Below are 68,515 nucleotides of genomic sequence, written 5' to 3' on the forward strand. Positions count from 1 at the left end.
TTACACATCTGTAGGCATTCAGTCAAAAACATTTTCCCCCACCAGACCTTTGGTTTTTAGTTATCTATGTCCTTCTATCCATGAGTGGGTGGGACATTTCAATCCAGCTTTTTAAAAATACAATTCAGAATTTTGTTTTCTTCTCTTCTTTGCTAGTTTTCAATGTATCTGTGTTCCCCCTCACCCCCCATCCACCGGTTTGTATATTGTAAATAACTTAGAGTTACTTCGTTGTTGTTGTTTTTTTAAAAAAAAACTATTAAATTTAATGGGAAAAAAAATACTTGGTTTATTGTGGCACGAGAATTTGTGGGTTAGAATTTGGTTCATCAGTCACATATATACATTCATAGAGATGACAAGTATTAGAATGCCATATATGGTGTGGCCACATTTGCATAAAACGTATATTTCTGATCATCCGGTCTAAAAAAAATACCCCTTCCCTACAAAGTGGGGGGGTAGCGGGGGGGGGCAAACAAACAAGGGGATGCAGTAGCTTAAGGTTTCCCTATGAGAAGAGCATAATTTTGGGAGTGGTTGTATTCTAGCTTAGTGATGACAACTATAGATGGAAAAGTTAGAGGTTTCTAAAATTATGAGTCGTCTGAGGGAAGTGGACAGAGGAATTTCCCACACCACACCCGATTCATAATACTAGAATTTGGGTCCACCCAATTCAACTGACTGGAAGTAAGTCGGGAGCAACTTACAACTGATAGGAACGACACCTCAATGCCTTCCACATGCGCTGCATCCGGAAGATTTTGGGCATCACATGGCAGGTCAGGATCTCAAACAGAGATTTTCCCTCCCAAGCCCACATTCACAGCACGTTATCATTCCTTAGTCTACACTGTGGCAGGCTATGAACCAAATGGGAATGAATGAGACCAACTTACACGCAGAGGAACTGCTCAGCAATTCACTGTGGATTTCAAACCATTTTCTTATTTAAATAATACCATGCTGCCTTAGCTTCTGAACCCTGCCACAAAGATAAAGGGCACTCTAATGCCCAGGAGATGCTTAAATTCAGAGCAGAATTCCCAGATGTGCACACAGGAATCCTTGTAAGTGTGAGAAAGAGGTAAAAACCACACACACACACAGCACATTCTCCTGTACAAGTTGCCATAGCTCCTGTTGTATTTGTGCATGCGACTTCTGATATTGAAACAATCAAAGTTGCCATTTGCACGCCTTTGCCATGGGAATCCTCTGGGTGTTGTGGTAGGTAATTTGAAGTCCTCTTTGCTCTAAATCAAGAGAGCAAAGCACACCTGAGAATTGCTAGTGCTCTCGTCATAAATGAGACATTAAAAAAGGGTAGCCATAAAGTCATCACCTCAGGTATTTGACCAGGTTTGCACTATAATAGCATCCCAGTACTTGAATGGGGAAGTATTCAGTTTTGTCATTTATATTGCCAAGTTTTTATTATATCCTAGTTTTTATTATTTTTCTTTTGGCTTTTTTTAAGGGGGTAAACCATCATTGAACAATTCTGGTTTTATATTAAGCAATCTTTTACATTTTTATGCAATTTCCACTCAATTCTTTGAAATATTTATTTTATTTTTTTCTCTCTTTGTAATTGAAATGCCTCTTGGCTCTTTTGTATGAAGTGTAGAGGATGGTATTTAAAAGTCTTGTTGGATTTTCATTTTCTTTATCCTCACTGTGAAGGTGCCTGATGCCTATTTTCTTTTTACTTAAAGATGTCATAAAAGGGCAAACACAAACATCCAGTGTTTTCATAGGAAATGCCACTGATCACATGACTTACCCTTCATACTTTTTAAAAAATCATAAATCATTACTGGACCAGGTTTTTAAAAATAAGCTTGGAACTACCTCATAGGCTTTTAAAGTAAGAAAACATTTAAGAAATATAGCCTGCAGACAGCCAAAGATGGAACTTGTTGTCCCCAAAATAATTGATAATATTTCATTATTGATTTTCTCCACTTTCTCAGAATTAATGTTAGGTTGCTAAATGAGTTATAACTTTTTCTCATTTTTGAAAAATACATTTCTTTCCCTTTTCATGGTCTAAGTATATTGACAGCTTTCAGCAGGGCAATATATCTGAAATATGAAAAGGAAATTTTAGATCATTCACCTGATCTCTCTGTGCCTTATATCACAAAAGTAAGTTTCATTACAGCCTTCTCTCCAATTCTGACTGTTTCATTAGGTTTTTCTATATTAACTTACATAATGTGAAAATGGGGAAATGTTTCATTTCCTGTACCTCTATAAATATATAACCTTCTGTAAATATATAACAAGACAACAGTAGAGGTTGAAACAAGTAATCCTAAACACAGTGGCTTGGATCCAGACTTCACCTTCCATGGACAGAAACAGTCCTTCCATCGATGGCAGAGGAGGGAATGGCGATTTTTGCAAATCCCTCCCTCTGCACATTTCAAGGGCCCCCTGTATACCCCAAGGTCTCCCACCCCTCTGTAATAGTGTGAGAGGTAGTGCTGGACAGGGCCATCTTAAGCATATCCGGCTCTGTGGTGCAAAGCTCCCTCTCCCCCGCCCCTCATTCCCAGCACAGCGCTGCCGGTGGGGCTGGAGGAGGCGGGCAGCGGCTGGAGGGCAGCACCTCCGGCGGGGAAGAGGCAGAGGCTGGAGGCGGGAGACTTCGTGTCACAGTGGCTATGGCAGACTCAGGCTTCGGCGCGGCATGGAGGAGGGCGAGGGTGGTGAGCTGGTGCCAGGAGGCACCGCGTCCAGCCTCTGCCTCTTCCCTAGTGCCCTCCAGAACTTGGTGAACCGGCATCCCGCATCACTAGCCTCTATGGGTAAGATGCCCCTGGTGCTGGAAACTACAGAGGAAGGAGGGAACTGTAAACAAAAAACCCACCCCCTTCTCTCTAATTATAGGAGCAAATGCTGCATCCCATCCAACAACCTTGACCAGAAGAAGCCACCATTTTTAGAAGTTTTTCACAGAGTAGTGGCAGATTGATTGTTTTAGTATGGGTGGTGACGGGGAGCTTGTAGGAATTAATGTTAGATTCTGTTCTTCCCCCCATAATAACTTTACTATCATAAGCTGAAATGCATAAGCTGATAGTAACTTTACTATCATAAGCTGAAATCATAAGGGAGTGCAATTAGCTTGATCTAGACTTACAGCACATTCCAAACCCCCAAACCGATGTGATTTGGGCTTTTCTCTGTGGATCAGTTAAAGCTATGCTGGCGTAAGACTCTCTGCCCAGTTAAGGCAGAGATGCACCAGTATAGGTCCCTCAGCCTGGCCAAGCTGAAGCTCTACTGGCTCAGCCGGAGCTAGCTATAAGTTCTTAAACCAATGGACCAAAGGGGTGTTCAAGGGGCGTGTCAGGGGCAGGACAGGATGAGGAATGATTTGCACCTATTCCAAAGTCTGTTCAGCTTGGCCATGTGACATAGTGCCCAATCCTCTAAACTTTGTCCCACTCTCACCTGTTGGCTTAACTGGCAGTAGCCCAAAGGCCCCTAAATGGCGTTTGGAATAGAGGTAATTTACACCAGCCTAAGTTATGTCAGCTTCCTATAGTTAGGGCTGCTCAGTTAATTGCACATAGTTTTCACTGAAGTCAACAGGCCTTGTTAGTCATGCCTAACTGGTCATATTGATTTTAATGGGACCTAAGTGCTAACTGGATCCAACCCAATGTGATTGCTGATGCTAGTCATATTGGAATAAGTTCATTTTGTCCAATGTGATACTTGGCATTCGTATAATTTGCTTCAAATGTTAATTAATCCTCATTATCTCCAATGATCCTCATAGAGCCTTGTCTGATATGACCATATCATTATCCCCATATTGCTGATGAGTGGATGAAAACTGATAAAAAAGTGTTTTGAGTGAGTCTACCTAATGAGCAAAGTTCCCTGGGAAGAGGGATCATTAAACCACTCTGAGAGTTGTTGTTCTGTGAGAGGAATAGGAGTTTCCCAACAACTCTCAACACCCTTAACAAATCTACAGCTCTTAGGTTTCCTTGAGAGTAGCCAGATGAGGCCTCGGGGACTATGGGCCACTGACTGCTTTCAAGGGTTCTTGTGAGCATAACATTGTAGCAGGGAGAAGGTGTGGGAACTCCTTGAGGAGAGAAGTCAAGAGACAAATGAAATATATAATAAAACAAAAGAATTTCTTCATGGCGGAAATAAGAGTGACTTTGTTTTCAAGGCCAATTCACTCCTTGAGAGTTGAATTCTTCGCACAAAGCATAGAAGAGGTCGACAAACACAAGTTTGACCACTGGTTGGGCTAACAGCCTTTTGTAAGTCATTTGTCCACAAGCAGTTGGAAGTGCAAAATGGCTCCACCAGAAAGCATGGCGCCTTCAGTGCGATATGACATGAGGCAAGATGAAAGTTCTATTGAGGTTTTAGATCTGTGTCAGTCCAGAGATAGACAAGCCTGCAGCCTTAAGGCTAAGGCAACAACCTACAATCTAAGGTTGTAGATTAAACGACTGGAAAATATGAAACATTGTTTTCTAACACATGTTATTTGGAGGGGGCAGATATAAATACATTAACCAAGCTGAATTCAATCTGGACAAAGTGAGTTGGTACGGCAGTTCAGCCATCCTTTATCTGAAGGCTCTATGGCAGTTCAGTAAAGCTAGAAGTCCATTTTTTTATTTTTTTATTTTTTGCAACTGCAGCAGTACATTTATTGTGTTGTTTCTGCCTTAAAATCAGTTTGTGAACACGGGGTAAGCTTACAGCTGCTTTTATAGCATTACAACAAGCTGTTCAGGATAACAAAGCCCTTGTCCTTGTCTGCAATGAGCTAAGCAAGTTTTAAGCATAGCACAGTGGGAAATAATGGTCAAACCTGGTTTGGCAGCCTGTTACATAGTTCCCTATAGGACAATGAATCGTGTTAAGGCAGTTTGGGCCAGAGAGTTAATGCACTCTCCATTTCTTCTATCACTGAAATGGCGTTGTGCAGAAGTGAAACATAGAACTATGGAATGCGAGTAAAAATGGGATGGGCCAACATTTCCTCAGCTCCAGGTCTTTTGCTGTCTTGCTGCTAGGATTGTCAAGGGCCCGAGGAAGAAAAAGAAGGAAGAAAAGAGCACAGCAAGCTACAACTTCTTTGCATAAGCCTTGTTGCTGCTGGGTTTGATACCTCAGCTACCCTTCACAATCCTGGTCATACATTAGGACTCGTTCAAAGACACAGGGGCTGTTAAAATGTTATTTTGTACCTGTGCACAGGTTGTTTGCACCTGTATTATGCTGCTCTTAAGAAAGGAAATCACCACATGTAGCTCTTCTCTCTCTCTCTTTTTTTAAAAAAGTGTTTTGATCCCTTGTGGCTTTGACCATTTGCAGGTTTCTAAAGCTAATGTGCAAAGAGGACTAATTTTTAGCTTCACTGTTAAAATGACAGGGAAAGTAGCAATTCAAATGCAGTTTCAGCTATCAGTGCTGAAGGTTTTGTGAAAAGTAGGGATGCTGGCCACCATGGATTGGTGATGGCTCAAGCAATGGAGAGTTAACCCTGTTCCAGGCAGACAGAAAGGCAAGGCATCATCAGCACCTTGGAGAGGGACCTAAGCGTGGTTTTCAGCACTATGGTTGGCAATCCTGCAGCTGAAGCAAAATATACATTTTACCTCAGCAGTATACTGGAGCAACTGCATTAGCCTGCATTAGTTATTCCTTACCTAGAGGCCGCATCTGCAACACTGCATCTGTCCAGTTAAAGGCCTTCCTCTGCAACTACTGGCTTCTTCTAGGCCCTGGGATTTTAATATGAGGCAGTATTTCCTCAGGGCTCTGATTCTTGAGAAGTCTGTGGACGAATCTGTGGACCTGGTGGCAAAGGGGTCTCCTCAGGGTTCAAGGAAAGAGATGTGGGCTCTGGGAAAACCAGGGAGTGGGCGCTTCTCCTCAGGAAATTTCCTCAGGAAATAGTTTTCTCAGAACTGAGCCCTAGAAAGGAAATGCTTATTTGGATTAAGCACAATTAAGGTGCTTCCAGGTTGGCCTCCCTGCTGCACAAATATCAGATCTGTCTTCACTCCTTGTCTTGTGTTTTGTGGTGCTTTGTTAGGGTCATCCGTGGTAAAAGACACCCTTTCATCTAGGAAATGCTGAAGGAGCAGCTAATGGTTTATATGTGAAAGAGTAAAAGTACTATGCCATAGGAGGACCATAGCTCTGTGATGAGTGTGTGGTTTTAATGAAAAAGGGCATTAGGCTCAATCCCAGGCAACCCTAGCTAAAAGATTGCCCAAGTCAGGCTAGCTAACAAGATAAGGCAGATCTTGTTTTTATCTTAAGACTAGAGTCACATATGTGTTTCTGGGGAACCAGGCCAAACCCAAGCTAGTATGTGTTTCATAGCATAAGATGCATTTCTGAGTTTCTTGTTTTTCCACCTATCAGCTGTGAAATTCATGAGACTGCTCTTACCATATCTCAGCTCTCCCCTATGTGCCTTCTTGTTTATACAGTCAACAGTATAACATGACTATTAGTGCTGTTTTCAGAGGCGTGTTTCAAAAGGACAGGAAGCAAAGGACTGGAAGGTAAACAGCATTGTTGCCTTGGCTAAAATAAAACCTGGACATTTATCCTTACCCCTTTTCAGTAATTTTGCTACCCTGAGGTGCAAAGAGAAAAACTTTATAACGTTTTTCAACGACAAAAAAATTGCTGCAATAGATTGCTCCTCAGGAAGGACAATGAAAAGGAAACTATGGCTTGAACCAAAGCAGGTTGAGGGAGAGAGATTGTTTACTTATTTAATCAGGAGCATTAAAAAACCACTTAATGATTTAGAGAGCCCTAAGTAGAATACAACATAAAAACAATGAACAGTATCCTCGAAATAGAATTACAACATAAAGCCAGTAAGGTACATAAAACAGGGTCTGCTCTTTGGGGTCCGGGAAAATTTGAACCAAAAGTTATGTCCTTGTAAGACATCTAAAGCAACTGATGGATGGTGCTTAATATATATTCCATAGCCATTCCATAGCACACAGGCAATAGCAGAAAATTCCATTTTGGGGCGTCATAGTCCTATGATATTTTATTGGTGGCAGTACTGTGAGCAGAATTTTTCCTGGTGACTAACGTGATCATACAGGGGTACGGTGATCTTTCAGGTAGCCTGCTCCCAAGTTGTTCAGGGCTTCATATGTTAGGATAAAATATTCAATCCCAGCAATAGGATGAAGGTTGGTCATTCCTTACACATCCTAAACAAAAGGTGGAATCTTGGCTCCTTTACTAAATCCATTATGATTCCTGTGGCTCCTCAAGCTCAATAAATAGTGGGAACCAAAGAGAGGCTATGTGCCTGTTGGCAGAAATTAAATTACTTGAAATTCTAAATGACACCATAACAAAAAGTGAATCAGACATGCATGCTTCTGCTGTAGGGAAGAGGCCAGATCCTATTAAGTGCCTCCTGAACTTCCAGTTTGGTGTGGTGGTGCTGGTAAATGTGATCACTATCACACAGGTTAACAGTCCGAGGTGATCAGGTTGACAAGATCATCACATTTGCTTAACACATTTTACTGTCACAGAATAGGAGTTTTTTGACATTGTTTTTGAGGGTCAGGTGGTCAGAAGCATTAGAGCTTCAATTTGCACAGCATGTATTTCCTACTCTGTATCTGTGCAAGAAATTGGATCTAACATGTGCATTGTCACATGTGAGGAAGAGTTTTATTTGGCTTTATGTGCATTTAGGAGAAATGCCCCCATCGCCCCCATTGCTGTGGCTCCCTTTTTCATGCACACAGAAAGCAGGGTGTAGGAAGTCCACTGTTTTGATGGTACTAGCTCCCAGAATTAAGGTGGGAATATTTTAATTATTTGAATAATCCTCCTCTTGTTAAAGCAAGAGGACTTTTCAAATTATATGCTGCTAATGGAATCTGAATTAAATGCTTCCTGTAGGTAACAACAACGATTCATCATAGCTTGCTGGTCGATCTTTAAAGTACCGTAAATCTCATCTATTAAAAACAAAACAAAAAAACAGCTACATTTCCCCTGTTGTGTTCATTCCTGCTACACAGTATCAAGCTTTTTTGTAAAAAAGAAGAAGAAGAGAAAAATGAAAATGAAAATCCAGGTCAGGCAAACAAAGATTCATTTTACAGGTAACTGCAAAATTCTATTATTGTAAAAGTACAGTTCTCTACAAATCCGCCCAATTGTTTATTAACACTAAAATCCAATATTTGGAGACTCCTTCAAACAAGGATACCTTTAGCAAACTGCATCTTAATGACTGTGTTTCTGGACATCTATTAACATTTCCTTCACAATTAAGGGACATTTTCTTTGCAATTTATCCAATGTAGTCTTTAGAAAGACTGAATTTATGCTGCCATCTACTGGAAAGCTCAATGAAAATTCAGATAAAAAGACTAAAGCTACATTCCTCTATTTTTACTGTGAACTGAAATAACAGCACCTGTAACATGGGTTCTAGAAAAAGAATTGGCACCAAAATGTCATCTAAAATGAAACTCAAAGCCGATGAAACATCTGAGGAATTTTTAAAAGCCTGAAGTTTTATAATATTAGTGAAATTGGGGGATGGGGGGCATGGTTTCTGCATACTGTTAGGTCGAAACCAGATATTGTCAAAGCAACTTGAAAGCAAATTTTCATTGGCCTGATTGGAAAGACAAAAAAGTTTATATATAACTATTGGAAAAACCCAAATCACATTTGAATGGAATACAATAACTTACCTGTGCAAAATATATCCATTCTCATAAACTATATTCTCATAAACTCATAGTTTGTACAGTGTGTACATTGAAGATGTTCCGTTTTGACTGAGCTTCTTTGACTCTGAATGAAAACCACATTTACATGTCAATCAGGAACTGATCTAGAGCAAGATAAAGCAGACAACATATCTACTGTGCACATAGTATTTGTATGTGTCCACGATGGCACTGGAATCTCCCTTGGGAATGGTAGCACAAAGGACACCCACTCCTTTGTATATGGATGGACTGCTCAGTTTCCGGTCTGTGCAAATTGTGTATGCACTAAGAAGTCTGTTCCATCCCATGTTTTCAAAATCATATTTAAAATATCCATAAATACCCATTTTGTCACAAGATGTATGCATTTCTACATTTTTTTAACCCCCAAATATGTATCTGTTTACACATTTTGGTGGTTTTTGAGCCAAAAAGCATACTGCAAAATTCAGAGAAGTGTGAATTCCAAAGTACTATTATGTTAGTTCATAAATATGTATGTGTGTCAGGAAGGTGTGAATTCAGTTAGTTTGCTTTAAAATGTAGACCAGATTATTTCCACGCCCCCGTGTGCTTTTAGGAGTAGAAAATGATAAAAGGGGAGAATAAGAATAGTTTGCGGAATTTACTCAGATGAAGCGAGGTTGGGAAGGATACCACTTCAAACTTTCTCTGCCCTCCAACAAGCGTCTCATGGGCCCATATTATTCAAGGATTTCAAATCTTCCTTAAAGACAACAAAGAAGTATGAGAACCTGAGTTTTATGCCAAAGAGGTTCCCATGCCTTAGCACCAGCAACAATACAGGTCCAGTTATTAAATTTTATTCTAAAACAATTGTTTTCTGATTCAAAAACTATTTGGATGAAAAATTGGGGGCACATTAATTGAAGATCTACAGGTCTGGGGGGGATCTGGGTGTGTGGTGCAAATAATTTATTTGTGGTGATTTGGATGTAAAACGATCTGACTTTCCTTCTGTGGCACTTAAATTTAGTAATTATTTTAATATTTTAATATGGATGTGCCAGAAATGTTGTTAAAATCTGTCTTTTTCTATGGTGCATATAATCTCTTTTTTGAAAAAAGGAAGTGTCCACCCTGTGCTGCATTTCCCATGCAACATCTAGCTTTCTTTGAGCCATTAGTAGCTTGACCAGTTATAGAAATCCACATTCTGTTGAGCAAAGCACAATGAAGACATAGAATAAACCACATATTGGAACACAGAAAAACCTGTATCCATTAATACCACCAGTTCCAGCACAGGTACAGGACACTATTTGGGAAATATTAACTTCCACAGTGGCTCTCTGTTTCCCTCAGATTGTTTTGTTATTTCTTAGAAGATCCAACACAATCAAATTTCTTCTAGTCATTAATACTTAGAGACACACACATCAGAAGCCATGATATGGAGCCTGGGATTATGCAGACCACAATTTTATTGCTCATTATCCAATACTGACAAAGAATGCTTGGAATGCAAGTGGGGATGTACAACAACCATACCCAAAAAACAAAGTGTTGGGTAGAAGACATGTCAAGGGTTAGATTATCAATGAAATCTATCACATTTAGCACATTGCCATATGAAAGATATACTTCTGTTGGCCAAGGATGAATGGCTCAAAGAGCAGAACACAACCTGTAGTGTGTACAATCCTAAAGATCTAATCGGCACTATTAATATATGACAAAAAAGTGAAGATCTCCTTCCAAGAGGTCTGGTACTGTAGTAGCAGTAGGAATCCCAGATTTTGTTTGCAAAGTATGTGACAGACCATCTTCACCAAACTAAAGCAGGCCAGATTTACCATATCCACAACCACTATAAAAAAATTAACCAGGCCACGAAGGCATTCAAACAACAGTCTGTTCCTTCCTCACTATGGGCACTCCTTATGTAGTTCATGACAACATATCTAATATCTTTTCTGTTCCACTATTTCATACACTTTCCTTTTTCCCAATTGTTACTTAAAATTACAGTGAATTGTGGAAATGGAACATTTGTACATTTAGATATAGCTGGTTATTGATTTTTAAAAATGAACAACATGTATCAAATTATTTATAAATATATCTAAATTTTGTTATTTCTTCATGCTGTCTGGTGTTTGACAGCAATAAAGATTGATTGATTGATTATTTCTTCATGACACAAATAGCAGCTGGTAATTTTTGCAGAATGCTGTATCTGGTCAGTCTCTTGCAGATGGATTTTTAAAAATCTCCAATAATTCACATAAACAGTTCTCTTTGGTGTTATTAGGTATGACTTTGATTTTCTATACATTTCAGACACTTTTTCACCATGGGCAGATCCCATATTCACATATCCATTTTTCATGTCCAGGTAAGATTCTCTTGAAACAAAGAGAGAGGGAAATTATTAATGAATACTGTCTTTGTATTATTTTAAAAACATGTTTAATAACAAGCTGTGGAGTAGGCTATAAATAAACTGGTAGATTGGAATAGAAAACATTGAAAGACAGGTGTCAAAATGTAACAATTCATTATGGCTCTCTGTAACAGCAAACAATAACTCACAACAGTTGAAACTAAGCATGGCACAAACAATGAAATCTAGCTTCAGAATACATCAGTTTAGCTTCACCTTAGAGACAGAAAATGAGAAGGGCTGGAAAAATATTCTGTTGCTGCTCTACAGGAAAAAAGCAACAATAATTAGTTCACAGAAGAAGTATGCTGGCTTATGATTGAAAGAGTGGGGTTTATGAAGCACAGTCTCCACAAAAACAGTGGGAATTGGTTTGACCACTGCCACTTTATTCAGATACTGGATACTGTATTTTTCGCACGATTGGACGCACCGGACCATAGGACGCACCTAGTTTTCAGGGGGGGAAATCAAGGAAAAAATATGATTCCCCCCCCCCCCGCAGCTCTGGGAGCAGTGGACAGGTTGCACGCAGCCTGTGCGCTACTCCAAGACCTTCTCCCTGCTTTTGCGGGAGGTGGCGGAATTCCCCCACCTCCCGCAAAAGCCCACAGGAGCCCCGCTTGACTCCCGCGGGCTTTTCGACCAGGAGGGAGAAGGGACTGAAACGGCCAGTCAGTCCCTTCTCCCTCCTTGGGCAAAAGCCGCAAAGAGCTGCACGCTCTTTAAAGGCTGCGCGGCTCTTGCAGGCTTTTCTGCGAGGTGGGGGAATTCCCCCACCTCCTGGAAAAGCCAGCAAAGCCGTGCAGCTCCTTTAAAGAGCGCACGGCTTTTGCCTGCTTTTGCGGGAGGTGGGGGAATTCCCCCATCTCCCGCAAAAGCCCGCAGGAGGGAGAAGGGACTGACTCGGCCAGTCAGTCCCTTCTCCGTCCTTGGGGAAAAGCCCCCAAGAGCCGTGCGCTCTTTAAAGGGTGCGCGGCTCCTGCGGGCTTTTCTAGGAGGTGGGGGAATTCCCCCACCTCCTAGAAAAGCCTGCAGAAGCCACGGAGCCCCTTTAAAGAGCACACGGCTTTTGCCTGCTTTTGCGGGAGGTGGGGGAATTCCCCCATCTCCCGCAAAAGCCCGCAGGAGGGAGAAGGGACTGACTCGGCCAGTCAGTCCCTTCTCCGTCCTTGGGGAAAAGCCCCCAAGAGCCGTGCGCTCTTTAAAGGGTGCGCGGCTCCTGCGGGCTTTTCTAGGAGGTGGGGGAATTCCCCCACCTCCTAGAAAAGCCTGCAGAAGCCACGGAGCCTCTTTAAAGAGCACACGGCTTTTGCCTGCTTTTGCGGGAGGTGGGGGAATTCCCCCATCTCCCGCAAAAGCCCGCAGGAGGGAGAAGGGACTGCTTTCCCCCCCGCCAGCCTCAAAGCCGGGTTGGAGAGTAGCGGGAAGGCGTCGCGCGCCTTCCTGCTGCCCCCCATCCTCTGGGGCTGGCGATGGGGGAAGCGCTGCTTTCCCCCCCGCCAGCCTCAAAGCCGGGTTGGAGAGTAGCGGGAAGGCGTCGCGCGCCTTCCTGCTGCCCCCCATCCTCTGGGGCTGGCGATGGGGGAAGCGCTGCTTTCCCCCCCGCCAGCCTCAAAGCCGGGTTGGAGAGTAGCGGGAAGGCGTCGCGCGCCTTCCTGCTGCCCCCCATCCTCTGGGGCTGGCGATGGGGGAAGCGCTGCTTTCCCCACCGCCAGCCTCAAAGAGCAGACTCTCCTGGCTTCAGCGGAAGCAACGCGAAGCCTCTGTAGCGCAGGCTTCGGAGGCTTTGCCTTGCTATCGCTGAAGCCAGGGAGCCTGCATTCGCTCCATAGGACGCACACACATTTCCCCTTCATTTTTGGAGGGGAAAAAGTGCGTCCTATAGAGCGAAAAATACGGTACATTTGATAGAAGTACCAAAAAAAAGAGACAACTGGCCAGTCAGTAGGGGCTCCTTTAACGGAGATCTTGCAGGATTGCTTTAGATGTCTCTTAATGAAACTGATTCATTTGCCCCCAAATAATTATTTGACTCAAAATATTGTCGGCCTCAACAGCCTGTTCCCAGAATTTTGTGTGTGCTCATACCCTGATAAAGACCTTTTGCTCATACCCTGATAAAGACCTTTATAATATATGGGTCTTTCCCTTTCTTTAGATGCAGAGAAATGGATAAGAAGAAGTGGCAGTCACCAACCTCCAATAAGGTTGAACACGAAAAGTTCTTTATCAGGACTACAGCCCAGGAATAAGAGAGGGGGAAATAATCTTCTGCGTAGATAAAATACTTGCAGAAATGGCACGGGTGCAAAATGTGTAGGAAATTCTGGAGAGATTGAGATACCCAGGAGACATATGCTTTTAAGAATTGTATTTCATGACAATAATTAGAATTTGTGTAGCTGAGTAGCAGGGAGGTAAAGGACTAGTGTCTAAAAATCTGAAATGTAAGTAACAGTTTTATTCAATTAATAAGAAAAAAGAAAAGAAAGTGCTAATTATGAGCTGCCAACAAGACTAGTGGGGCAGCCATAGCAAAATAGCAATATGGATGTTATAAGGACAAATCTTTTTAAATATTAAACAGTCAAATCATTATGGCAGTACAAGGTGTGTTTAAGAATAGAAATTAGGGATGGACGCATCTGTCAATTTTGGTTCTCTTAAGTTTCTAATTTTTCCAGTCCTAAATTCATTTCTCCACATTTCTGCAGCAATTTGCAATGAAATAAACCTCTCACAAAAATTATCAGCATATTAGTGTGAATTTCTCATAATAAAACACATTTTCATATGCAGTTTTGATGAATACACACATTTTTTGCAAGAAATTTCCCCTAATATAATGCATTATATATGTAATGTTCACTTTTTTATGCACACTTTCCCTAACTTATGTGCATTTTTGCAAATGTTGGTTGGGGAAACCAATTGCTAAATTTGGATAGGTGCAAATTCCAAAGGATAACAGTGTTTCAGTTTGCATTGTTTCAGAAAGTGTGTATTTGATAGATTATTAGGCTCTAGATATGCACTGAATAAAATTTCTCCTCCGTCCCTAGTAGAAAATAATGCAAAAAGCTACTAGCAATTGTATGTGAAAAATGTTGGAAAACAAATCAGAAGAAAGGTTAAAGGAAAGCATTCATTTAACAAAGAGATTTGATTGTAAATTTTATAAAAGACTAGAACAGTAAAAAGGTCTACGCTACACAACTTTCTCCAAAGGCGAGCAAGGGACTTATTGTGGGAGAGTGGATTTCTTTTTTTCCTTTTTTAAAGGAAGCAGTTTCCTTGATTTAAAAACAGCCATAGCAATCAAAATATGAGTGTGTTGGGGAGAACCATTAGGAGCATCAGCACAGTCTTTCAAATGCTTGTTGGAATAAATGGGCCAAGGATTTCTGAAGAAAAATGGGCATGGATTTGTCTGAGGAAGGAGATTGTTCCAACTCTGCTCTGTCTTGTAATCTTCTCCCTGTTAATAGGATAGGTGTCCCACAAGTTGAAGCAGATGGACTATAAGAGAGCAAGTCCAGCCTGAATCCATGTTGGTGGTGAGGACCCAGTGTAAATTATCACGAGAGCTTTCAAATATAGGCAACTCCCCATTTACGCCCATTCAAGCACGTACGACCACGCTGGTGTGCATCACCACGAACCCAGAAATGGCATGAAAAGGGGCAAAATGGCACGAAGACAGTGTCCAGAAATCTCATGAGCTTTCGCAAGAGTAATCCCACAAGACCTTGCACCAACCTTTGAGGCCTGTGCAATGTTGGGAGTCTGAGCAAGGAGGACTGGGGAGAGTGATTGTGGTGTTTGCAGGCTTTTTCAATGGCATTCCCAAGAAACACGCTTTCACTTAAACACAAGGTGCCTCAGAATGTAACCCCCACGTAATGTAGAGCTGATTGTAAAAAGTTGCCATTTCCTTTGGAAATGTGAAACAAAACATATAAAACTAACATTAAAGTCTATGTCTATTTCTTCTGATGAGAGACAATGATAAGTAACAAGAAAGTGTCACTGTTTTTCTTACATTGTAAATGTGAAATGCAAGAAATTGTTAGTTGCATGAATGGTGTCACATGTAGTTTGGCCCCAGTTCTCTTAAAAGCTACTGTGTGTCTTCAGTGTCAGATGTAACAACTAAAGTAAAAGAAAACCTCATCCCAACTTCTGTAACTGAGCTGGGAGGAGCAACGGAAGACTCCACGCCTCTTCCAGCAACTGCCCAAGTCTGCTCTCCCTGGGCTCAATACACATGGAGAAATATATATACAAAGAATTAAAGTAGAATCAACTAGAAGCATAATTAATTACACATAGGAAAGCAGCTAATGAAACTAATCAAAGTACACAGCGTGTTAATGAAAGTTAGCAGCTGGGACCAAATTATTGCATTAAGGCATAGCCAGAGAGCAACTGAAAATACATTCTATCGAGAGCTAATGGCTTATGGCATTGTTGTATATACAGTTACGGAGGAATCACTGAGGCAAAGCTCCAGCAGTCCTGTCTGCAATAAGTGTAGTCAACATGTTTAATTGCACTCATGCTACTTGGCTACATTAACAACCAGTGAATTCTTCCCCAATTATTTTTATATGGCATTGAATAATTTAATTTTAAAGCTAAATACAGAGGTAATTGTATGTACGCTTGAAATGTTTGCCACTTAAAAGTCAACATTTGCAAACAATTAGCACAACAGGCTACAGCTGTTTTCTTCCTCACGTGGATATACTGAAATACTTCAAATGTTGTAGTCGATCTGCTCATCAAATTGTCTTTTTCTGGTTTACGTTTCAAAATCATTATCAACAGAAACAGATTCCAAACCTGTAAGACAACAAAGCTTCATCTAGATCATTCAAAGAACCAGTTGCAACTGGTCTTCTTTCCACTTGCCATATTATACACCTTACCATCTTAGCCGTCATACTCTATGACAGGCACTGCAGTGCCAGAACTGCCAATCACGGGCAAGGAGTACAGCGCCATCTGTCTGGGTTGCTTGATGGCTTCAACCTTTGCCTTGGCTTGCCTGTATCTCTCTCTCGCCATTTCGTGGGCCACACAGTTCCTAAACTGTTTTTCATCTGTGTTTTGTCTTTGCATCATATCTTGCCTGGAGAAGGGAAAAAGAAGCCTCATCACCAGTTCTAAACTGCTCTTGTCTGTCCTTGAGCCAAAAACCGAAATCTTGACTCTGTTCCTCCCCCCCCCCCCATCTACGCATTCTATATAATAATATGGCACTTGGCAACATACCTAAGTTCAATGCGTGTTTGTTTTTTCACTTCTTCACTTAAAGAAACAGGCCACATTGAAACTATCACACCATCTTTATAAGTGTTGGGCAATAAATGTGAGACACAAGCGAGCACACAACAGAGCGCACCACGGCTTTTCGTTCCCAGTCTCAAAATTCTTTTCTATTTTTTAAAAAAATATTTTTATTAACAGTTTTCTTTGATTACCATACCATACCAAAAAACCCAAACAATATCACAATATCACATCTTTTAGCTTAATTTTCTTAACTTCTTTGGACTTCCTCACACCTCCCGCTCCTGCGTTCTTGTCTATAAAACTTTGTCCAGCAAATTTATCCCCTTGTTTCTATTCTTATTGTCTAATTTTCCAGTGTTATATCTCTAATCTTAAATAACCTTTGACTCAAATCTTAACACATTACATATAACTTAAAACTTCCCAATATTTAAACTTTCCTTGAAATTTAGCTTATCTTCATAATTTACTTCCTCTAGCTTAATGGTGCCCAGTTGTTTACGCTCTAGCATCCTTCTTAACATTCATATAGTTTACAATGTTTTTGTAGGTAAATCTTAAATTTCTTCCAATCTTCTTCTATCGTCTCCTCTCCCAGGTCTCGGATTCTGCCGGTCATTTCCGCCAGTTCCATATAGGTTATCAGTTGCGTCTGCCATTCTTCCAGTGTGGGTAAATCTTGAATTTTCCAGCATTTAGCGATGAGTATCCTTGCTGATGTTGTAGCATACATAAAAAACGTTCGATCCTTCTTTTGCACACTCTGGCCGACAATGCCCAGAAGAAAGGCCTCTGGTTTCTTAGGGAAGGTATACTTAAATACCTTTTTCAGTTCATTATATATCATTTCCCAGAAAGCCTTCACTCTAGGGCAGGTCCACCAGAGGTGAAAAATTGTTCCTTCTCCCTCTCAAAATTCTTTTCTAATCTCTGGTAATTCAGTGGATGCAATATGCCTTGGGTGCACTGTTACAATTTTCCAATGAGATTCCATTCCAACCAGTCTTTTCCTGTGCCTTTCAGTTGCCTTTTAAAAGCAGTGGTCCCAAGGCACGATGCAGCCACTATGCTGAAGCAAAGCATATACAGTGGTACCCCGGGTTAAGTACTTAATTCGTTCCGGAGGTCCGTTCTTAACCTCAAACTGTTCTTAATCTGAAGCACCACTTTAGCTAATGGGGCCTCCTGCTGCCGCCGCGCTGCCAAAGCACGATTTCTGTTCTTATCCTGAAGCAAAGTTCTTAACCCAAGATACTATTTCTGAGTTAGTGGAGTCTGTAACCTGAAGCGTATGTAACCTGAAGCGTATGTAACCCAAGGTACCACTGTATGAATCTAGTCAATACTTGGATGGGAGGCTGCCTATGTAGGCCACCTTGAGTTCCGCGCAGGAAGAAAGGAGGGATAAAATTGCACTACATAAATTTAGGCAGTGGGAACTGGAGAGATGCTACTGTGGATGAGCTATGTCTCTGCCATTCTGTGTCATGTATGGTGCCATAAAATGAAACTTTTTAAATAAATAAAAATGTGAAACATCCACAATCTTTTGTAGAAAGATACATAAAAGCGAAATATATTGAATGAGAAACTATATCAATCAAGAGTGAAACTGATGCCTCAGTCCTCCCTTTGCTTCACTATTAAATTGTAATCAGCTATGCAGAGATATAACAATAGCATTCAGTTAATTAAATTCACCTTTATGGTCCTACGCTTGATTTTTAATTTGATACACGACATCAGTGTTCTATTAACTTTCTTTCCCCAAAGTAACAATAAATGCAGGCAAGACTAGGTACTAACTTAATGTGTTCTCTACAAAATAACCAGCAAATAAAGAAATCTAACTATTGTGCATGTTTCCTATCACTAAGAAACAAGAAGATGCAAGGTTTGTGGAGAAAAAATTGTGCCAGTTCGTACTGCATTTTAGCAAAAGATCACCTACCGACTTCAGCCAGGCAAACGGGGAACCTGCTGAAAACAGCATGGTTGCCCAGGGGTCACAAATGTCACAATTTAAAGACATTAAAATCGTTCAGGTGTAAATGGGCCTAATCTGACATGCAAGGCTTTGTTGTTAGCAAGGATACAGAAGCTGAAGGGTAAACCAAGCAAGAAACTAACAGAAAAGTGCACCCACTTAAAACAAAAACAAAAGATATTCCTACAGAGGCTGTTTCCACATGATCTGTTCATTGAGCATTCATGATTATTTGTTTGCAGAGGCAGAGAGAGAAGACAATGTTGGCCATTTATTAAGCATTTATTCAGCTTGCAGGGAGCTTGGTGGACTTTGCATCAAGCCAACTGTTATCCCACAATTTTTGTGTTTTCCCCCATGACTTTACATAGCACAAAAGTCCAATATTGGGGGGTGGGGTGGAATTGTTGAGGGATTATTATTATTATTGCATGAGAACTCCCAAACAACTTTAATTGTGCAACCGGAATTTGCCAGTATGTGACTGAATCCTACTTGAAAACAGTGACAGTCTGGAAGCGCCCTGAGTCAGTTTGTCGGACAGAACTGCAAGTACTCTGACATTAGAAAGTGGCTGTGTCCAAACTGTGACCTTCGTGTGTAAGTGGGTTGTTGTTTCTGTGTGCGTGTTTCAGAACCTTAATCCACGCTTGAGCGTTTTCAATTTTGTGCTTCTTAAATCAACCTCATTGTTTCCTGTCCATAACAGTGGTGGTGCTTCATGGGATACAACTGTGCTGTGAATTGATTCCTTCTATTGATAAGAACTTCTCTACTCACCATAAGATCTGGAAACCAGAGATCTCATGTGAGCTTGTGCACAGGTGCATGCACTGCTTAACATACTTTATTTTTGGAATACAAGTTTTCCAACATACCAGATTTGCACAAAAGTGTGTGTGTGTGTGTGCGCACGCACGCACGCGCGCGCGCACACACACACACACACGTGTATATCTGTTTTGAGGGCATGACTGCAGGTATTTGTTTAGCTATGCAAGTACAGCTTTAAAAAAATGAATAAAAACACAAATAGGCCAGATTTGTACAAAAAAAGCAGTCAGAAAAATAAATAAATGTGCATTGCTCCAAGCCAGGCAAGGATTTGGAGTCACTCACATGAAAGGCTGCTCCTTCCTTTCATTCCCATTTCCTGCCTCCTCTACCTGCAGAGACAAATCTAATTTTCATTTTACTATAGCTGCTCTATACAAGAGCAGTTCTGCAAAAGAGCTTATTGTAAAATAAAAATACCACAAATGCACCTTCAGGAACAGCCAATGGAACAGAGCTGCATCCTTTCCTTTGGGCTGATGAAAACAAAATGGAAGTAAGGGGTATGGCAATAAGACCGCACCCAGCAATATGTCAGCACACATGTAAAAGAAGCCGACCCATGAAATGTGCTTCAGTGGCTTCACAACTGAGTAACATACCTTTTTATATTGCATTTTCTTCCCTTATCGGATTATCTGTGGATCAGAAAAATCCCCATTCAGCATAGGGAAAGTGTAGGCCCCCTTTGATGAGGAGAATGTTGTGTAGGTGCCATGAAAAATAAAATATAGAGACAAAAGCATCTTCAAATCCACACTGAACTCTGGTGTGGATTAACTCAGAGGAAGGGTGAGTGGCTCATGCTTCTGTTTCCTTTGGCTCTATTGTTGTAATACATGACATGGTATTCTGACAGCTCTACCAGGGGAATATCTGAGGTTTCCAAATTCCATGTTAAAACAGAAGTAGGGAAACAGAAAACACAAGTCACTCAAATTTCCTCTTTCCAAACTACTTTTGAAAAACACACACTTGCTTTAGGTTTGTATGCCTTTCAAAATAAAGAAAAACAATGTTATATCACAGCTGCTAGTAAATGCAATTAAGTGATGTCAAGAATTCTTCCATACTACATATGGCTTTTTGATAAAATATATTATTTGCTAAATCCAAGCCTTCATGTTCAAGGCTTCCTGAACCTTATCTAAGGGGTGCAACCATGACTTGATAAGATAGTATTCCTAGCTAGATATTCATTTTGTACAAAGGGGAAAAAATCTAGGCGAAGAATATTATCAGTAGTACTATAAATTTCGGCAGAAACCTGGCATGCTGAAAAAAGTAAAGCAAGATTTAACTAAAATAAATAATTTCAAAATAAATTAATTTGGTATAGACCTGAACACATAGTGCATGTTGTAAGGATACCCACACGGCCTTGAACTTCTTTTGAAACGAATTCTTTCGCTCTGTCAAAATCAATATTGAGGAACATTTCTTATAATGATTTTTTTTTTTTACTAGAACGCTCATCCTATATCCATGAGATAGAGAATGCCAAATAAGGACCCATCAGATTCCCATGAGAATGCCACTTTATGAAGCATATCAGCTGAGAACTCTGGGTTTCAACACTGTGACGCTGTTTTCTAATGATAATTTAATTTGCCACCAAAAGATACAGTGATGGTCACTTAAGACAGCTTTAAATATAATTACAGAACAATCCAACCTCTCTTACAGGAGCCGTGGGGAGGGCTGGAATGAGTGGAGGAGTCCCTCTGCCTTGCTTTCTTAGCTAAGCCTCTGAGTGCATGGTCAGGCCATCAACAAGACGCCTGCTCATGCTGATAACCAATGGAAGATGCTGGTAACCAATGGAGGAGTGGCTGGGCTGGCCCAGGTTCCATTGGATCCTAAGGAAGTTCCACTTCTACCATGGTTGGCGCAGAAATCTGCCTGGCTCTCCCACCTTCTGGCCTAGGAGCTGCATGTGTCAGGGATGCAGGGGAAGGTTTGAATTGCGACCTTAGACAAATCCACGCAGGATAAGGCTACCAATGGCTGGATATCACCTTTCAGGATCAGAAACAGCATGCTTCTGAATATGATTTGCTGGGTAACCACAGCAGGAGAAGCCTACTGCTCTCATGTCCTGCTTGCCAGCTTCCCATAGGCATCTTGCTGGCCAATATGGGACAAAGAATGGCTGGGCTAAATAGGTCTTTGGTCTCACCTAGAAGGTCTCTTCTTGAGCACTTGTCAGAATAAGAATGAAGAGCTTTCCATTATCTTTTATGGAGAAAGTTAAAGTGAGGTGATAACGTTAAGGTGGGAGAAAATATTCTCCTCAGTCATGGAGGGCAGTATCATGTGACATGAAAGCTAGGCTTTTCTTCCACCTCAACACCTTTGCTTTCCTACATAAAACTAAATAGCTTCCATTGATTTCTGTGAGAGAAAGTAAAGGTATTACAGCTAAGGGCTCAGTTTAGGTAAGGGTAAATCCTATCAGCTTATCCAGATGCTGTTGAGTGCAGTATCATGGGAGGGGGCAAGATCTGTTTTTATCTCAACTTCTAGAGATAAACTTCTCCATCTCTCTAGGGGAAAAGAACAGTTTGGGGTATGCGTGCTGTGAAGGTGTTTATATATGTATGTATTGCACACATACTTCCTAAATGTGACAGTTTCCAAAAGGTCTAGCTCATAAAAACTTATCCTATAACAACATGTCTTAACATTTAAGGTGCCACATTTAAGGTGTTTTTCCTAAATTTGAATTAATAAAAACCGAGGTGGAAAATATTCCGTTTATGCTTATTTATCAGGCAGGTGCCACAGGACATCTCCAAGTTGAAGGATCTCAGATAGGAGGTGATGGGAAATAGCTTTGCCTGAGATCCTGGAGAGTCACTGTCAGTGTGAATAGACAATAGTGGCTTAAATGAGCAGTCTTTCCTGGTATCAGTGAGCTTCCTAAGTACTCTCTTTACACTCACACATGTATCAAGAAAGTCTGAAGTCTGGTCATTAGTAGAAGTAAAAAAGAGCTGGAATACACCGGATTAAGATTTTTAACCTGGAGAAGACTGGGTTGGGTGGGTGGGTGAGGGAATTGCTTTGGACATATAAGAAAACAAAGAGCAGAATTAGGATGTAGTGGATCAGGAGCGCCAACTTGGGTGCCAGCGTACCAAATTTGTGGGTGCCCGGCCCATTCATTCACGGGGAATTTTGTGGGTGCTCTGGCACCCAGAGCCCCAGGGAGTTGGCACCTACGTAGTGGATGATTTACAGGCTTTAAAAAGAGTTTTATGTATTTATGGGAAATATATACCCTTTTGATGAGTGAAAGCTTGGATTTATACATCAAACAACTGTAGTTAAACTGAACTGAAGATATGTATGTTTTACACATAGCAAGGCCTAGTTGGTATGCTTTTGTCTTATATTGTTTTCTAAACATTATTATGTACCAATCCTGTTATCTGAGCATAGGCATATGCCCTTCCACTCAGATCAGTGAGAGGGACCCTGGATCATGTCTTTTCATCATGTCCCATAGATGAAGCTGTGGGACTCCCTTATCCCTGGAGATTAATATGACCTCAACTGCATTTATTTGTTTTAAAAATAAAGACCAAATGAAAATTCACTGGCTAGCTTGTGAATCACTATCCCCTTGGTTTCAAATAAATTCTTCCCTTTTAAAAGTTTGGTTGTTGTCTGTGCTTCTCTCTTGCAATATTGCAACTGGAATATATATAGTAGCCACTTTAGGCATCTTGGACAATGACGCAGAAAATCAGGATATAAATATTTATTTATCGGGAGTTCCAGTTTTCCCCAAGAACTATTATTGAAGACTATCTATACATTTGTGAAAACGTCAAAGCTTTATGTGCACTGAATAATTAAGAAAAGCAAACTTACCTCTCCTCACGGAAATTTTCGAACATCTCTCTTCGCTGCTTCTGTTCTTCTATAATTCTTCTAACTACAACTTTTCGTTCCTTCACAAATTCTTCATTCTTCCTCCATCCATCCATTCTTAACAAGCCATTTGTCAAAGAAAGATGTTGAGTGCTGAAGCGCTGAACAAATGTATTTTCAAATGTCTTTTTCTTCTTGATGTTTACAAAATTGGTATAGTTTTGCCTCAGTTTATTAATTGACTTTGATCGTTTGTTCTTCTGCTCTTCCAGAGTATCTTTAGTCATGAGCTTTCCCTCTTCGTTTTCCATCTGAACTTTCTCCATTTTATTTTCCTGTAAACGACTGATGTAGTCTGTAACTTCACATTTAATAATCTGCATCCGCATGACATGCCGCTCCTTTTTAAGCTCAACATCCAACTTTTGACTTTCCAAGTATGCTTTATCAATAGCACACAAGGGGCGAAGTCTGACAGCTCCAAATGCTTTAGCAAAGGTCCTCTTATCTATGCTCACTGGCTCATGAATAGGCTTAGTTGGAGTTATAGGCTGCATGAAGTAACGCAAGTCATGTACAGCGTCAAAAATTTCTTTGTCTCTCTCTCGACACGACTGCAGCTCATCATGCAATGAATAAAAATGCATTCTACGTATGGAAAGCCTGAATTTCATTGCCATCTCATCAGATTTCACTTCAGGTTCCTTCCAGCCCAAGTGCTCTGAACATAAAACAGTTCAACAATTACATCAGTATTTCCCCAAATATTTTCAATGTATTAAAGTTTTCATTAACAAAGTCACAATATAGCATTTTAAAATAAAGAAGCAAATCCCATCCAAAGAACCAAATAATGGAAAGTCTATAAAATTCTTCCGACTGCTTCAGGGACATACTTATGAGGCTTGCAAAGATGGAACCCTGGATAAATGGCTATCCTTGCACTAGTTCCAGGTTTCTCAAACCTGGGTCTCCAGCTGATTTTGGACTACGACTCCCATCATCCTTAGCAGCAGGACCATTGGTCAGAGATGATGGGAACTGTAGTCCCAAAACAGTTGGAGAACCAAGTTTGGAAAACCCTGCACTAGTTCTTTGCTTGCCCAAACCAGCTGTGCCCTGCAAAGCCTACCATATCTCCCCACTAACCCTTGACAACAGCTTATCCAAGAATACGATGGTACTTTTTTCATCTTGTCCAACCTTGCCATAGAGTGAAATGTTTCTTCCACTCATTTTAGCCAGTAGCTACCCCACACCCCTCAATTGTTCATTTGCTAGGTTCAAATGTACATAAGAAAGTTGCATGCTCAAGAGAGGGAGGGAAGCAGTAACAGAAGATATATTCTCCCCTCCTCCTATTAAATAAGACTTTCATTCAACATTAGGTACAATATACAGAGGGGACAGATTTACAGCCTAATAAAGACGCAGGGGGGTGAAAATGAAAAAGGAGGGGGCTGTTTCGGAATGGCAACAGCAAGAATGGATAAAGGAGGGAAGATTGGGAGCAGATTGTGCTGAAAACACCCCTGCAAAGTTGCTAGTCTGGGAAACTGTTCCACTTGATGGTAAGCCAAATCTGATATTACATTGGTATACCACTGCCAAAGACCAAGCACGCAAATAAGGAAAATGAGCGTGCTAAATTTCATTTCGCTTTTCTCAACTGTAACTTAATATTTCTGCTCATTCTGTTATTTTTATATCTGCGGCAAGGATACCTCCAGCTTGTGTGCTTTATTAGGCCCAGCAAGGTTCTTAAATTGGCTCACAAGGCGGTTTCCCCCGAGCCACATTCACCTGCCCCACGAAATGTTGACATCAGGTGTGGGAAAGGCAAAGATTTAGCTGAAAAGGAACAACTGAGAGCCTTAAAGTGTGCTCCCAGTTGTTACTTGGCAAGCAGGGTTTGTAATCAGTGGCTTGAAAATCTGGTGCAAGAGCTCCCAAACGGAGCCAATCCCTGCTGAAAGCAATCCTTGCAGGGTCTACCAATCAGGTGATTGGGCAGCTCTTGCAAACCCTGCTTCCTTTGCCTGTGGAGTTTGAAATCAAACCACATTGGGGAGGGGGGCAAAAAAACACTTCCATCTCACCCACCTTCTTTTAAAATACAAAACAAGAGGTATTTGTTTTAACAAAACGAGACCTGTTCTGGTAAAATTGTGAACAGCATGCCAGGAAGAGACAGAAAGACCACTTTTATCCAAGATGTGTGGTACAGTATAACCCACTGGCATACATCTCTACACTTCTTCCTGTCAGCTTTGTTATAATAACCCTTTAAGTATTGTGCAATCTATTGCATGGCCTCCTTGCTGGGGAGAAAACTGAGGATGGCTTCTTGAAATTATTTAAACAGACTGAGAAGCTAACACATACCTATTGGCCTCCCAGCATACTTATAGTGCTTGTAGAATTAATAATATTGATTCATTTGTGAACCGCTTTAGAAGAGCTCCAATTTAAGAATGTGCATAAGGCCAAGTCTCTTTGAGCTCAGGGAACTGGGTGGATAATTCTTTGGATCTTGGCCCTTATCAAAAGCAAGCAATTTATTATTTGGTTGGTCACATCTGGTTTCCTGTCGATTCACCTACCTATGACTTTGCACCCAATCATTCATAATCAAATTTAAAATGACTGGGGGAAACTGACATGCAAATGCTAACCAGCTTAAATATAATACATTAATAAAGCAAGTTTGTGAAGGGAGCAGGAGAGTTACAAATCTATTGTTTCCCCAGAAGTGTCTTGTAATTAATGAAGGTACTTTTCTATAAGCATATGCTATACTGAAATGGATAACCGATTAAGAAACAATCTAAATCAAGCATAGTGCAATATCAAGGAAGCCCATAGCATTATGCCATTCAACTGAAAGTACTCCAGAAGAAGTTTTAGATCCCATTTTCCCGTGTTCGCAAGATAAAAGGCTTCTGCAGGTGAGGCTAGCCTAATGATGAGTAGGCAGCTATAAGAAAGTGTAGGTCAGTGAATGATGTCATCTCTGTTGGTGAATAGCAATGCTGAAGCACATGACATTAAGTCTATTGTGCATAGCACACTAGATATGAATCTTTTTACTGGTGACCTCTAGCTTCTGTGACACACAACTAGAAGGCAGTGTCTTCACTGATTTCCAGACTAGTGGATACCAGCCAACATGACAAATTTGAAATGCCAATGGCAATGCATGTATTTTCTGGCATGCATTGCTGGCTCCAAGTCATTTTCTGCCACTCACACAATATCTTGCTGATAATGTTTTTAACTTACTCAACCTTCATCTTGTCTCTGTATTGAAGAGTACCAATGTTTCCCCAATTCCCTCTTTTCACCTGAACTCATCTGCTATTGGCCTTTGTTAACGACCTGCTTCCATTTTATGTTTCTGTGCCATTTCTGTGCCACTCTCTGCAACTGGAATGATCTATACCTCTGTCAAACTACACTCAGAATGGCTTCAAATCCTTCTTCAAAACATTCTTCCTGAACCGTGCCTTTCCAGAAGCAACACAACTTTCCTTTTTTCATACCACCTCCTGTCAGCTACACTGGCCTGACTTTAGACTGCAAGCTCACTGATGTTCCACACCATGTTCTCTTAGGTTTAAATAAATTTAAGTCGAAACAGCTCACCAAGGTAACCGAATCAAACTGGAATATTTCTCACAAGAAAAGGATATGAGATGTTAAATTTAAACAGGCCACTATCTAAAACTTGCCAGTAGAAATGCAGTGTGGCAGATAACGAAAACACTGTTAAAGATAAGCCACTCCATTGGGGATCATCAAAGTTATTGAGGTAAGTAGAAAGAATTCTTATGCGAGTATGAAAGGTAAGTCATAAACCAATCTATAAGAAAATAAAAAGCCCCCCTGAAATGTCACCAAAAATAACACAATTAGAAATACCAATGCCCTTGCTAGACAGTGTTTGCAACAGTTATGTTTTTAGATACTTTATTGAGTGATTGTTGGAGGATTGTCACAATACTGTACAGTGTTTTGACATGCCGCAATGAACCACACAATATACGCTTTCAGAAGGTGACTTGAGAAAGGTGTCGTTAAAAATAATGAAAATCAGTGTCAATGAATCTGAAAATGTAACTATAACTTCTCCTCATGACCCAGAAATCCTTCAACCACCACAGTCAGACACTGCTAAGCAGAGTACTTAAGCACATTTGTATGCATAGAATTTCCTCTTCATTAACACAACATAAAAGATTAATAATGAAACCCACATTGCACATCAGTAAAAATCTTTATGCACTGAAATGTTAATAAAAATAAATGAAAACAGCTATGTAGGAATGGTTCTATATAATACTAATGGCATTTTTGTCTACTCAAATTTGCTGAATCCATTAAATCTGAGATGGCCAGCACATGGTGGTCTGAAGGCCTCAAGAGGCCCCAGTATCCTGGCAAAAATGTTCTGAAATCTTGAGAATGACAACTTTCCATAGCTGGTTTTTAAAACAAAAACAAAAACAAACATATTTCACTTTATCAAAACCCATGTTTTTCAATTTTCATATGTTGAGACAGCTTTAACCTACAGATCAGAGTAGATGGACTTGCATTTTACTCATGGCAAGGACCCCAAAGCTATTTTATTCTTGGTCCCTCCCTGTTTTCAGTAAAAGCTTACTGACAGCTCCAGTGGCCTCAACAATGCCACTTTCATGCCTACAAAATCTGAGTTTCCAGTAACCCACTCACTTTATATGTGGCTGTTTTTTAAAGCAAGACTAAGAAAGCATTGCCAAACAAGCAGAGATCTTGGTCTCTGTTCACTACTGAAGAGGTATGACTTAACTGTGCACACACTCATGACAGCGAGCATAGGACCAAAGCTCTGTTCATTGCTACGTATAATAAAACTGCAATGTGTCAGTGTCCACTAACTCTTTGCAATGGAGGGCTATGGGGAAAGAAGTTGTGTGGTAGAGAGCACACAACTTTTCTTCCAGCAGAGAAGAAACTGTGACCCATTCTGAATCAAAGTAAGGCGCATTTCAGTTTAGCTGAGTGCTATCTGTAAAACTGCAATGCTTATATGTCCACAGTATGCTTGCAAGGGAGGAGGGTGGGGAGAAAAACCATTTGAGGACCAGCATTACACAACCTGCCACAACACTGTTGATGGATGCTTTCAAAGAAACAAACAAATGCAGAAAAATGGCCACCAATGATAAGAGCTTGGAATCGCTCTGAGATTATACAGCACATTCACACCAGATATGAATGGTCCTAGACAATAGTCTTATCATGCTAGCTATGTGTGGAATACCATGCGCTCTCTAGTCAGTGCTGCAGATAATCACATGTTTCTGTGTACAGACTAGATACCCAACACCTTGCAAACATTTCGTCAGAGGCCTGTAGTCTATAGAGTTGTGCAAAATATATTCCAAATGAGGAACTCTAAGACATACATAGTTAATAACCGGACACCACGTGAATGACACTGACGATGACGGATGAATAAACGTTTTCAGTCTCATACGTCAATGTCAAAGCCAACTTTCAAGAAATTAGCAGAGGTCCTTGTCATTTTATTAAGGAAATGCGCCCATGTGTTAACAATCCCTCCCTGAATACTGCAGAGAGGGCTGACACAAACATTCAGATTCTGCAGATTTTTGTAAATCAAATGGCACATTTCTAGTCATTGCATTGCAAACTTGCCCACAGACTTGCTTCCCGACTACAAAATGGGGAAAAAACATACTGTGTAAATATTTGTCCATGACATTGAAAGATGAAACACTAATAGCATGAACAGATCAGCGCTAAAATCAAGTAAGTACATTTTGAGATGAAAGTAGATAAATACTAAATATAATAGTCAGAAATCAAAGTGTAAAGATATCCATAGGTCTGTATGCAGTACAGAAATGTCATAACCATCTCCTAAAATATCCTTCCTGCGCATGCTATACAAAATACGTAAGTTACTAACCCTTCTTTGGTGACCTTTTGGATTTCTTTTCTTTCATTTTTTTCCTTTCTTCCAATCTGAGTAAGGTCGAGATAATGGGATATTTTAATCTTCTCAAATATAAATGAAGCTCCTTAAGATCTTTCACTTCTTTAATCTGTTAAAATCAACATTTCATCTGTCAGAGATATTGCTATAGCAATATTCCAAAAGTCTTCCCATCAGCAACACTCATTTGGCTATATATTTTTTACTAACTTTATTGCTATCCATTTAATGATGCGGTAAAAAAAATGCTAATTCTTCTTTTCTACCCTTCCTTCAGAAATTATTTGTCTCTCTAGGCAACATCACTGTTTGCATGGATGAGTGCATACTTGTTCCAACCTCACATCTCTATGCTCCTTGAATAAATTCCAGCTTTTAAACTAAACAACCCTTTCACTCATCATCTGTTACACCAAGATGCATTTCTCTGCAGCTTGTAGCTGGCAAGGGCACCTTAGCTTTATCTGTGCAAACAAACAAAGAAACTTCTCAGTTTGAGCAGAATCATATGCTATTCTTCGGGCATTTTTAAATGACTACAGTGGTGACTAAACTGAAGTCCTCTGCTTATGAGCACATAGGCGCAAGTGAGCTCTAGTTAAACCCAGATCCGTGTTCAGAAAGTGGGGGGGGGGGGAGGGAATGAGGTGCCTCAGGGTTCTGTCCTCTCCCCCATGCTTTTCAACATCTACATGAAGCTGCTGGGAAAGATCATCAGGGGGTTTGGACTGGGTGTTCATCAGTATGCGGATGATACCCAGCTCTACCTCTCTTTCAAATCAGAACCAGTGAAGGCGGTGAAGGTCCTGTGTGAGTGTCTGGAGGCAGTTGGAGGATGGATGGCGGCTAACAGACTGGGGTTGAATCCTGACAAGACATATGTACTGTTTTGGGGGGACAAGAGGTGGGCAGGTGTGGAGGACTCCCTGGTTCTGAATGGGGTAACTTTCCCCCTGAAGGACCAGGTGCGCAGCCTGGGAGTCATTTTGGACTCACAGCTGTCCATGGAGGTGCAGGTCAATTCTGTGTCCAGGGCAGCTGTTTACCAGCTCCATGTGGTACGCAGGCAGAGACCCTACCTGCCCACAGACTGTCACGCCAGAGTAGTGCATGTTCTAGTTATCTCTTGCTTGGACTATTGCAATGCGATCTACATGGGGCTACCTTTGAAGATGCCCCGGCAACTACAACTAATCCAGAATGCGGCAGCTAGACTGTTGACAGGGAGCAGTGCCGAGACCACCGGTCTTCAAAGACCAACATTGGCTCCCGGTACGTTTCCAAGCACATTTCAAAGTGTTGGTGCTGACCTTTAAAGCCCTAAACGGCCTTGCCCGGCTTCGGCTGGGGAGGGCGGGATATAAATAAAATTTTTATTATTATTATTATTATTATTATTATTATTATTATTATTGGTCCAGTATACCTGAAGGAGCGTCTCCACCCCCATCGTTCTGTCCGGACACTGAGGTCCAGCACTGAGGGCCTTCTGACAGTTCCCTCACTGTGAGAAGTGAAGTTACAGGGAACCAGGTAGAGGGCCTTCTTGGTAGTGGCGCCCGCCCTGTGGAACACCCTCCCACCAGATGTCAAAGGAAAAAACAACTATCAGACTTTTAGGAGACATCTGAAGGCAGCCCTGTTTAGGGAAGCCTTTAATATCTGAAGGACTATTGTATTTAATATTATTTGAGCTAATGCAGACTCTTGCAGCTATTATGTACTGCACGGATATTTACTGGAATTCAACATGCATTCACCTACTATGAAATATGTAAAAGGGCTGTCAAATGTCAGTATTTGTACATTACTTGTACAATGTGCCGGTCCTAGACCATTGAGAGGATTTGGTTATACCTATAAAGTTAAATTCATAAGAAATGTTTTGTCTCAATCCAGTGAGACAAATCCATGAGCACAAGCAAGGTGGTTTTTAAAATCTACAAATACTCCACAGAATGGAAACTTCATGAAACATTAGAAAGGCAGACCCAGAATTTAACAAGGCATGGCTGCAAAAACAAAACACCTGTACCCTGGTGCCCACCATGTGTTATGGACTACAAGTCCCATCAGCCCCAGCCAGTATAGCCAATAGTCAAAGATGATGTGAGTTGTAGTCCAAAGCATCTGTGGTCAAGCTAGGTAAGGTAAAGGTACCCCTGCCCGTACGGGCCAGTCGTGTCCGACTCTGGGGTTGTGTGCTCATCTCGCTCTAGAGGCCGTGAGCCGGCGCCGTCCGAAGACACTTCCGGGTCACATGGCCAGCGTGACGAAGCTGCTCTGCACCAGCGCAGCACACGGAAACGCTGTTTACCTTCCCGCTATACAGCGGTACCTATTTATCTACTTGCACTTAAGAGTGCTTTTGAACTGCTAAGTGGGCAGGAGCTGGGACCGAACGATGGGAGCTCACCCCACCGTGGGGATTCGAACCACCGACCATACGATCGGCAAGTCCTAGGCACTGAGGTTTTACCCACAGCACCACCTGCGTCAACGTGGTCAAGCTAACCTCGTCCAATAATGTTGGCATTTGTCTTACCAGCTGAAGCCTGTAAAAGCAACTTCTAGCCCCCAAGGCTAGTGACAAATCTGGATAAAGGACCACCCTAAAGCTCTGAACTAGCTCCTTTGGAGGAAGTGAAAACCCATTCAGAACAGGCGACTGATCAATTTCTCTGACACAAGAATCACTCACCCAAAGATCCCAAGGATTCAAATCAGCTTATTTCTCCTCATCTAGCCCACCTCTGCATCCAGACCCAGTCCAGGGCCTGCACAGTCTCTCCTAATCCAGATGTTATACAGAAATAGAGATGAGTGTGGTGACACCTGGCCCCAAAATTCCCTAATGAATGACTTTAAGTAGGTGTTAAACATTGGAAGATAGAATACCACCCTGCAGCACCCCATGACACAACTGTGCAAATTTTATTGTGAGATTTCTACTAGGGCAAGCTTTTAATAAGAGGAAACTGTCTTCCTCAGTAGCTTAGTGCTTAAGGAAAGACGGGGGGGGGAGCGTGGAGAGCAAATTCCTAACAGAGTTATGGAGAGGCATACTTCTGAATTGTATGCTCACGCAATGATGCCTGCATATTGGAGCCACAGGCCACCATCACACAAAGTGGAAGCAGATGTTGCCCACCCTATCAGAAACCATTTCATGTCAATTTAAAATATATCATTGCAATTCCTAGCGATGGAACAAGCCATTTTCTTTTGTTACATCCACTCTAACACAGATTGCAGCCACATTGCTTTAATAATATTTGCTCTTATTTTTCGGATGTAATTTAGACATATCAATGTTGAAATTCGTTCTGCTAGTTTCTCCAAACAGACTGCTAGTATTTGTTTTGAAAAAGCAAATAAAAGGAAAGAATTAAGACTTAAGAAAATAATATAAAACGCTTGTATATGCTTTTTTTTTAATCGACTTTGTATGATTGCATCTAGTAGTTCAAAACTCTCATTTTGTCTATTTTTTAAAAAATAAATAATTTAAATACAGTATATTTTTTCACTGAGTCCTAATGACTACTAAGCAAACTGCAGTTCACAGACCATCAAATTCCGCAGAAAACCCTTCGCAGAGTATTTAGATTCATTATGCAACATATTTAATCATAGCTGAAAAACATGAAATGATCAAGTATATAGGATTAGATATAAATGTATATTTCCTTACACCAAAAAATTAATTAATTAATTAAAACTCTTTATTTTCAGATTGGTGAGCTGACTTTAATGGTGACCTCAACAAGGTGATTCCAACTTCAAGGGATGCAAGACAGGGATATCTGCTAGCCTCCCTCACTTGTCCCCCTTCAATTTTCATATAAATAATATTACCCCTGATCTTCAAGGCCTCAGCACTTTTCTCCTACAATTCTTAGCCACAAGCTTTATGAGACATTTTCTCAGAGACCTTGAATTATTTTGTGAAAAGGAATTCCTTAGCTTGAGTTATGCTGAAACTAAGATGGTTTGTCTGCTAAAAGTTCACACCTACATAAGTGGAAATAGACTGTATAAATATAGAACAGATTAAGAATTGTAAGTGTCTGAGAATTCAGTTCAATCAGAACTATACATGGTCAGGGCATTTGGATTCCATAAGGCTCTCAACCCTACAAGTAATCATAGCCATATTTACCTTTACTCGCTACTGAGGTGGCAACTTGGTACCCCCTGCACTTAAGATTTTTTTGGGGAAAGTAATCCCACAAGCGGTATATGGTGCAGAAGTGTGGGATTGGGAAGATGCTGTCAAACTGGTTACCCTTCAAAACTGCTTTCTGAGGTCATTATTGGGATCCCATTGTCATGGTGAAATTTGTACAGTAATACCTCATGTTACGTCCGCTTCATGTTACGTTCTTTAAGGTTACGTCCCACAGTGACCCGGAAGTACTGGAAAGGGTTACTTCCGGTTTCGCGCTCGCGCACGCACAGACACGCAAAATGATGTCACGCACATGCACAGAAGCGGCGAATCACAACCAGCATGCGCAGATGCGCCGCTGTGGGTTGCGTTCTTTTCATGTTGCGAACCGGATTCCGGAACGGATCCCACTCGCAACCAGAGGTACCACTGTACTTAATTTGAATCTTCCAGGATTCCCACTGCCTTACCTCTGTACTGGTAAATATAACATCATACACCAGATACAATGTTGCCCAAAACGTGTCATTTGGAGCACATTTCTAATAGATCTGTACAAGGTGTACAGAATTTACAAGTGTAAATTCCTTATAATCAAATATGGACAAATTTCCCAGGGTTCTACTGATTTTCCTTGGATCCACAGAATGTTTCCTGCTGCTAAATGTAAAATGCAGATTCTCTCCTATAGTTTTTGATAGAGCTGCATGCAACTCATGGCCCTGATGGAGAAGGAAAAGGGTGTCTGTCAGTCCAACCCACACCAGGCCAAGCTGGGTACCATCTACCCAGCCTGGATCTGGTTCCAAATTAGTTCAGGGGGAGGGATAATGCTTAATTAATTGTTTAAAACCTCAATTAAACATACAGCAGGCAGGGAGCATGAGGGAAGGAGGCACTGCCTCTCCTTCTCCCCACTCACAACTAAGGGGGTGCAAGTCTGTGGGTTGCTGCATTGCAAGTGGTTTTCCTTCAGCAGCAAGATTGATGCCTCTACAATAATCCTGCAGGATGGTGCTTTAGGCAAGAGGCATCAGGTAAGCGGGAAAGTGGGGCATCATTGGGCTCCTACCATCTCCTGGGACGATGCAGTTTTTGGCCAAGTATGTCTCAGCCTTTCAATAGGGTTTTCCAACATGATGCCTGCCTCTCCTTTCTGCTTGATGCCTAACAGTCCTGGATCACTCTGGACCACCCAACCCGACCTGCAGCGATCCGTAACTATCTCAATCCAACTCAAGCGACACCTAAATCCTGCTGAATATGCCCAGTTTGCCTCGGGAAAATCTGATGCACAACCCTAGCTTCCAAATTAATATATAAATAGCACACTTACCGTGATTCCGGGGGCATGCGTTTTGACCTCCGCACGCTGTTCCATCTTAGTCAAGGCTGTCTGCTTCACATCCCTATCAGATCCTAAAGGTGGTAGCTTTAGTCCACCTCTCATGTAACGTTTATATCGCAGAACATCTTGCATAGGAACTAGGCTGTAAGAAACAAAGGTTTGGCAAATTTATTTTAAGGAGGTGAAAACTCAAAGCAAGGTAGTGATGATAAACACAGCTCTTATTGTGCCTTAATTATTTTTAAGTATTTCCCAAAGCATTATTCATGCTGTTGACAAATAAACCGTGTACGTTGCATCAAAATGTGACTGACAGAACACTGAGATCAAATTCCTTAATTTTAATTTCATCATCTCATTCATCTTCCCAGTATTGGAAGTATGCCCCCACGATCTTTAATGGGGATTTCTCCCAGGTAGGTGTGGATAGGATTGCAATCTCTGTTACTATATGTATATTACTGAATTTGCTGAAACTTGTCACAAATACATGTGATAAATGTGAACAAAATCTCTGATAAAGCCCTGTAGAGACGCTGAAAAAAAGAAGAGGAAAAGTGTGGTTAGCTGTCTAAAATTGAAGAAAAGCTGAAAGGATCACTGTATTCTAGCTTAGCTTAAATTTAATGTGGGTTTTCTCCATCAGGAAACAGGCTATGAGAGTATACATGACTCACAAGAGCACAAAATACTGCTGTACCAAGTTATGATAGCTGAATGCTACTTGCTTGTGAAAGGAAAGGAGGTGGAGTCTGTCACCTTCTTCAAACATGGATTTAGTGGTATGAAGGAGGAGGAGACTACAATTAGGATTATGCCTGAAGATCTATGGACTGGACTATGCAGTTTTAAAGAAGGAATGGGATGTATATTTTCTTTTCTTTTTTAAAAATAATATTTATTGAAGTTTCAACAAAATTACAAAATTACAAAAATAAAAGAAAATAAAACAAAAAATACAAAATACAGAAAAATAGAAACAATTAAAAACAAATCAATTTTTCATTTATCTTATCTTTCATTTGCTTGTTTCTTTGACCTCCTCACACCTCCCTTTTTTGTATTCTAGTTCAGTTAGTTAATTCAGAAAATCCTTTCCATCTTTGTTTTTAATCTTAATAATTTATCTTAATATATTGTAACTTTACATTCTCACCTGTTAACCATCCATTTTTACATACTCCTTTGTAACATTACTGCTAAAACCACATAACTTCTGGGATTTATATTTTCAAACATATCTCAGCAAAGCACATTTTACTATGATCAGAGAGAATAAGAGTGCAGTCTTATGCATGTTTACTCTAAAGTCAGTCTCACTAAATTCAATGGGTCTTATTCTCAAGAATGTGTGCACTAAATTGCAGGCTGAATTTAAAAAATACTGCTGTTCTCTCCTAAGCATACTATGTGACAATGAAAACATCAGTTCTAACTGTGACTGGAGTACCCTGGGAAAATAATTCGCTGTGATTAACGCTAGGTATGTCAATCAAAATGAAAGGTCCCTACATATCTCTACACACATCGCCTCTCAAGCTCAAAGCTGGACATTTTGCCAGTCAGATTGGTTTCACTTTATCAGAGAGAAAAAAGATGGTCATGCATTTTCTGGACAGAGAAGGCTACAGAGTGACTCAGAAACTTATGAAGTCTTGGTGCCTGTGGGGCAGCTCAGTCGGTGGAGCATGAGACTCTTAAACTCAAGTAGAGTTGCCTGGTGGGGGTAGGAGCAAAGTTCTTGAGCTTTTTTCAGTTCTGCTCAAAGTTGTTGAGCTTTCCTCCCAGACATTTAAGTGATTTCTGCCCGGGCACTATTTCCGACGGCCGAATCTCCTCTATGTCTGGGAAATTCTGAACACATGGTGACCCTAACTCAAGTTCATGGGTTCAAGCCCTGTGTTGGGCAAAAGATTCTTGCACTGCATGGGGTTGGACTAGAAGACCCTTATGGTCCCTTCCAACTCCATGGTTTTAAAACAAAAATGGGGGTAAATCTTAGGGAAAACAATTTGAAAATGATCTTCAAAGTTCATGGAGCTGGTCAAGGGAATTACTTAACAACTAGAAAGAGTTAAGCATATAATTTTTATAATGTAACATACAGTCCCTTTTAAAAAAGATTGACAAAACATTATCCACAGAGGGCTTCATATTAACATAATAATGAAATTATTTTGAAGACATTGGAGAGGCACTGACATTTTTAGTATTATATACTAGAGGCTATTAATAACCTGTAAAATGCATAAGCATGAAGGAGAAATATGTAAGGTGTATGCTCTGAACATCTATTAGCAGAATGCAACTATGCTATGATGTGTTTAGGCATTAAGAAGACTTAATCTCTTCCTGAAAAATTATTAAGTCTTTGTAGCCCCTTCTTAGCATTTTCTTTCTAGAATACTAAGAAGCTTGTGCATAAAATTCTGAAAAGCAAGTACACATGCAAGTTCTTTTGCAAATGACTTTTATAAGTCCTGCATCCAATCCAAACTCTACATTTTTATGTTAGCCAGTTAAATCAATGTTGAAACCTTTGAGATTCACTTCTCCTCCAGCCTTCAATATGGGAACAATAATATATAAACAACAATTTACAGGGCTGCTGAAAAGTGTGTGAAGTGTTTTGAACACTCTAAATACTATGTATTGTTATTTATTATAGCTCTCAACTTCATTCTTAGCTAGTTGATATAGAATTGAGTAACTTGAGATGATGCTTGAACTTATTCTGATGGATATCACAGTGTACTGAGAGTCAATTTTCAAATGTCCTTTCCCATCACTTATTTATTTAACCTTAGCCCAAGGGCTAGCGAGTAGTATCAGAAACTTTTACTTAGAGAAGACCCCTGACAGGGTCATAATAATCTAACAGCTATACATCTTCTAAGGAGTCTTCTGCAGCCAAGCTCCAATGGACTCAAATGAAACTACTGCTATTCCTGAAAAGCTAGTTTTCACAAATTAGTAGAGTTTATAAGAGTATTCCACTATCATATGTGCCAAAAAGATCCAGCTTATAAGAAATTGTTACTTGGATCTTAAAACACTTGTTTTGGTGTTTATGCCTGCAAAGCCATTGAAATCTTCCTAACATCCCACTGTTGAAAGACATTCAAGTTTGTATTTCTATTAAACCTTTCAACAGCACACAGGTTTTCTGTGGATGCATACCATGGTGCCAATATGTAAAGGCATGCATTTTATGTTTCATATTCGGCGCACTCTCTCTTCAAAATACATTTGGCTCAGAGAAGACACATTTTGTAGACTTTTCATTAGTTGAAAAAAAAGGAAAATCGTCACTTCCCCAAAGAAAACTTGACCTGTCTGCCAAAATGATGCAGAGTCTGTCACTCTTCATCAGAGTAACAGCTTGACAAGATTATCTTTAAAGTAGCTTTCACTTTTCATGCCAAATGGTTGTGTGTATCAAAACAAAGATGGCTGTCAATATTCAGTGTTGCTTTAAGCGACAAGATATGTAGATAGATAGCACAAATACATAGACCTCAGGTGTGCTCTGAGTCTCCAAAGAAGAAAAACAAACAAAACTTTAGAACTACAGAGATGCTACAGTGCTAAGCAGTGCTGTCCCACAATAGGACATATTTCCCTTTGTCCCCATCACAGCATTTCTAATTCTCCCTTTGCTCTACTGTTTTTCTCTTCCAACCAATCAGTCCTCTTCCATAACTACCACTGCTTCTTCACTTCCTCCTACTGGCCAGTTTAAAGGCCCCTAGGGATTATCATAGTCCTACCATTACTTTTCCCTCCTTCTCTGAGGAGGAGTTCCAGCATGTGTCAGTCCTTGCATGTGACTGAAAGTGGGAGGAAATGAGATTCAAGAGACTGCTCCTACAGAATAGCCTTACAGTGGACTTCATCATTCACTTCCTCGATCAGCCAAGAAACGGCTCTTGAACTGCTCAAATGAGCTACCTGCAGCTCCTGAGCTAGTTGGGCTTTTCAGTCCGTACAAATGACCAGTCAACCCAACATGGTATGAGAATCATTGATCTAAACTGACAACCTTTCAATTGCTACTCAGCACAAGATGCTGGAATTGATGGAGAGTGTTTTGACAGATGTGGTTTGCTTGCTTGCTGAATGCTTCACAGAACACCATCTGTGTACAAATAATACAAAGGCACAAGTCAGTGCTTTTCATCTTAGAAATTATGATGCTAAGCATGAATTTAACATCATCTGGTGTGGGGTGTAGTGCACCCACGACATGAATGCAGAATACCCTGGAGAATATACTTTCTTTCAGATATCACACTGAAAAGACCAAAGAAAACTTTTAACATCTGAAATATCTCCGTTAGTCATTCACATCACTTAGGCACGTGCATTTACAGCAACAAAGTCCGTGAACTTTTACTATGCATATTGTTCCCCATCATGTATACTAATGCACTTCTGCTGCAGCCACTCTAGGTAGCATAATACTTCTAAAAGTTTCACTTCCAGCAGAAGTTTGGGGTGTGTGTTTGCACATACAATGGAGAACACCAAGCATATTAAGAACCTAAGTCTTGTCATGGCAAGCACACGTACAAAGGTGTCCTCAGCTCCAGTTTTGCTAGTATTTTGCTGCTCTCTTCCCTGGACATGTTTGTGCAATTTGGCAACTATGCTCACAGAAGCTGAATACTGGATTTAATAAGGTAGCATAAATTCTTAAATTCCTTGATTGAAACATTATGTGAAAAGATTGCAAGTGCACAGTAGTGTGTGTATCATAAAGAGATTGAGCACAGTCATATTTGAGGGGGGAAATCCCTCAGCCACCTTAAACAGTTAAGTTAGTTACAGTCCACACCATTTCAGATTTTAAAGAATATTCTTTGTCTCTCTAGAAATCAAGAGAATTTGCCACCCAGTGAAAAGTGTTCATTTCAAAGAAAATGTGGCCCTGATTGGTCCAACACTAGAACTCTGCTAGTTCACAGCGTCGGCACAACGTCTACAACAGCAACAGGGAAAACCAAACGGCAATTGTTCTCCAGCTGTTATTAAAGAGTAAAATTTGAGAATAAGAACAAATGCAACCTGTAACAAACACTTGCAGCGTGGAGTGTTAACTTTTCCAATCAATCACTATACACTAGCAGTACAGTGGTATCTCGGTTTAAGAACAGTCCTGTTTAAGAATGATTTGGTTTACAAACTCTGCAAAACCGGAAGTAGTGCCCCAGTTTGAGAACTTTACCGAATGGAATCCAAATGGTGGAAGGGCACCGGCAGCGGGAGGCCTCATTAGGGAAAGCGCGCCTCAGTTTAAGAACAGCTTCAGTTTAAGAACGGACTTCCGGAACGGATTAAGTTCGTAAACCGAGGTACCACTGTATAAGCTTTTACAGTATGTATTGCTGCAGCTTACACATGTTCAAAATGTGAAATTTTAAAGTGAAATCTATTGCTGTTATTCCACTAGCTGTTGACCCAGTGGAGGCATCAGTTGATGTAAGAGAAGGGGACGTAAATTCTGCCCATTCTTCCTTCTACCTGTGACCCTAAAATCTTTTACAAAGTATTGGGGGATCCTGCAGAACAGCCTGTGATGGGGAAGGGAGCTGCAATGTGCTCCATACAGCAATATTACAACATCTAATAGGATCCTTAAAATTCTGTGTGTAGACTACATAAAAGGAAAAAAGTTAATGCCAGTGACACTTATTTCTGGAATATTATAGAGTGCAGCTATTCAGCTCTGACAAAATTGTCTAAATGATCAATTGTTTCTGTGCATATGTTAATCTACGCTTTAGCTGTAGAATGCCACTGTTGATTAATTCTATATTTATTTGCCTTTGATGCCTTGCTATGTGTTTATAATCTGTTTTGCAATGTCCTATATATGTTTCCTCACACCGAATATCACTTTCATGCACACATCTGAATGACAGCATATTTTTTTAATAATTAGAGGTTATAAAAATGGGAACCACTACAAGCTTGTGATAATTAGATGAAATAAACCCTCCATGATGGGAAAAACATTTTTTCAAAAGCTTTTCATATTCCAAAATTGTCACACAATCCAAGTGTTTGCAATAATGTACGATATTCTTACAACGTTCAGTGACAACATTTAAGCTATTATGGAAGACTGTGAAGGCAATGGCGTGTTAAGTTATCAAATACTGTGCAAATATTTAAGGTTCAATAACATTTTTTTTTCATTCAAGGGGAATAAAGAGTCAGGAGTTTCTGCTGCTTTTGCAACACCACAAAGTTAAAAAACAGAAGGCACAAAATGTTTTAGATTACCTATAGCCTGCTTCTGTCCACACAGTTCCAAATAATATAGTGGCCAAACAGAAACTAATGAAATAGAAACTAATGAACAAAAACTTATGTTTCTAGAATATCTACTTCTCACAGGCCCATATAAGAACAGCGTAAATAATTGGGCCTGATGAACATTTACTGTTCCCAATCCTAATCCTGCGGAAAGCCATCTAATTAGATTTTAATTTGATCCTGACTTGTTTTTTAGGAGGTAATTTAATTATGGTTTGATTTTATACCAATGTTATATATTTGATGTTAGCCACCCTGAGCCCAGTCTTGGCCAGGAAGAGCGGGATACAAATAAAAGTTTATTATTATTAAAATGACTTGAAAAATTACTAAAAATTATGTTGTGAGTTTCCATGGATTCCGGCTCCAGTGTCAGTATTACTATCACAACCAGGAGCCAGAATTTATAAGAACTTACAAGATATAATTGGAACTTAGGCCTATGTAGAAAACAGAGTACCTGCTATGCTCAAGGCTCAGCATCACATAGGAAGCTCTGTATAAATATAAATGCATTTTTTATCCCTACATACACTTACAGCCAAGAACTCTGTACAATATGTCTTTCCCATCTGAAAAACAAAGATCAGTTTATACAATGAAAGGTCCAGTGTTCAGACCAGAAGCCAAATATATTAAGACAAAAAGGGGTTAGAATGCTGTCATATATACCAAACGCTTTCCCAGCTCGATGTCACAAACTGTATCGGTCCACCAGCAAGAAGACATTACTTCTGTGTTGTAGCAAGAAGACTGCTGCAAATGTTTAGAATCAGAGTGGCAGTGGATTTTTTTATGACATAACCCCCAGATATACTGGATGCAATAGTCCAAAAACTATTAAAATTAGTGTATGCTTTGCCATGGGTCTTTTAATGAGAAGAGGATTGCACACTCTTGCTCCCCAAATTACTGAAATAATGCATGACTGAGAAACCACTTGACAGATCAAGGAAGCAGCAACTCTGCCCCTTTAGTTATGAGCCATCTGCTGAACAGTTTCCCTACGTACAGCATTTTTAAAATTAAACTGTCCCAACATATAACTACACCCAAACATCCATTTCGAGAAAGCTTGTAATGTCTGCTATGTTGCATTGCAGACATATTTATTTGTGTACAGTAAGATGGCTGAAAGGTCAGCTTAAATTAGCTACTCTGCCCTGCATGAAAACAGCTCCTGATTAAAACTAAGCAAAAATAGACTTACCACAATACTTTTCTAATTAAATATCCTCTTATCCATTTCTGAATAATCAAGACTGGTGAATGAAAAGATAGGATGTAATTGATTTTGGAAATTATCTTTTTTACCATTTCCATTTCTTCCTGAAATGTAGTTTCCTACAAACAACAAATAATGAGGATTTTCTGTAAACATACATGAAAACGTATTTCCCCCCAAAAAATAAACAAATCATGCACTTTTCTAATTTTATGTTATGGATCAGGCATACTGGCCAACACTTGCCCCCTTAGTTTTCACCAGTAAATATTATATTTCATACCTGATAAGGAACTGTCTTTATTTGAAGCTTGGTAATTGAGATCACAAAAGATCATAAATCCCCCTATGACTGGATCGGACAGAAACAGCATTCATCCTTTCTGGAGAGTTCTCCACACCCCCGCTTTACATTTAGTAGTTAGCCAGTGAGGACAAGCATCACATTGCTGCCCCTACCAGCAGAAAAGCAGACCGGGGGCAGGGATAATCATGTGACGGGTGCTGTCAGGGCTAAAGCTTCTAAATGTTACAGTAGAATCATAGAATTGTGGAGTTGGAGTCATCTAGTCCAGGCATCCCCAAACTCGGCCCTCCAGATGTTTTGGGACTACAATTCCCATCATCCCTGACCACTGGTCCTGTTAGCTAGAGATGATGGGAGTTGTAGTCCAAAACCATCTGGAGGGCCGAGTCTGGGGAGGCCTGATCTAGTCCAATCCCCTGTAGGGATGCTATTCTGGGCCCCAGTTTAATACTCTCCATTTCTATCAGTTCTCTCACTCAGGTTTCTTACCTGTGAACCGGGTCTGATTTACCAGGACCAAAGGACCCAGAAAGGGGTCCTAGAAGCAGATCTTACCATTCAAAGCACATCAGTCCAAGCATATTTCTTTTGTAAACTAAGTGGTTTCAGCCAGCCTTGCATTTAACAACTTGCCTGGTATCCACAGGTGAGTAGGAATTCCATACAGGTGAGTGAGCATCATTCCTCCTCCACCAGTTGGATTTGTTTCCATTCTGGCTACAGAGGAAGGGAAGACAATTCTCTTGCCTCTGTCCCTTCCCCGCCAGCCTGTTTTGCAGAAGGCATTTCATTTTTGCTAGTCTGAAACAAAGCTAACTTCATGTATTTCCATGCCAGATGTTAAAGAGGGGGCTCTTTTGAAGCCAGAACCGAGGCACATGCTACTAGCATCTTAGTAGGCTAGTAAAAAGAAAAATGCAGCCTAGTCACATTTTGTAGGTATATTTTCAATGTTGGCTTCAATGAAGGAAGGCAATGTTTTTACATTTGGAACATTTCACTGAGCCAAGGAAAGAATCAAAATTGTGTAACTAAACAAAGACATGAATTCTAGTCCTAGCACCTGTGAATCCATTGTTTCTCCCATCTCTAAATGTTTCTGTTAATTCAAAACAGATAAAAATTCAGATGCTTTAAATTTATGAAAACATTCATTATTTTTAGGATTATCTGATGAACAATAATTGTAACTGCAAGCCATGATGATTTGCCACAATAATGAATACTTGCACACAGGGTTCCTGGCAGGCAAAGAACTTGGAATGCTCCATTGGGCTTGCTGGATTTCAGCTAATGGCTACAGATTATGATGACATAGTTGAAGCTTACTATTCCTATGAAGGCATGTCTTAAAACAAACAACAACTAGATAACTTACCTTTCCAGAAGTAGGGCAAAAATCAATATAAAAGCTAGGTGTAAAGGGTTTATATTTTTCAGGAAGCCTCCAGTCTTCTATTATTTCCTCATCAGAAATAACATAGTAGTCCAGTGCCTTGAGTGAAAAGATGCTGTTAACAACAATATGCCTATATGCGATTTTCAGGCACAGGGGAGTGTTGAACAAGGTGAGAGCGATCAGATTAGGGCAGAAAGATAACGAATGCACATCTTCCAGTGCTGAAATGCTGTTATTATGAAGATACAGAAGTTGCAGTCCTGCCATGTTTACCCAAAACATTGGGCCCGGAAGCTCTTCTATCTGAAACAGAATTGAAACACAATTTTGAAAGAAAGGAGAAAAAGGTAAATACATAGTGGAAAATGTAGTGTAAGTAACCTGTCAAACCAAAATTGCTTCCTCAGCCAAGGAAGTCAATGATCATCTGCATATGTTTATTTATATATCAAAGACAACACTCCCGGTCCCGAGATGCATGTGTGCTATGATGTGTGATTGAGATTCCCCCATTCACTTCAATAGGAGGGAGCAACGCAGTATCCTTTGGAGCAAGAGAACATGAGAATCTAAACTGAGTGCTTCAAAAGTAAAAGGTAAAATTCCAGCCTTCAGGGGGGGGAAATGTTGTGGAAAATAAACAAACACTCCAAGTGGAAACTGGAATACTTTTCCCACGCGACTCCCACCATCATGAAAATGCTGACATCATTTCGGGCTCTTAATATCAACATTTCAGGATACAACTTATAGTTCTTCAGACAGCTAATTTCATACATTAGGTATTGTGAGAAATACAATTTTGGCAATGTTGAGAAGGCCACATTTCTATTGCAATAATGACCGGAAGAAACAGAGGATGTGGGGTTTAGCTCTCTCGCCAGCTCCACCTCTCACAGACAAACAAACACTCTCTATTGTTAGAATCAAAAATACTAAATGGTGGAAGCTCCTGCAGCATAAATTAAACCTACACCAAGAACCTACAGGAACAAATACAAAAACTGGCTAGTTTCCCCAAACCATACTTTGTATGTTAATTTTTAAAAAATTTGCTCACCTGGTTGTTATGAAGATCCAGTTTAATTAAATTAGTGCAAGACTCAAGTGCATCAATATTCACAATGAAATTTCCAGACAAATCACATATTTTAAGTGAAACGCAATACTGCATCTCTTTTAGATTGCATAAATACTGAGTGCGTATCCTGACCATAACGAGATTTCTCAGCTTCTTTGCATCTTTTTGATCGGCGGTTTGCCCATATTGGAGTAGCAGACTTTCAGAAGCAGAGACAAGGTATTTTGTAAATTCCTCCTCCATGGTTGTTGATCCTTTTACAGTTTATCCATGAGATATCTAAGGGGGGAGGGAGATTACACAGTAGGTTCCATTTATTCAGCTTTCAAAAGAAAAACTTCAAGTACCCTAAGGAAATATCCAGCTGGTTGTGACAACACCCCCTGCTCTATTAAAGGACTAACAGCGACAGGGAAGGCAGGCGGGAAGAAAGAAAACTAACAGACTATTTGAAAACATGTAAGCAAGTGCAAAAATTCTGCTGTTTTTTCCATGTTATCACAATAACAGAAAACACTAAGGAACTGTGTCAATAAAAATGGATAATGTAATGAAAACAAAAACAGTGTACCTATAAGCTGGAAAGCATAGAGGCAAACACAATGAATTGTACTCTAGGTCAAAGTGTTTTCTAGAAACAGTGCAAGACCTTTATATTCAAGGGAAAAAACAATTAGGGACTAGTCATCAACAAGATCTTTTGTTTGTTCAATGAAAGTGCCATTTAAACATTTATTGTTATGATGTTTAACTGAATCTCCAAGTATAGGATAAGTGTGTGTGTGTGTGTGTGTGTGTGTACAGAGATGTACACACACATAAACACATATGGAGAAAGAAAGACTAAAGTGGAATTGGAGTCAACATACAGGTATGCACTACTAATGCGATTTGCTTATGATGTGACTTATCAGTGAAAACTGCTTGATCAACATGACATATTCCCTTGTCTCCAATGCTGCTCCCCATCACCTGACTGTAAAAGTACATCCTTCCTCCAATTCGGCTGCTACTCAGGGATATCAGCCATTTCCTGCAGCATAACTTTGGCCAATGATAGAAAATCTGCAATATCTACACTGAACTAGTAGCTTCTTAAAGCTCAAGATGGCTATTCCATCTCCTTCAGAGAATACTCCCATCATGCATTAAAAGGTAAATGAGTATGTAACAGAACCACAAGTTCAGTAGAAAGCAGCCTGAATTTTCTACTGGGGTTGGAGTTGATCAAATCCCTGATCAGGGGAAAGCTGGGGAAAATAAGCTACACTATAGATTGAAATTTAGCTGCTTTTAGTATGTATGTTGAAAATAGTAATAAAAAAATACTTTTAAAAAACTATCTTGTACAATGAGTACCATTACTGAACTGGCTAAGGAATGAAAAACAGATACCTGTACCCTATAATCCAAGCTATATTTGTGCCGGCAAAATTCCACTGAGGTCACTGGAGATCTGCCAGAAAACTAATTTATGATTTCTTCAGCCTTAACTGAGCAAGAGATAAATTAAATGAGGCTATATTTTAAATTAATTTTTGGAGACGCACCTCATATAAGTCTGCTTTGTCATGGTTTAAAGAGATGTCAAATTAATATTTACTGGATTAGTGAAGAAATTTCAGAAATATATTACTTTTATTTTTAAAGTAAGGAGACCATCAGCACCTTTAATTTCTGCCCTTATTTTAAGGGATGGATAAAGTAGTCTTTTTGTTAGGACCAAAACCAGGGCTTCATGTACTTTTTGTGTGATTTCATACAGAGGCTTCTGCCTTATTTTTAAGACTTCTTTTATTGCAGGATTTGTGCATGGTGAGACCATATCAGAGGGCACGACTGCTTCATTTCCTTTCATTTGCACTTTGTACTTTTATAATCCACCGAAGACTAGATTTGATCCAACTCTTAAAATTAAAAAGAAAGAATAGAGCAAAAGTATCTGACAGGAGCAACAACATTATAAAATGAGCAATGATATAAAAAGAGATCTCCACACACATTTATACCTCAAGAAGATCTCAGTGAATATCAAGATTACCAACACATCCCTGCAAGGACATTTCACTTGCATCAAATAAAACGAACTCATATGCTCGCATAGCACTTAGTACTGAAAATGCTTGTGGAGACATGAAAATATATAAGCCAGTTTAGCAGAACAAACAAGCCAGGTAGAACGTGGCTCGTGGCTCATTTTTCCTTTGGCCGTTTGTAAAAAAAGAAAGAATATAACGGAGCCCATTTGCTAGAAAGGAGTCAAACCAACTGACCAATGGCAAATATGTAAAGGAAGAAATGGTTTTAAAAGCATTTTCAAGAGCCAACCTAAGAAGAACCTGCTAGATCAGGCCTGTGGTCCATTTAGTACAGCATCTTGTTCTCTCAGTGGCAACCTAAATACCTATGAGAAGCCTGTCCCCTCTTGTGGTTTCCAGCAAGGGGTGTTCAGAAGCACACTGCTTTCAACACGGAAGGCAAAACATAGCTGGTAGCTGCTGAAAGCCTTACCCTCCATGAATTTGTTTAGTCCTCTTTTAAAGCCACCTGTCACTATTCCTAGATGGACAGAGGAAGCAGTCGCCTCCAGGCAACTCAACATTGCTGCTGTTTACAGTGAGTGGCCTTCTTCACCACTGTGAACCCTGAAAAGACCTGATCCCTGTTTTCTGCCTGACCCATTTCCACTCAGCCTGGGACGGCATAGCTTCTGAAGACATAGGCTGCTCCTGCTGCTGAAGGGGCCTAGAATGCATTTCAAAGTTTAGAGAAATGTTAATATGGATGTTTTTGTTAACTTGCAAATGCGGATGTGAAATACTGCATTTATGGAATGTAGTTTATATATTTATGACTGTGTTTGTTTTGATTTGTTGACTGTTTTTGTTAGCTGCTTTGAAATTATTTGGAAAAGGAGTGTGCAAGTAAATGTGATGATTTATCAGTAGCAATAGAGATGACTCCTGTGGACCTTTAAATTCTAGATTTAAACCACTTCTTCCTTTACAGACTTGCCACTGAACCATTAGTTTTTCCAACCCATCAGGGCTTCCCTCATCACCAAGAGCCATATTCTGTGTGGCCTGTATGCGAAGTCCTTTACCTCCCAGAGGGGGCTATTTCTCCTGCGTTCAGCATCATGTTTCCTCTTTGTTACCCCATCGCTAAAACAAGTATAATCTCGTTTGCCATTGTGTTGCATAATGATTGCTTAAAGCAAGAAGAGTATCAGTCTTTAAATAAGCAAACTATGTATTTCAGGGGTGCGAGAAAATAATAATAAAACCGTCACCCTTAGCTGCTACCCCTCACCTATGGAATCACTATTCCACTGTCACTGAACAGAACTTCACACATACACATGATGGCAAGTTGCGATTCCTGGCTTTGGGGGAGGGGTGTTGTTGCTGTTAAAATTAGAATATTATTACTAGTAATATTGTCATTATCAGTTAGAATTATTTTCTACCCTTCACCAGGGTATATTACCATATTTTTTTAAAAAATACAACATTAAAATAAATTTTAAAAAATTACAGAATACGGTAGGTCCTAAAATATATATCTCGAGTGTCAAAGCCCAGGGTAAAGAGGTGAATGTGCTGAAAACTGCATAAGAAAATTGCAAGAAGCAATTGCAAGAGTCTATAAATATCAGCTTGGCTTCCTAGCCAAGCCTCTGTCCCTCTTGGTACTAACTTCATCCCCATCTTTGATAAGCAGAGGGCTTGGGGAAGAGACATGCGCAAGAATGAGCATAAGGAACCGTGGAAATGCTCACGGCTTTTCCCCTTCAGGAAGTTTTTCAGGACATGTTTTTTTCTTCCCTGTTTCTATTCCTGTAATGGGGGCGGGGGGGCAGGAATCCCACATCTACCTTCTGTGATCTCAAAAGCACAAAGGGTTTGAGGAAGAAGCGCCAGGAGAATGCCACCTCTTTCTTTTCTTAGTCAAGCTAGTGGATGAGTGAGAGCCTTTCTGAGTGTCCTGTGGGTCTCTCTTGCCAGAGGGCAATAGGCAGTTACCCATGGAAGGGAGGTAAGCGGCTGTGACATTGCATTAATATTACAATCATGTGCACCGTCGCACAGAAGTACAGTTCTTAGCATAAGGAACAATCTTTTGGAAATTTGGATAAAGAAAAGCATTGATCTGGATCATGTACAACATCAAGCCAGGCTTGGGCATAGCAAGCCTCATGATTACATGCTCCCCTATTCTTCTCCCTCTCAGTTTTATTTATTTAGCACACAAATCCACACCTCACACTTTTTTCATTCAATTCCCAGGACAGCTTACAAAATTCGAAAACACAACATTACAAACTAAAAACATACCCTAAACATAAAATATACCAGCCAACAGATCAAATCAAATTAAGAGGCCTGATAAAGTAAAATAAAGAAGTATTTGCCTGGCACCAAAATGACATCAAAATATGTGCCGGGAGAATCTCCCCACTGAAAGCATTCCAGAATCTCTTTTCTCCATCTGGCCAATTAGCTACTTCAACTTCCATGCAAACCATAGTTCGTTGTTAAATTAGAACTAGCAGACTATGGGTTGCACTCAGCTACAGACCAGAATGGTAATGAATCTGAAATGTGATTTCCACACTTAGCTTGGATGTAACGGCAGACTATGAGACCAACTTGCATCAAACCATTGCACTGTATTACACCTGTACCAAGCCCATATGGGGTTCCAGATGTGCTGTCCTGCCCTGTTCCTCAGACCAAGCCTCTTGCCTGGCTTCTTCTTCCCACCTGACTGCTTCTCCCTTCAGCACCCAACTGTCACCTTCTCCCAGCATTCCAGGCAACCCGCTCTTCCCTTGAGATCACTGGGAAGGGCTGTTATCTCAGTGGCAGGGCATGTTCTTTGCCTGCAAAAGATATCCCCGATTCCTTGGTGGATTTGTTCTTCTTATCTTACGCATGCATTAATATTAGGACTATGTGCATGCCAATCCCTGTTCCAGAGGGAGAAAAAGCAGGTGGGCAAGGATGTATGAGGTGGCTGCTTCTTCCACGACCGACCCTCTATACTGCACAGTCCGGAAAGAGAGAGACGTTGTGTTCCGTAGGTCAGGGGTGGACAGATTGTGGTATTTATTTGAGGGGTGTTTGGGGTTTATTTAAATTAGAACCACAAGGTCCAACCAAAGCTGGTAGTAAAATAATGACTGATTGGGTGAGGATAATAATAATAATAATAATAATAATAATAATAATAATAATAATAATAATAATAATAATGTAGAGTGGTTCTTGATCTAGAGACTAGACTTCTGTTGATGCAGCCTAGAATAGCATTAGCTTCTTTTGCTGCAGCACCACATTGTTGACTCATATTGTGGTCTACTAAGACTCCTAGATCCTGTTAACATACACAGCTGGTGAACCAAGTGTCCCCCATCTTATATTGGTGCAGCTAGTTATTCCTACCTAAGCGTAATACTTAATAATAAATAAGTATTATTTATACCCCACCCATCTGGCTGGGTTTTCCCAGTTTGACGCTGGTTGGCTTCCAGCACATATCGAAGCATTTAATTAATTAGTGTTTGGATTTCTAATTCATTTCAATGAGTCTAGTCTGAGTAGGACTAGCATCCGAGGCAACCGTGTGTGTGTGTGTGTGTGTGTGTGTGTGTGTGTGTGTGTGTGTCTTTCCCAAAGGTGTCTTTCCAGGCTATAAAGCGAGGCAGGAAACAGTTAAGCGGGGAGATGTGGAAAGGTGGGAGGGGGCACAGAGAGAGAGAGAGGAGGAGGAGGAGGAGGAGGAGGAGGAGGAGGAGGAGGAGGGAGGAAGAGTCGCCTTGTTAGTTTGTTCGCAACTTCAAAAACACAGCCCATTACTCAAGAAAAGAAACCCATGAATACCTGAGTGTCGGTGTGTAAGAGATACAGGGTGCGTGCTGGTGGGACGGCTCGGCTGGCTTTTGCCTCTCGCCTGCCTCTGCCCCCTTGCAGGCAGAATGAAAGGAGCACCCACCGATCCCACTTCCTGCCTCTCCCCTTCCCGCCTGGCTCCTTCCCGTCCTCTCCCCTGCCTGCCTGCCTGCCTCCTCCAGCTGGGATGGCGGGGCAAGGGCACCGCGCGCATCCTGCTGGGCAGCCTTCGCGGGGATGTGCGCGCCTCCTGGTCGCCGAAGCAACGGGCTGCTTTGGCGAGGCCAGCCCAGTCGAGCAGGAGGCGGGTCTGCTGCCCAAGCCCGGAAGCAGCGAGACGGGGAAGAAGGCGCTGCCGCGATGCAGGCTGCAGGAGAGGCGGAAGTTTTGCTGCGAGCAGCCACTCGGGAGAGGCTGGAGAAGTTCGCGCAGCTGAGAGGTGGAAGGGCTGGGTTGGGGGACTCACTGCGCCCCGGAGGCGCTCAGGGCGCAGACCTTGGGGCCGGCTCCTCCCCTGGCGAGCAGCCTTCTCGCGGGTGACTGCGAAGGCCTCCCCTCCCGCATTATCCCCAGCGTGCAAAGGAAGGACTGGCTCAGCCGGGAGGGCTGGGCCGCTCTCGGGTCTGCATGTGTAATGGTGCTGCTGGGCAGGTCCAAATGCAATGGAGCATGCTCAGCTGCAACCCCCTGCCTTTTCATTGCCCGCCTTGGCAGAAAATGCGCTCCGCACCCAGGTCCCCATTCTGAGGGAAGAGGGTCCGGGACAACAGAGGGGAAATGTGGTGTTGTTGTTGTTTCCACCCAGGCTAGACTGAAACTTGCGCAGGAAAATAATGTCCTGCAGCTCTTGCTTCAAAGCTGACACACCCGTAGAACCTGCTCAGTCTCTCCCATTGCAGACTCTGCCAGCCTGGCAAAAAGAGACCCATTGATACCGGAAGTTAGGTGATCCCGTTACAGGGAGAAACTATTACAGATAGGTAGCCGTGTTGGTCTGCCATAGTCAAAACAAAAAAAATTCCTTCCAGTAGCACCTTAAAGACCAACTAAGTTAGTTCTTGGTATGAGCTTTCGTGTGCATGCACACTTCTTCACACTTCTTCAGGGAGAAACTATAAAAGTGAGAACGTGCGTGGTTTTGATATCTGCCATCTCGCTTTAAAGGCAGCCAGCTTGCTACCCATCTCTTCCACCTGACGCTCATCTGATTGAGACTGCAGTTGTTTCATTCTCCAAAACAAGGCTTCAGTTCTTTAAAAAAATAAAATAAAATAATACCTTGCACACAAAATCCTCTTACCAAAATAGGTATTTTGAAGACTGTACATGCAGTTCAAATGTTTTTAGCGGCACAATGGAATGCATGTTTATACAGAAGTCCTAGCTCGTTCCATGAGCTTACTCCTGGGTAAATGTGCATAGGATTTCTGCCTAGTTGTGTCACTCTAGTTGCGTGCCATGCAACAGAGGAATGTGGAATGGCAGAGGTAATGCCTTCTTCCTTTCCGAGTGAGACAGAGCACAGACGATTAGTGAGAGGTACAGTGACTTGATAATTGAGGTCTCCAGGATTTTCTTTCTATTTAGCAGTGTGAGGCAGGGATGACATTGGAGTATGTTCTCATCCATGTCTTAATGGGGACATATTTTGACAATAATTCTACAGAATCCACAAACTGTTTTATCTGAGCCACACACCATAGCTCTCTCTATTTTGATGCCTCATAAGTGAAAATGGTTTTTCTGAGTGTATTTTCCTATAACATTGTGTTGAGTAAGTGCATCAATCTGCAGAGACTATGCAGGAATGTGATGCTTTAATATTGGTAAAGCAAGCATGTCAACGTATGGCCAGTAGTTGGAGAGAGACTAGGGAACCCATGAAAATTGTTTTTAGCTTCCGAAAGAAAGTGTGTGGTATAGGTGCAATAATTGAACTAGCTAGAAATCTCAGATAGGGATTACTAAATAGCCGTAATTTGAAGGCAAGCACCAGATTTGATGGGGTACTGTTTTCCACAGGTTGGTCATCAAAGGAATAGAAATAGTTCCTTGCCAGAGAGAAGCAGTCCTGTATCTTAGCTGCATGTGCTTATTCTTTGTTTTTAATCTTCTGGCATTTACAGCACAAGGGAGAAGTCAACACTCAAACCACAAATTCTCCTTGCTTGTCCCCTGATAGATACCAAGTTGTTTTGAAAACAAAAAACAAAACAAAACAAAAATAGTTAGCTAGGAGAGGACAAACTAGCTCTTTCCCTCAGGCAAGGAGCTATACCTAGTCCTTTGAGTCACCAGGGCTCTTTCTTATTCTTGGGAAGACCAGCGAAGACAAAGGATGAAGTGTGTCAGAATTTTAAGTGACTCTAGTTTTCCTTGCCTTTGGGAATAGTTGTGGAAGGGAGCCCTTTAGGTTGTTAAGCAAACATAAAATTGAGCCTGGTGTTTAGGTTTCCTTCTTTTCTCTTATATTGATAGATGCTGTTAGGTAGGCAACTGCCCCCATTCCCCTTCTTCAAATTTCTCTTCACAAATCCCTGATATGCTATTGTTTTCCAAAACTAATTAGTGAATGGTTGATTTTAATCACTCACATTTTATTTGCAGAATGAACTTCAGCAGTTGTAGTTATCAGATCTGTGTAGACATTTAAAAATAAAAATAAAATATTCTTCCTCCCTGCCACACCCAGTTTAATGCACAAAGTAATACATACTCTGACTAAACCACATACTGTACTTTCACAGAGCCAGGAGCATTGTAACAAAAGAGCTGCTCTTGTCCTGGAAATTGTAATATCACCTGATTCTGTATGCAGAGTTACTGACTTGTAGTACCAAAAAGCATAGATCATAGAATTGCAGAGTTGGAAGGGTCCCTGAGGATGATCTAGTCCAACCCCCTGCAATACAGGAATATGTAAGCATCCCATATGGGGATTGAACCTGCAGTCTCAGCACCACACTCTAACCAACTGAGCTATCCAGATTACAGATGAAGCCATGTTGGTTCGTAAACCTTCAAAATCCACATCAGATAATGCCCCCCGCTCCCACTGGTTCTGGGGCTCTTCCAATTCCTCTGAGCCAATTTCTGTGGGTGGTGTTAGGAGAAGAGGCGGGAAAGCCCATTGCGCAAGAAGAAACCCTTGGGTAACTCCTAGCCCAATAGCTTTATTAGGACCTGGAGCGAGTCTCAAGAGCCAGGTAAAGAAGCCTGGGGGGAACACATTTGTGCACGCACCCCGGCAGGTGTGAGATTCTCCATCCCTGGTTTAGCTAGAAAGGTAAGGAATGGGAGCCAAGCCTCAGGGTCTATTAGAGAGAGGATCGTTTTAAAGCGCTTCAGCGCTCTTGGCAATTGTAGCTCCTGTAATAAAATGTTCTTATCTTCAAACAGGTAAAACGGTCCAGTCTGGAACATTTTGGGATATTGTTGTAATAACAGCAGTTGACAAGAAACAAGAAATAGCTTACCAGCAACAATTATCCCAAAAGCTGAAAAGAAAGGAACTCCCGCTCGGTGTTCATTACCATGTTTTCGTGGATCCTCCTGGACCAAAAATTGGTGGGTTCTGATCGCATTTCCTGGGAATGTGACAACATGACAGATAAGTTCTTTGTAGCAAAGTTAAAAGCATAACCCTAGCTCAAATAAGCACTATCATTTTCTTCCATTAAAACTCATAGGACATAACCTTGCTTAAGTTTAATAACAATAATTTGATCTTGTACCTCGCCCCCCACATAAGAGCCCAGCATGGCTCAACAGTATATTTTGCTTAACTTTGGCAGGCTCGTGCCTCAAGTTTGGAAGGCTAACTTTCCAGTCATCTGGTGAGCAGAAACCAAGCCAGTTTGTGGTTTAAATATTCAGCATAATTTGATTAATTTTCAGACAGATAAAAAGGTTCTCGTTCGGGTGCATATTATGACAGCTGTATCTCTTTCACTGAAAGATTTCCAGAATGCCATTAGAAGCTGAATTATATTAATTAAACCTCCAAAAATATGTTCAAATACTATTATTAAGCTTCTTTTGATTCAAGTGTGCAACTCCCATCTGTATTAATGAGACGGATGTTCTTTTGGACGACATGACAGTTGAATAGATTCATTAAGGTCTATCCTAGTTTAGGTATTATCATCTGTGCGTTCTCATCATGTATTATGGTGTCTAAGACGCCAAGGCGTCTACAGGTAGAAACTGGACAAAGGGTTGGAGTACTTAGCTAGCAACCCAGCTAGCAATCAGTGTTGCATTTAATTCCACCTTATGAAATAAGAACCCACATGTATCTTACTCTGGGCCAGAGGCAGTATGGTTCTCAATAGCTGTTGCTAGGAACTGCAGGAAGAGACAGTGCTCTTGTGGTCAAGTTCTGCTTGCAGGATTCTCATAGGCAGTTCTTTGGCCACCACAAGAACAAGGTGCTGGACTAAATATGCGATTGATGTGATCCAGCAGGCTTTTCTCCTGTATTAGCAAACGTGTCCTATATATGTTTTATACTATTCAACCAAGCCTGATTTTAGCATTAACATAGAGAGGTCACAGTCCACTGAGTCACTTTGCAGCCAACCAAGGTTTCATTATGGGTAACTCTAGAAGGTTAAAGAGCCCAGGCTTACAGGGAGTCCAGATTTTAGTCATAATAAAAGTTGTGTCTGTTTGAGAAGTATGTTAATGATCATTTTAGTCTTGGATAAATATTACAGCATCAGGTATACCTTCAAACTGATTCTGAAACCAATCTGTGAAGTTAAATATTCTATCCAGTCAGTCATCAACTTTTTTGTCCTATTCATTGGGCTTGACAACTTTGAGGTAAATTTTCAATATAAAATTTTCATTACCCAAATCACTATGAAGTAAAAAAAAATCAACATAAATGTGTTGCATTTATGTCAGTGAGGTATAAATAAAAATAGACTAATTGTGTATTAGCGAAAGCAGTCTTGAAGCAGAAACCTGTTGTTTGCTTCTTTATATGTACATATATTCATTTTATCACATTTATTGTATCCCTCTCTTTCTTCAAATTGCTCAGGACAGTTCATGGGAACTCTTATTCTGTCTTTACTGTAACTCTGTGAGGTAAGTTAGACAGAGAGATGGTGAACTAGTCCAACATCACCCAGTGAGCTTTAAGGGGATTTGAACTGACATAAATTTCAAAAGAAAGATATTTCTCTCCATCCTATTATGTGAGCCCAGTTAAGTGATCTCATACTAGAAGTGAGCGAACTGAATACTCAAGGCATATTGATTGCCTCTTCTTGTTATTTCTAAATTGAAGTATGTGTTGAAATGTTTTGTAGGAAACGGTGGATCAACGCTTCATGTCCTTCAGTGCTTAGAAGAACGTTATGGTGATAAATGGGATTCTTTTACCGTCATATTAATTCATTCTGGTAATCTGTTCCTTTAAATTACACTTCTCTTGCATTATGTAGGGTGTTTTTCTTCCTTGAAGAAAAGATAGCAGTGAAGATGAATAGGGGTTTTCCCCACTACAAAATTAAACTCAAATTGGATTGGCTTATTTAGGTCAAATAATCTGAATCATCATCCGATGCAAATACCTTAAGCAGGAAAAGAGAAGGAATATATAAAAGCCAATGCCAGCATCCAATAAAATCTCACTCCCCTATCACTCCCCTAAAGTTGGAGAGGGCAGGGTATAACTTCCTTATGGTACATAGCACTGGATTCAGAAATCCAGTGCAATCCTGTGTGTGGTGAGTTTTCAGTGCACCAGAAAGTAATAACCACATTGTTAGACTGTCCGTTAACATGTTATGGGTTGTATGCTTAATAGTATGCACTTGGTTATGGGATTATCTTCTATCCGGGCATAGAGAGAAACATGCACGTTGTCAATTATTTTCTCAATATACTGTTAGTTTGGATGTCATACTAGAACTTGTTTTCAACCATGGGTTGATTGTGAATGTGCCTCCTGCCCTCCATGCAGCTTCGCCACCTCAATGGATGTAGCACACAGCACAAACACGCCGCTATATGGTTTGTGCTGTGTGAACCCAAATGGTGGCTTTTGTTTCAGTTTGTTTTAGCCAACCAATTAGAATTAAGTCAATGTTTGTGGAAGTCCTTATTTTAAAAGTGGCAAGCTTTAAAGTTCTCCAGAACTCTTCATCAGGCAAAATGTTCTGCAAAAAGTAGTTTGGGGGCAGTGTACGAAAATTAGGCTGAATGTTGTAGTCATTAGGTCAGCTTGTAGACCCTATCCCAAGATGGAGATTGCAAGCTAAAGAAGGCCCTCCTGGTTGCTATAGATACCAGGTCACACATATAAGAGTCTGCTATGAAGAAGCAATGGCTACTCCCCATTTTTGAGAAAAGAAAAGTCTAGTTCAGGCTTCCTCAACTCGACCCTCCAGATGTTTTGAGACTACAGTTCCCATCATCCCTGACCACTTTGTCCTGCTAGCTAGGGATCATGGGAGTTGTAGGCCAAAAACATCTGGAGGGTTGAGGTTAAGGAAGCCTGATCTAGTTCATACATCACATCTAATATTGGGGAGCCAGTTGCTTTCATACAGTATAAGGTGAATGTGTCAGTCATAATTTAAATAGCAATTTCAGCTTTCATTTCCCTGTTTAATAAAACATGTTTTGTAAATGTTGTAACCTGGTCTGAGCCTTTGGGGGAATATAAAATTATATATCTAAATAAATAAATTCCCCCTGCATTGCATGGCTTTCTGCTTCAGATTTAATGAATTCTGTAATGGTTGTTCTTAACAAGCAATGGTGTTTTTGTTGTGGAGGTGGGTATGATTAACAAAATCAGTCCTCCTGGCAAACTGGGAATATCCCCTCACTCACACAGTTTAGTACATTCTGCAAGAAGAGGCAGTTGGTCCCTCTTAACTGACATTCTTAACTGAACATAACGGAACACCCACTGAAGGGAGGGGCTGATTCCAGAGCAAAACACACAAGCCCTGCCCACCAGATGCCCAGCACTCTGCTATTCAAATTAGGCCCCAGTGTTTTTCTTAAAAGTTTTCACAGGGTTGCACCATAAATCACACAAAAAAATGGTTAGGTAAAATGTTATATAACTTATGAAATCCTTTAAATTCTGTGTATCTGCACGAACACCTGTGTGCATATTGTAAAAGTTACTCTTTTATTTCTTTACTTTTTAAGGTGGCTACAGTCAACGTTTACCAAATGCGAGTGCTCTGGGGAAAATCTTCACAGCTTTGCCTTTTGGGGACCCGGTTTATCAAATGCTGGATTTAAAATTGGCTATGTACATTGATTTCCCCCTCCATATGAATCCAGGCATCCTGATTACTTGTGCCGACGATATTGAACTTTATAGTACTGGAGCAACAGAATTCATAAGGTTTGATCAGCCCGGGTTTACTGCATTAGCCCATCCTTCCAGTTTGACCATTGGTACGACTCACGGTGTGTTTGTGTTGGAGCCAGCATCTCTTTTGACAGAAAAGGGACAGCTCGAATACAGATCTTGCCACCGTTTCCTGCATAAGCCTAGCATTGCAAGGATGCGTCAGTCTGGAGCAGTGTGTGAAAGAGGTCATTGTCCAGCATCTTCTCCTGGAGGACAGGGAAATTCCAATGTCATTTCTGAGTGCGTGTACACAGATAGCTTATTTTACATTGATCACACCACTGCAAAACTACTTCTGGCCTTTTATAAACAGATGGGCGTGTTGTTCTGTGAAATAGATGCCTATGGCGACTTTCTCCAGGCATTAGGGCCCGGAGCAACACCAAATTATGCAAGAAACATGGAAAACGTCACAAAAGAAGAGTCGGGCCTAGTGGAAATAAGGGAGAAAATATTTGAACTTCTAAAAGGATTGCCACTCAATGTTGTACTTTTAAATAACTCCAAATTCTATCACATTGGGACGACTTGCGAATATTTGTTTCATTTCACGTCTGATAGGAAGTTGAAATCAGAAATGGGGTTGATGCCAAATGTTTTTAGCATCTGTCCAGACAGCGTGGAGGACACTGGGAAATCGGCATGTATCATTCACAGTATACTCGGTCCAAGGTGTTCTGTTGCACCTGGCTCAGTAGTTGAATATTCTTGGCTGGGACCAGAGGTTTCAGTGGGAACAAACAGCATCATCAGCGGCTGTTATATTGACACAAAAGCAGACATACCTCCAAACACTTTCATAGCTACGCTAAGCGTGAGGATTGATGGAGAAGTAATGTATGTGAGCATGGCATTTGGTACAGAAGACAACCTGAAAAAGAAAGTGACAGATTTGGCAGATACTCACTTAATCAATTTTTGGGGAATCAGCCTTGGACAGTGCTTGGAGCTCTGGGGCCTGAGAATTTCGGACGAGCTCTTTTCTGGTGATGAGACCTGTCGAGGGTTATGGACAGCTCGGCTTTTCCCTATTTGCTCCACTTTAAGCGATTCACTGAAAATGTCTTTAGGGATTCTAAACTCTGCGCAGAACACGTTGCCTTTTAAATTGAATGGTTTTAAGCTCTTGTCTGTTGAGGAAATGCTTCGCCATAAAGATGTAGAAGACATGTTGAGGTTCAGGCATCAGCTCTATGAAGAAATCAGTCTGCAGAAACTGAAAAGGGAATCTGATTTGTGAAAAGTGTATGGAAGTGTTAACATTTCCCCCTGTTCTTTAATTTGAAGAGGATTGATTGCTTTCAAGCTTGCGGAAATCCAGGAGCTAGCAGCACACACACTTTTCCTCCCGTCTGTCTTTCATTGAAGTAGAAATAATGAAACTGCATTAACAGTGTTATTGTAGCATAACATTAATAATGCAAAAAAAAAAAATGCAGATAAACTATTCTTTTGATGAAAAAATTAATGAAATATTTCACATCTATAAAAACACAAAGAGGCAAATAGCTGTCCATTATTATTATTATGTTTTTGGTTTTTATTAATTCAAGTGTGGAACAGAACTTATTAATTAGAAGTTTTAAGTGGTTTTCAATCAAACTTTTTCAAAGAAGGATGTTACCTCTTGCAACACTTTACCTTTTCTCAGGCTGGTTTGTTTTAAGTGGAGAAAACAATTGTGCGTTTGATCATGTCTGTATAATCTTCATCCCTTTTGCTTGCATTTATTTTTGATTCAGATTTGCCGTGGCCAATGACTAGCGCAATAAAGTTATTTGGATTGGATTGGAGAATCTTCATTGAGCAAACACTGAGACATCAGAATGACATCTGGTGTGCATGTTCACAGTACCATTCCACATTTTGTGTGCGAACTCTTAACACTACCATCCCTATTTTTCAAATATATGTGGCTGTGGCTTCATTATTATCTTTTAGGCACAAGCTGTGCATTACAGTCCTAAGCAAGTTTACTTAGAAGTAAGCTCCACTGAATTCTGTGGGATTTACACATTTCCATTGTTCAGGATTACAGACTGATTCACTAAAGTATTTGGCTTTAATTATGGTTGGCTTTTAATATATTATGTTTATATGCTGCCTTTTTATTTTTGTCTTTTATGTTCTTGGTTAGTTTTTTTGTTTTGTTACGATTTTAAAACATCTTTGTAAACTGCCTTGAACATCTATCTGATGCGAAAGAAAGATATGAATAAAATAAAAAATGAAATTGCTCCATAACCAAAGGAAAGTTATGTGGGATTTGGCGTGGTTTGTCTGTGCAGCTTTCTTCTGTTGAACTTTCCTAAAGCGCAGTCACAAAGGCTAAGCAGCGACTTCTTACATTGTGACCTTAGCCAACTAGTAGATTATTTACATACTCAAAATACTACAAGTGAGTATTCTCGGGTCGCAATCAAACATCTTTACATAGAAGTAAGTCCTGGATTTTATATCCAGGTGAGTGAGTTTTGGATGCTTTGTGTACAGATTTTGGGAACCACTGGCTCAGTTAATTGTCTGCAACCATTTTTAAGGAAACTGTTGCCAGTACTTCTGCCTTTTCACTCTCATTCAGCTGCTTGAATGTAGTCCCCTGTGAATAATCAGGGATGTTGCCAATCAGCTGTTGAGGGAAAGGCTAAATCCAGCCTCCTTCTGGAAAAGCCAGTTGGCACTATTTGCCAGTTTTCTGGCTGGAGTTTTGCACAGCCAGTCCATATAGCTGGATTAGGCTTAGAATCACACATGCAGCACCTGTCTGCATATGCAGTTCCTCATCAGGTACATATGCTTCCTAGCTGGATGGGGGTCATTTGCTTGTAAGACTTTCCTTTTGGCTACTTTTTCAGGCTAAAAGAGAAGCAATTTAGTTATAGATGCGCACATATGCTTTACCTTGGTAGATCTAACAATGAGACTCATAAACCAAATCCCTTTTCCATTATTACAAAATTTCTGTTTCTTGTAATCATCCAAAGCTTTTTTTCATTCCAGCCGTCTTTCATGCAAATACTCATTCAGCAGCTTTAACTACAAGATTGACACATGCTTTATAGAACCGGAATATTAAATACAGCATTTGGATTCAAGGAATTCAAACTATTTCATCCTTTTTGTATTACTGTATCAGGAAAATAAGTGTTTACTATGCATAACAAGTAAATGTCTGATAGAAATAGTAGACGTACGAAACGCATGCAATTCAAGTGAAAATTTTAATGTAACCTTTTCATATACAGTTTTTGCAAGTACTATACCCCGATCTCCGCCCTGCACCTTTCAGTTTTGGAATTACTTGCATCAGAAAGCAAATTTTCCATCCTTCCAGGTATTGTGTGGGGCAGGGGCAGTGGGAGATGGAAAGAGAGATCATTGCTTTCTGCTGGACCTTCAAAGCTTTTCACCTGCATGATTCAGTTTGATTTGTGGAAAGCTGCAAATATGTGAATGTTGGAATAGGAATAGGCTGGCTCGGGTACTGGAAAACTGTAAGTCGTATGAGCTTGTGTCCAGAATAATCTGGGGCCATTTTAGTGTAATTTGCAATATTTCATGTCCACTCTAGATTAAATTCCATCCTATCAGGAGCGCCCCTTTTCTGCTGGCTAACTGATTGGTACCAACACAAAAACACTTCATCCAGTTTAAGTGCACTATGAAGCAAAATAGCGTGTGAGTGGTATACAGTGGTACCTCAGGTTAAGAACTTAATTCGTTCTGGAGGTCTGTTCTTAACCTGAAACTGTTCTTAACCTGAAGCACCACTTTAGCTAATGGGGCCTCCTGCGGCCACCATGCCGCTGGAGCACGATTTCTGTTCTCATCCTGAAGCAAAGTTATTAACCGGAGATACTATTTCTGGGTTAGCAGAGTCTGTAACCTGAAGCATATGTAACCCAAGGTACCACTATAATGGAGAAAGGCAATATGTCATTACCATGTGGTGTGGTTCTGGCACTTCAGGGTATGGGCATGGGCATTTACAGGCAATCTACAGTGCTATGGTTACATTGGGGGAAAAATATGCTAGTCATCAGCTGGAAATCCCCAGTACTCCCTCAGAGAGTATCACGTCCCATGTCTCTGCTACAAGATTCGTGGTCTCCTATCTGCCAGGAATGCCTGAACAATGGAGACCATTTCTATCCCACATAGCAAAACAAAAAGAAAAAACCACCCTCCCTTCATTTTTCCTATGTATTATCAGCAAAGACAGGCTCACCCCCAACCCAAAAACCCCCCTATGGATCGTATGGAACTCCCTTCTAACCTGCACATTCATTCTTGTGATGAAAATCCCTTTTTTGTGCTTGCTCACATGTGCGTGAAGGGAGAGAGCCAGCTTTTCCTTTCTGCTATCAAATCTTCTAGACGACAAGTCCTGGAGGCCTGTTTCACTGTCTGTTTAGCCCCACGCTGTGCATGGTAAAGTCTTGACGCCGAGAAACAGGGCGAAGAAGCAAAGCAATCTGTTCTTTTCGACCACCTGTATAAATGCTCTTGGCATAGAAGTGCAGAGCAAAAAAATGAGCAATAAAAATACATTTTGCATATCCTAGAAGCATTGGAAAGTTGAGATGGAGAAGATGAGAGAACTAATCAAACAAGCAGGTCCAAGGGAGCCTATCAGCAGTTGCAGGCTAAGGCCTTCCCCAACATTTTCTTTGGGTCTGAGAAAATTCCTGCTACACTGTGGCAGGTCAAGAAAGATGCGTCCTTTCTTAATGCTTGTTAAAAGTACGGTGTGTTTTGTATTCAGCCCTTATTTGGGTCATTTTGAACAGTATTTGGAAAAGCTGAATGTAAATAGTGTAATAAGTTTAATAAAATATATTGGCAAACATGCAGAAAGATACTTGCCAGCTTCATTTTGTAAACCTTTTGGCAACTCCTGCTGAAAACCCCCATAATAACTGCAAATTGTCTTTTCCCTGAGAAAACAAAGGACGGTTATTTTAATATATAGTTTCTGAGAGCAGACCATATTTCCCTACTATAGAGAATCGTTTTTTGTTTTAGGAACACAGGAAGCTGTCTTATACTGGGGCAGCTGTCTTATCTAGGGCCAGTATTGAGTACACTGGACCCTTTGGATTGGAACAGCTATTGGCCAGTTGCCAATACCCGCTTTTGGAAAAGGTGGCGAAAAGGGCTGTGGTGGGACAGCTGCAGGTATTCTTGGAGGACACAGGTTATTTAGATCCATTCCAGTCTGGGTTCAGGCCTGGTCATGGAACTGAGTTGGCCTTGGTTGCCCTTTGCCATCAACTGTGGCATCTTCTTGGGCTGGCTCCAGAAAATGGGAATTAGGGGCACTGTATTCCAACCCTACCTTTAGGAGCAAGTCTTGACAGTAGCATTGGGAGAGAGCTTTTGGGGACCCTGGCAGCTACATTCAGCCATTGGGAGCGGTCATTAGGAGTTTTGGGACAAGGTGCCATCAGTATGCTAAGAATACTAAGCCCTGTTTCTCCAAAATCAGGAGAGGCTGTGCAATCCCTGGGCCATTGTCTGGACATAGTGGTGAAATGGATGAGGAAAACAAACAGCTTGAATCTTGGCAAGAGACACTTTGGGTGACTGCTTCCTGTGTCTGAGAAATTGTTCCATTGCCTATCCTAGATGTGCTTGCACTCATCCTGAAGGAGCAGGTTCACAATTTGGGGATGCTTCCATATCCAGCTCTGGAGGCTCAGGTTGCCTCAGTGTCTGGAAGTGGTTTTTTGGGTTTTTTTTGTTTTTTTTACCAACAGCAGCTGGCTCAACAGCTATATCCATTCTTGGATTGGGAAAGCCTTGCCATAGGAGTTCATGCATTGGTTAATTCAAGACTGGATTGCAGCAATGTGCCCCCCTGCCCCCCGTGCTTGATCCAGAAGCTGCAGTGAGCACTTCTTGTTCAGAGATGGCATATAAATATAATGAGTAAATCAATAATGCAGGCCCAAGTTTGCACTCTTGTTGTCACATTTAAAATACAGTGGTACCTCAGGTTACAGACGCTTCAGGTTACAGATGCTTCAGGTTACAGACTCCACTAACCCAGAAATAGTACCTCGGGTTAAGAACTTTGCTTCAGGATGAGAACAGAAATCGTGCAGCGGTGGCCCAGTGGCAGCAGAAGGCCCCATTAGCTAAAGTGATACCTCAGGTTAAGAACAGTTTCAGGTCAATAATGGACATCCAGAACGAATTAAGTTATTAACCTGAGGTACCACTGTAACCGTCTCTGTAAGGTGGCCACAGGCAAATTGAAAATAGAACTTTTAAATCGGCAAAGTGTTTCATAAGGTAAATATTGTTAAATATTGCCCATTTAACGTCAACTTGCTACAATCCTTCTGGGATGATAACAGACAATAAACCAGCATGTTTGCTAATTTCAACAATACCTTGGAGTTGGTGATAAGGCATACTCAGAGTAGATTCATTGAAATAGATGGAGTTGCCCATAATTTCAGAGGGGCGACTCAGAATATGATTTTGTTGGATCATCATCCAATAGTTTAAATCTTATCGTTAACCACCCAGAGGATTTTTGTTATTGGGTAGCATATATGGAAAACAAACCAAAATAAATCCCTCAGTGTGATTGTGCATGCTAGGACAGGCTGACAAAATATTGGCCAACATTTTTCAGGTGTTTTTCTGCCTTTAGGTCGTCTAATTCTTTTAACTGGCCAAGAAAGCAGAATTCTTATTTGGGCCTGTAAAATTCTGGGCAATTGGTAACTTAGTTCAAACCAAGCTCACTATATGTAGTAAGCACTGCTGCCTCACTTCCTTTCTGCTTCTCGTACTGTGGGACTAATACAGCTGCTCTATCTTACAGCTTTATCACAATTTACTTAAAATCTCAAAGCAGATCTGTTGGTTTCTTTGTTTGAGCTTCGTTCCTTCTCTTTGTCAGGTTTAGTTACTGCTCTTTGATGCTGGTGTCTTCTCAGCTCCATTCTAACCTCTTCTTCAAGATTACATCCTTATGTTTCTGAGCATTGCAGCAGCAAGTACCAATTCAGTAAATCGCCTACAGTTTTTTTCTCTTAGCACACAACTTGAAATCTTCCAATAGCTTCTGGCAACTCTCCCTGCCCCTTTCTGACCTCACACAACTTCCAGAAGCTTCTCTGTTAAGTTGATTGATATGCCTGCTCTTCCCCCTTCTCCTTATCTCTAAGCAGGCTGCCACACTTATAATCCACGTCACTTTTTCCATCATGTATTTTTTTTTATACCTCTGTTGATTGTGACGGATTTCATTTCCTCCCCTTTGCCTGTTTCCTCTGTAAACTCAGCGAATTAACAATTCAGATGGCAAGCCATAATTTTACTTTAAATACAATTCTTAATTAAATACTGGGGTGGGTTTTTTTGGTTTGTGTGTCTGTTTGCTACTTCTGAGTTAAAACCCTTTCCCTGGAATTATTTTCCCCATTTCGAGGGGAAACATTAGTTTCTTGTAATGTGTTAATGTAAAGTTTTTGTGTGTGTCATAGTAGAAAATGAATGTTGCAAACAAAAACTTTTCCAGGCAGACTGTAAAGAAATTATTATTTTTTTGCTCATCTGTCAAAGTTTATTACTTACTAATTAATTGTATCACAGCTTTAGAGCCTGGCTCTTACCATTGCCTTTTAATTCACACCATTAAAATGTATGGATTTATTTTTAATTCCTGTCTGTCTTTAGCTCTGTTGACCATATGACTGGTAATGATGGACTTGATGCACTTAGAAACTCACCACTCACCACTCACTCACTCACTCACAACAGTCATAGAGGGAGCCAGTCCTCACTAGCATCCAGCTAAATAGTAACACAAATGTGGCCAGCACAATATTTTCAGAAATAAGTCCCTTTGCGTTTCTTGGATAAGTGGGTAACTTGTAATTTCAGAGCCACAGAATCCCACATCATATTTTTATTTTTATTAATACATTGGTATAATATTCAGGGGGGGAATAAGGTCTTGATCTTTAAAACTCTTTAGAGCTTGGGAATCAGACAATGGTGGCCTATCTCCACATGTCCCTGTTCGTACACAGAGAGAGGCCCTTTCCCCTGTTTTTCCTTGAGCGAGGCATGATAGGGAAACAGGGAAACAGCCACCTTAGCTTTGGAATGGGCTTCCCAGTGAGGAATACCTGGCATCCATTTTAACCTGATTTTGGCCAGATTTCCTCCCAGCCTTTAAATCTAGTTTAGCCTGGCTTATCTTTGTTGGTTGCCAGCCCTGGTCCCATTTCAGGGATTGGACGAAATCGTGGCAAGCCCCAGGATTCCTTTAACGGAATTCCCTTCCAGCACTATTGGAGGGGCAGGCACAGCCTATCCTGACCCCTCCACCACCAATTTTTATAACCAATGCCTAACCGCAACCTTACAAGTTGTGACTAATTGCTAAGTAGTAGGCAAAAACCAGATGGCACCAGCCAATCAGCCAAATGGCAAAATTCCTACTAGGCCCCTGCCCCAAGGCAGACGACCCCATGACAGGCAAAGCAAGGTCAACCGGCACACAGGGCGGGCGGGTGATCCGATGCACACTGCGAAAGAGAAAGCAGAAGCAGTGAGCCCCAATATTTAAAGCCTATGGTCCCACCCACCCAATTTGCTACATGCAATTTGCCCCAGCAACCCGGTCAGCCACTCGTTGCGCCAGGCCATAACTATTAACCTGCCTGGCAACAGAGGGCTGGCCTGGGAGCCCCCACCGCAACCCGTGCTCTCATTTTAGGGAGAACACGCTTTGTCATTTGTCTTATGTGGTTGAGGGAGAGAAATGTGGGATAGTTATCTTTCATTCTGTTGCATAGTGTTTGTGCGGGGGTTTTGTTTCAGCATCATGTGGGTTGTTCCTTTATTTATATATTTATTTTTTATGTTGGCATTGCAAGAGATTGGAACGTCCAGAGCTTTGTTGGCTGCATTCAGTTGGTTGAAGTGTGGTTTGTTTGTACTGGGGGAGGGGGTGCTGTTGAGTCAGATTAGCCATATTGATTCGTATGCTGTTGGAAAGGATATGTCATTGTCTTGTTGTGCTGTATATTTTGTGTGTGTGTGTGTGTGTGTAATGCAGTACACCATGGTTTTGCAGAGATGGTTGCATCTGCCCCCACAGTGAAGCTCGAGAAGTGGCGGTTTGTGTGAAATTGAACTAACCTACCTGTCTATCCTACGCGTCAAGGGTAACAGGGCAAGAAGTATTTGTGCAACTATAGAAAACAGGAGGGTTGCCAGGGAACTTACATGGTGATTCATTGTTGTGTGAGCTGTGACTTTTTTGCAAGAGTCACAGTGGGGTAGGTTTTATGAATGGGTTCAACAATGTTCACCCACATTTATGCATGTGCGCACACATACACACAAAAGGTAAATGAATCAGAAGGAAAGAGGTATGTTAAGTGCATTTTTCAACACAGATGATCTTGCTGTAGGAAAACCACTCTCACATCTGAGAAGTTGACAACAGCTCAGCAGCACTGATGGGTTAAATTCACATGGGATCTGAGCCTTTGATTTATGGTTCAAGGATACATGAACTGGCAATTTAGCTGAATTTTAAGTACTAATGCTATGAACTTTACGTTTGCAATCCTATACAAGTCTTCTCAGACGTAAGTCGTATTTAGCTCAATGGCATTTGGATAAGCATGTACTATAGGATTTCTGCCTTAATCACAAAGATGACTTTAAGACCAGTAAGAGTTGCAGTTCTTATCTACTAATGTAATAAATGTGGCAAGCCACACTTAAAGTTGATGTGGTGAACAAACATTGGTTCTCTGATTAAATCTGTGGCCACCTCTTTGACATGCCTCAGAAAATAAATGTCTGAGGTCAGTATTTCTAAATTCCCTCCTGACATTCCTTGGTGCCAACTGCAACATGATGTAATGTCTCGCAAACATTATTTAATACCAAAGTTGACCTTCTCCTTCACCATGTATCATCACCAGTCTTGTACTTTGGGTCTTCCTTCCTCTCCCTACTCACCCTCCTTTCCTGAAAGATGTTTCTGTTCTGTAAAAATTCAAAGGAGGGGTGGTGGCTAGAAGAGTAGGGAAAGATGAGAAAAGCCCCAGGGACATAAGAAATAAGAAAAGTAGGATATTATTTTATAGAAGACTAAAAATGGTTTCAAAATCAAACACATAGCACAATACACACACTAAGAA

At 40.8% G+C, this 68,515-nt stretch overlaps 2 protein-coding genes across 15 annotated transcripts; one reads left to right on the forward strand and one right to left on the reverse strand.

Annotated features, from left to right (window-relative positions):
• Nucleotides 1–10,207: 10,207 nt before the first annotated feature.
• On the reverse strand, nucleotides 10,208–54,526 carry LRRIQ3 (leucine rich repeats and IQ motif containing 3). Of its 12 annotated transcripts, none has more exons than XR_014169261.1 (10): nucleotides 49,665–49,788; nucleotides 45,027–45,326; nucleotides 43,946–44,269; nucleotides 42,246–42,379; nucleotides 34,703–34,856; nucleotides 29,169–29,304; nucleotides 23,189–23,909; nucleotides 16,122–16,324; nucleotides 15,931–16,035; nucleotides 10,208–11,149 (listed from the first exon to the last, which is right to left on the reverse strand). XR_014169261.1 is itself a non-coding variant. In XM_081914651.1 (10 exons), exons 3-9 carry the CDS (start codon nucleotides 45,288–45,290, stop codon nucleotides 16,126–16,128), a joined length of 1,932 nt encoding a protein of 643 aa, XP_081770777.1. In that variant the 5' UTR covers nucleotides 45,291–45,326; nucleotides 47,049–47,098; nucleotides 49,729–49,822; the 3' UTR covers nucleotides 15,714–16,035; nucleotides 16,122–16,125. The 12 variants fall into 12 exon arrangements, 11 of the variants coding, with proteins under 11 accessions (XP_081770773.1, XP_081770777.1, XP_081770776.1 ...); XM_081914651.1 differs by lacking the exon at nucleotides 10,208–11,149 and adding an exon at nucleotides 47,049–47,098 and having other exon boundaries at nucleotides 15,714–16,035; nucleotides 49,729–49,822; XM_081914647.1 differs by lacking the exon at nucleotides 15,931–16,035.
• Nucleotides 49,885–60,589, forward strand: FPGT (fucose-1-phosphate guanylyltransferase). Of its 3 annotated transcripts, none has more exons than XM_081914658.1 (4): nucleotides 49,885–50,043; nucleotides 54,341–54,508; nucleotides 56,263–56,355; nucleotides 58,121–60,589. In XM_081914658.1, the coding sequence occupies exons 1-4, from the start codon at nucleotides 50,004–50,006 to the stop codon at nucleotides 59,569–59,571; spliced, it is 1,752 nt and encodes a 583-aa protein (XP_081770784.1). In that variant the 5' UTR covers nucleotides 49,885–50,003; the 3' UTR covers nucleotides 59,572–60,589. The 3 variants fall into 3 exon arrangements, with proteins under 3 accessions (XP_081770784.1, XP_081770785.1, XP_081770783.1); XM_081914657.1 differs by lacking the exon at nucleotides 49,885–50,043 and adding an exon at nucleotides 50,978–51,380; XM_081914659.1 differs by lacking the exons at nucleotides 49,885–50,043; nucleotides 54,341–54,508 and adding an exon at nucleotides 50,977–51,380.
• The last annotated feature ends 7,926 nt before the right edge of the window (nucleotides 60,590–68,515 follow it).

This window comes from Podarcis melisellensis (assembly GCF_964234715.1).
Source record: "Podarcis melisellensis genome assembly, chromosome: 6".
Classification (NCBI taxonomy): Eukaryota; Metazoa; Chordata; class Lepidosauria; order Squamata; family Lacertidae; genus Podarcis; species Podarcis melisellensis.

What these genes read in the sequence shown, in the direction of transcription:
- FPGT (XM_081914657.1), top strand. Translation starts at nt 51,179, where the DNA reads ATGTGCGCGCCTCCTGGTCGCCGAAGCAACGGGCTGCTTTGGCGAGGC. An exon ending in GAAGTTCGCGCAGCTGAGAG is followed by an intron (nt 51,381 to 54,340) that starts GTGGAAGGGCTG and finishes ATCTTCAAACAG; the next exon opens with GTAAAACGGTCCAGTCTGGA. An exon ending in TCCTCCTGGACCAAAAATTG is followed by an intron (nt 54,509 to 56,262) that starts GTGGGTTCTGAT and finishes AATGTTTTGTAG; the next exon opens with GAAACGGTGGATCAACGCTT.
- LRRIQ3 (XM_081914647.1), bottom strand. Translation starts at nt 45,290, where the DNA reads ATGGAGGAGGAATTTACAAAATACCTTGTCTCTGCTTCTGAAAGTCTG. An exon ending in TTAATTAGAAAAGTATTGTG is followed by an intron (nt 34,857 to 42,245) that starts GTAAGTCTATTT and finishes TGTTTCTTACAG; the next exon opens with CCTAGTTCCTATGCAAGATG. An exon ending in CGCATGCCCCCGGAATCACG is followed by an intron (nt 29,305 to 34,702) that starts GTAAGTGTGCTA and finishes TGATTTTAACAG; the next exon opens with ATTAAAGAAGTGAAAGATCT.